The 72,089-nt window shown below is 30.6% G+C and overlaps 8 protein-coding genes and 1 non-coding gene across 13 annotated transcripts; 5 read left to right on the top strand and 4 right to left on the bottom strand.

Moving 5' to 3' along the window:
- Positions 1 to 583: 583 nt before the first annotated feature.
- Positions 584 to 3,625, top strand: LOC107929058 (putative calcium-transporting ATPase 13, plasma membrane-type). The gene has a single exon (XM_041100262.1). The coding sequence runs from the start codon at positions 584 to 586 to the stop codon at positions 3,623 to 3,625; it is 3,042 nt and encodes a 1,013-aa protein (XP_040956196.1).
- A 1,623-nt stretch (positions 3,626 to 5,248) lies between these two features.
- On the top strand, positions 5,249 to 6,449 carry LOC107929059 (putative calcium-transporting ATPase 13, plasma membrane-type). The gene is made up of 2 exons (XM_016860397.1): positions 5,249 to 5,353; positions 5,772 to 6,449. The coding sequence occupies exons 1-2, from the start codon at positions 5,249 to 5,251 to the stop codon at positions 6,447 to 6,449; spliced, it is 783 nt and encodes a 260-aa protein (XP_016715886.1).
- A 10,896-nt stretch (positions 6,450 to 17,345) lies between these two features.
- On the top strand, positions 17,346 to 19,281 carry LOC107929162 (uncharacterized). Its single transcript, XM_016860523.2, has 3 exons — positions 17,346 to 18,196; positions 18,297 to 18,486; positions 18,574 to 19,281. Exons 1-3 carry the CDS (start codon positions 17,777 to 17,779, stop codon positions 19,098 to 19,100), a joined length of 1,137 nt encoding a protein of 378 aa, XP_016716012.2. The 5' UTR covers positions 17,346 to 17,776; the 3' UTR covers positions 19,101 to 19,281.
- Positions 19,282 to 32,258: 12,977 nt separating this feature from the next.
- LOC107929170 (eEF1A lysine and N-terminal methyltransferase-like) lies at positions 32,259 to 34,944 on the top strand. The gene has a single exon (XM_016860539.2). It carries the CDS (start codon positions 32,292 to 32,294, stop codon positions 33,681 to 33,683), a length of 1,392 nt encoding a protein of 463 aa, XP_016716028.2. The 5' UTR covers positions 32,259 to 32,291; the 3' UTR covers positions 33,684 to 34,944.
- Positions 34,945 to 39,470: 4,526 nt separating this feature from the next.
- Positions 39,471 to 41,713, bottom strand: LOC107929116 (3-ketoacyl-CoA synthase 11). Its single transcript, XM_016860462.2, has 2 exons — positions 40,747 to 41,713; positions 39,471 to 40,437 (listed from the first exon to the last, which is right to left on the bottom strand). The coding sequence occupies exons 1-2, from the start codon at positions 41,539 to 41,541 to the stop codon at positions 39,631 to 39,633; spliced, it is 1,602 nt and encodes a 533-aa protein (XP_016715951.1). The 5' UTR covers positions 41,542 to 41,713; the 3' UTR covers positions 39,471 to 39,630.
- A 5,383-nt stretch (positions 41,714 to 47,096) lies between these two features.
- On the bottom strand, positions 47,097 to 51,902 carry LOC107929123 (U-box domain-containing protein 43). Of its 5 annotated transcripts, none has more exons than XM_016860473.2 (5): positions 51,449 to 51,823; positions 50,774 to 50,875; positions 49,595 to 50,665; positions 48,875 to 49,193; positions 47,097 to 48,773 (listed from the first exon to the last, which is right to left on the bottom strand). In XM_016860473.2, the coding sequence occupies exons 2-5, from the start codon at positions 50,825 to 50,827 to the stop codon at positions 47,278 to 47,280; spliced, it is 2,940 nt and encodes a 979-aa protein (XP_016715962.2). In that variant the 5' UTR covers positions 50,828 to 50,875; positions 51,449 to 51,823; the 3' UTR covers positions 47,097 to 47,277. The 5 variants fall into 5 exon arrangements, with proteins under 5 accessions (XP_016715962.2, XP_016715963.2, XP_016715958.2 ...); XM_016860474.2 differs by having other exon boundaries at positions 50,774 to 50,957; XM_016860469.2 differs by having other exon boundaries at positions 49,595 to 50,875; positions 51,449 to 51,902.
- A 14,222-nt stretch (positions 51,903 to 66,124) lies between these two features.
- Positions 66,125 to 67,756, top strand: LOC107929122 (CBL-interacting serine/threonine-protein kinase 7). The gene has a single exon (XM_041101367.1). The coding sequence runs from the start codon at positions 66,231 to 66,233 to the stop codon at positions 67,605 to 67,607; it is 1,377 nt and encodes a 458-aa protein (XP_040957301.1). The 5' UTR covers positions 66,125 to 66,230; the 3' UTR covers positions 67,608 to 67,756.
- Positions 67,757 to 67,942: 186 nt separating this feature from the next.
- Positions 67,943 to 70,911, bottom strand: LOC107929121 (pentatricopeptide repeat-containing protein At3g23020). The gene has a single exon (XM_016860468.2). It carries the CDS (start codon positions 70,753 to 70,755, stop codon positions 68,176 to 68,178), a length of 2,580 nt encoding a protein of 859 aa, XP_016715957.1. The 5' UTR covers positions 70,756 to 70,911; the 3' UTR covers positions 67,943 to 68,175.
- A 1,031-nt stretch (positions 70,912 to 71,942) lies between these two features.
- Positions 71,943 to 72,023, bottom strand: TRNAL-AAG (transfer RNA leucine (anticodon AAG)). Its single transcript has one exon. It is a non-coding gene; the product is annotated as a tRNA-Leu (tRNA).
- Positions 72,024 to 72,089: the final 66 nt, after the last annotated feature.

Raw genomic sequence — 72,089 nt, forward strand, 5'->3', positions numbered from 1 at the left:
TTATAATAAATTTTAACAAATGTTTTTATGTTTTTAATATTTTAAAAATTATTTCTATATTGTTTTATAAATTTTAAAATTTTTCTATTTTTATAAATTTTATATTTTATAATAAATTTTGTTTTTTTATATCTCTAACAAATTTTTAATAATTTTTAAATGTTTTTATAAATTTTAAAAATTTTTATAATTTTTTATATTTCAAATATTTTTTTAATTTTTATAAAAAAAGTATAGTTTTATGATTTTTAATAACTTTATTGATATTTTATGGGTTAAAGCAACCAGGCTTGGAGGAAATAAGTTGGGAGAATTGAAGCTCATAATAACAAATAAAATACGGCTTGGACGGCTTGGCAAAATAACAAAAAATACTTCTGAAAAGTTCAGATTTTCGAAATAACAAAAAAAATACGGCTTGGACAGCTTGGCAAAGTGCAGATTTTCGAAATACTTCTTCTGTGGAGGAAACTGAACTTGGCGCAATACATAAACATTTCCTCTATTCCATTGTCCCTAAGCATTTCCGCCTTTCCATTGTTTACCATCTTGTTCTTGCTTTATTGCTTTTCTTTCTTTTCCAATGACTACCATTTTTGAACCAAACTTAATTTGCTCTGAACATACGATCCAAGACCCTCCCACGCCTAGCACATCCGAAAAAGCCTGGCACTCCATATTTGCTTCCAAAAAGTTTTCATCTCTTCTCACCATGTCCCCAACACCCAAAGAAGAAGCCAAAGTTGTTCATCGCTCACCATCTCATGTTTCGGTCAATGTTATGCAAGAAAATCCTCCCTACCAAATTGACCAAACAACTCTCATTGAGCTAGTGAAAGAGAAAAAACTTGAGAGATTGCAGGAGTTTGGTGGCGTCAATGGTGTGGCTTCTACTTTTGGAACTGACACTCAAGTTGGCATTTCGGGTGGTGCCGACGATGTTGCACGCCTACGCAATACATTCGGGTCCAACACCTACAACAAACCTCCAACAAAGGGCTTTTTCCATTTTGTGATTGAAGCACTTAAAGAACCCGCTGTAATGATTCTTTTGGGGTGTGCAGCTCTTTCACTTGGGTTTAAAATCAAAGCACATGGCCACAAAGACAGTTGGTATGAGGTTGGAAGCAATTTCGCGGCGGTATTTCTACCCATTGTTGTTTCTGCTATAAGTAACTATATGCAGAACCGACAATTCGAGGAGTTGTCAAGAGCCAACAACAATATTCTGGTTGATGTTGTACGCGGAGGTCAGCGCCAACAACTTCCGATGTTCGATGTCGTTGTTGGAGACATTGTGTGCCTAAAGATGGGAGATCAGGTTCCTGCTGATGGGTTGTTCTTAGATGGCCATTCACTGCAAGTAGATGAATCAAGCATGACTGGAGCAACTGAGCATGCTGAGGTAAATAGCAGCCAAAATCCGTTTCTATTGTCGTGGACCAAAGTGGCTCATGGGGACGCTCGAATGCTTGTTACTTCGGTTGGTATGAACACAACATGGGGCCAAATCAGCCGTGAAACCAATGAACAGACACCTTTACAAGCACGTTTGAACAAGCTGTCCTCATCGATTGCTAAGGTTGGCTTAGCAGTTGCTTTCCCGGTTCTTGTTGTTTTGTTGGTTCGTTACTTCACAGGCCATACAAAAGATGAGAAGGGAAACCGGGAGTTCAATAGAAGCAAGACAAAGACTTCTGATATTATAAATGCTATTGTGGGCATTGCCACTACGGCTATTACCACCGCTGCAGAAGGACTGCCACTGGTTGTCACACTGACTTTGGCTTATTCCAAGAAGAAAATGGTGGCAGATCAAGCAATGGTGAGGAAGCTTTCTGCCTGTGAAACAATGGCCTCTACCACCACAATTTGTACCGCCAAAACAGGTACTCTCACACTCAACCGAATGAAAGTTACAAAGTTTTGGCTCGGTCAGGAATCTATGGAAGAGGGAGCTTCCTCAATTTCTCCATTTGTTGTTGATTTGATTCATCAAGGTGTTGCCTTAAACACTACTGGCAGTTTTTACAGAGCTTCTCCAGGAACAGAATATGAATTATCAGGTAGTCCTACAGAAAAAGCAATCCTTTCATGGGCTGTGGTGGAACTGAAGATGGATGTGGAGAAAACGAAGAAGCGTTGTGCAGCACTTCAAGTTGAAGCCTTCATTCCTCAGAAAAGAAGAAGTGGTGTTTTGATTGAAAGGAATGATGATGACACTGTCCATGTTCACTGGAAAGGAGCTGCTGAGATGATTCTAGCAATGAGTTCAAGCTACTACGATGCTTCAGGAGTTGTGAAAGATCTCGATGATGGTGAAAGGATGAAATTCGAGGAAATTATTCAAGGCATGGCAGCCAGCAGCCTCAGGTGCATTGCTTTTGCCCATAAACAAGTTCCAGAAGAAGAGTACCAAAATTTAAAGGAGCAGAAAAAGCTCAAAGAAGACAGCTTGACCCTGTTAGGATTGGTTGGTATAAAGGATCCATGCAGACCTGGAGTGAAGAAAGCAGCGGAAGATTGCCAATATGCTGGAGTAAACATCAAAATGATCACTGGTGACAATGTTTTCACTGCAATAGCCATAGCTACCGAATGTGGGATTCTCAAACCAGGTCAAGACTTGTCTAGTGGTGCAGTGGTAGAAGGTGAGGAATTCAGAAACTATACATCACAAGAAAGGATGGAGAAAGTTGAGAAAATCCAAGTCATGGCAGGATTCTCTCCCTTTGATAAACTTCTCATGGTGCAATGCTTGAAACAGAAAGGGCATGTAGTTGCAGTCACTGGAGATGGCACAGATGATGCACCTGCACTTAAGGAAGCAGATATTGGTCTATCAACGGGGATTCAAGGCACTGAAGCTGCGAGAGAGAGTTCGGATATCGTCATCTTGGATGATAGTTTTGCTTCGGTTGCGACAGTCTTAAGGTGGGGAAGATGTGTTTATACCAACATCCAAAAATTCATTCAGTTTCTGCTCACCGCAAATGTTGCTACACTTTGTATCAACTTTATAGCTGCAGTGTCAACAGGTGAAGTCCCTCTAACTACGGTCCAGCTATTCTGGGTGAACCTATATATGGATACATTGGGCGCTTTGGCTTTGGCCACTGAGCGGCCTACAAAGGAGTTGTTGGAGAAACCGCCTGTTGGTCGAACCGAGCCTCTCATTACAAACATCATGTGGAGGAACCTACTAGCTCAAGCTCTATACCAGATAGCAGTGCTACTTACCTTACAATTCAATGGTGAATCAATCTTTGGGGTGACAAAGAAGGTTAATCACACATTGATCTTTAATACTTTCATGCTTTGCCAGGTCTTCAACAAATTTAACGCAAGAAAGCTCGAAAAGAAGAACGTATTTAATGATATGCACAAAAATAAGATGTTTATAGGAATCACTGGGGTAACCATTGTTCTACAAGTGGTGATGGTGGAATTTCTTAAACGATTTACAGATACGGAGAGGTTGAATTGGGGACAGTGGGGAGCATGCATCGCCATTGCAGCTGCTTCTTGTCCTCTTGGTTGGGCTGTCAAGTGCTTACCTGTTCCAAAGAAACCCATTCTCAGCTATCTAAAATGGAATGTCGCGGGTTTGGATCAAAATTCGTGACCAATTTATATATAATTTTCCATAAAGGTAAACTAATTAGATGAGATTTATTTAACTTATTTGAACTGTTTCTTGAAATATATGAAAAAATTCATTTATTTGAAGTTTTGATAGTTTAGTGAAATATCTCAGTAAAACTAGAGTTACTTTAGTGAATATTGTTAATTCTAAGGGATAAGATTATATAGAGTTTATCTTAACTGTCGATGTAATTTAAATTATACCATTAGATATAGGAGAGCTCAACCATAAATAAAGGTTTTTTCCCTCATTTGTAATAATTTCATTTAAAGTCATTAAATATATTTGAACATTTGGTGTGCTTAGCTTTCTTGTGACTTTTCTGGTTTATTCATTTTTCTTTTTTATTTGAGTTTGCTTCCTCTTTATTTTAGTGCTTAAGAGAATTCTCACTTCTGAGACTTAGGCTAACTTAGACGGATTTAAAATAAAGAAATTGCATAAGATCGTGCGGTTTGTAAACTAAAATTCTAGCCCTATGATAGTTAGTAGTAGAGGTAATCTTCAAAGGCATCGGTTGAGATGACAAAAGGAGTATACATGAAGATTGAGCCTAGGGAGACCTGTAGTTGGGTAAAAAAAGCTAATAAATTGAGATCATTTGTAAATTTTAAGGTTAACTCAGCCATCAATTTTTACATATCATATCGATTTTATCATAATTTTAACAAGTTAATATCAAAATTTATAAATAATCTCAATTTGATCTTAATTCTAAAATATATAAAAATGCATAAATATTTTCAAAAAATATAATTAATTTATAATTTATAACAAAACTAGTGTCTTCTATGTGAAGGATCTCAAACTTCTAGCATCTCCAAATGCTTAATGCTAAATTTTACTTATTTTCGAACTTTTATATTTAAATATTTTTTGTTTAATGTTAAAAATAATATATAATATATAAATAATTCAAAAAATTTAAAAAGTTCAAAAATTAATTTTTTTAATAAAATTTTAAAATATATAAATGCAAGTTTTAATAGCGCCACGTGAATAGTCAACACCGATCAACATTCGATTAACAGTGAGTCAAAATTAAAGGTATTTTTTAATTTAAATTTAATGTTTTTATCTTAAATAACCTTAAATTCCATGCTGAACATTATGATTGGTTTGATGTGTCACATGGCACGTTGTAATTAGAGCCACGTGGCGGCTAATTTTTTAACGCTATTAAAAAAAAAGGTTGAACCAAGTAACACAACCTTAGTTTAAGTACCTAAGTGGAAAACTATACATAGTTCGAGAGCCAAATTGAACATAGTAATATTCATTATTATTGTTGAGGCTTCGAGAGAACTTTTGATGTGTTGTTCGCCACGCAGTTGATTGGTCCTCAAATAGTCAAAAGTGTTTCCTTCAATGGGGTTTTATCTCCCATGCTTTATCAAGAGTCAGCTGCCGAGAGCATATGCCTAGTAAACCTGGTTCACAAAGTCAGAAGTGCCTCGGTTGGTGGCATTCACATTTGTTTAACTTATAAACTTTTGATGGTGCATTGCTTGAAACAAAAAGGCATATAGTAGCAGTCACAGGGGATAGCACAAATGCTGCACCACTACACCAGCACAGAGGGAAGCAGATATAGGTCTATCCATGGGAATTCAAGGCACTGAAGTGGCGAAAGAGAGTTCGAATATCGTCATCTTGGAGGATGATTTCGCTTCAGTTGCTACAGTCTTGAGGTGGGGGAAGATGTCTGTATACCAACATCCAAAAATACATTCATTTCCAGCTCACTTTAAATGTACCACTTTGTATAAACTTCATAGCAGCAAAGTTCTGTTGGATTTGGGAGTGATATTCAGATACAAATCTCTCAGTAATGTAGACTCTAGGGTACAGAAAAGAATTCTACTCATATTTTTTAATTACGTATGGGTAATTGTAATTGTATATTGCTTGCACTTGTAATATACCTATAATTTTACTTCTAAAAACTTCTTAGAATTATGTTTTTTTCTTTAAAAATTTTAGTGGTGATTCTAAGATTTATCCTTTTTAACATGTTAAAAGAACTTACCATCAAGGTAAATGCATATTTTTATTAATGCTCAATTATATTTAACATTTATTTTACATTAAATTATCACTGGTGACAATGTTTTCACAGCAATAGCCAACTGCAGAATGTGAGATTCTCAAGCCTGATAAAGACATGTCTAGTTGTGTAGTGGTAGAAGGTAAGGAATTCAGAAATTATACACCAGAGGAAAGGATGGAGAAAGTTGAGAAAATCCAAGTCATGGCAAGATCCAGCCCCTCCGATAAACTCCTCACGGTGCAATGCTTGAAACAGAAAGGGCAAGTCATTGCAGTCACTGGAGATGGCATAAATGATGCCCCAGCCCTCAAAGGAGCAGATATCGGTCTATCCATGGGAATTCAAGGAACTGAAGTTGCGAAAGAGAGTTCAGATATCATCATCTTAGACGATAATTTCGCTTCAGTCGCCATAGTCTTGTGGTGGGGAAAATGTATTTATACCAACATCCAAAATTTCATTCAGTTCCTGCTCACTGTAAATGTTGCTGCACTTTGTATCAACTTCATAGCAGCAATGTCAGCAGGTGAAATCCCTCTAACTACGGTCCAGCTATTGTGGGGGAACCTATATATGAATACATTCGCTGCTTTGTCTCTCGTCCCTGAGAGGCCTACAAAGGAGTTGATGGCAAAACCACCCATCAGTCGAACCGAGCCGCTCATCTCAAACATCGTGTGGAGGACAATACTAGCTCAAGCTCTATACCAAATAGCACCTTACAATTCAATGGTGAATCAATCTTTGGGGTGACACATTGATCTTCAACACTTTCATACTTTGCCAGGTCGTAAACGAATAGAAGTTATTTGTATGAATCATTGGGGGTAACCATTGTTCTTCAAGTGGTGATGGTGGAATTTCTTAAACGATTTACAGATACAGAGAGGTTGAATTCGGGACAATGGAGGAGTCTGCATGGCCATTATTCTAAATTTTAATATATAATTTTGATATTTATCCCTAATTAATTTGCCCTAATTTTATACAAGAAATAAAAATTGCATTGCCGTTATTCTAAATCGAATTTCCTTGTATTCATTGTCAAATTGAATGGACCTACAATTTGACGCTCATATTTGCCGGTACACCAAGAAAAAGGGGCTGTGCAAGTGGACTTGAAAGCCCACTTCAAGTTGAAAGCCTATTTATATAATTATGTTATTTTTTGTGTGCATTATATTAGATTCCAATTTTTGAGTTTTTGTTTGTTTTTTTTTTTTTTTGTAGAGAAAAATAACACTCCTATTAGCTAAGAATGAATAAAAATAGTGTTTCCTTCATATAAGGAATCATGAGTATCCTCTTCTAGCAGTCGTATAACATACTGTGATGGAACTAGAAACAAAACTATTTGGTTTAGCTTTCCTATTGTCGCATTTGTCAAACAATCACCTATTTTGTTACTTCCTGACAAGACATGCCTTATTATTGTGCATCTTGTTTCCAATTTTTGGAATTTTATATTTTAATAAATTAAATATATTCAAGCTAAATTTATTATCGAAATATAAATAATTTGAATCCAATGTGAATCAACTTAGATTATCATTTAGATACAATTATGCTCAAATAAAAGTTTAGGATTATTTGGATGTTAATTAAAGTTTTAATGGTTTATTTGAGTGGTAATTAAAATTTAAGACTCTATTTGATTGCAGTAAAAATATAAGGCTCAGGTAAAAAACGTGACGAAGTTTAAGGGCTTATTTAATATATTAGTCTAATAAAAACCTTAATTGAAATTAGGTGTGAAGTTAGAATTATGCAACTAAAATTGAATTATAATACTTTTGAAGGTATCATTATATTAATTTATAATTTTAAAAACATTATAGAGTAATTTTACCATTTTTAAGGGTCAATGCTTTGAATTAAATATCATGAATTAAAGTATACCAATAGGTAAAATTATTAAAATACCAAAATTATATATAATATAGAGGTAACTATGACGTGTTCACGGGCCGGGCCAGGCCGGGTCTATAAAAAATTTTGGCCCGCATCCTAGGTCCAGCCCGAAATATGGGCCTGGAATTTTGTCCAGGCCTGGCCCGAGAAAAAAATTCTAAGCTCGGCCCAGCCCATTTTTTAATAAACACCAAAAATTTATTTTAAAAATAAAAAATTAAAAAAGCATTTTAAAAATATTTTAAAAATAAAAAATAAAAATATTTATTATATTCGAGCTAGGCCGGGCCCAGGCCAAAAAAGTGGTGCCCGAGGCCCGACCCGTTTTCTAAATGGACCTCGTTTTTTACCCAAACCCATATTGTGAGCCTATATTTTTACCCGAACCCTCCCATATGGGCTGTCGGGCCGGGCCACCCGGCCCATGAGCACCTCTACTATGTACCTTAAATTCTGTATATAATATAAAAAATTAATTCATTTATCTAAAACTAGAGTTATCCATGGGTCAGATTGAGTTCAGGTCGAGCCTTAACAAAATTCTAGGCCCCAATTGATAGGCTCAGGCCCTACTTGAAAAATGAGTCTAAATTTTTGCTCAAGTTCGACCCAGATAGAAATGCAAAAATTTGGACTCGACCTGCCTGTATTAATTTTTTTATTTTATTTTGTATGTAAATTTTTTTAAATATATATAATATATCAAAACCACTAAAAACATTATAAACAAATTGAAAATAATTTAAAAAAAAAAATCTTTATACTTAAATAACACTAGGATAGGTGTAACTTAACAAGCAAATACCTCTAAAATAGGAACAAAATTAACAATAAAACAAGAGATATATAATATCCAAACAATAACAACATAATAGTAAAATGACAGCAAATAGTAGGAAAGCAAAAGCAAAACAATTTGTTTCCTTTGCAAATTTGGGTCGGGCCCAAGCTAAAAAAAACTTTACTTGAGGCTTGACCTATTTCCTAAACGGGTTTTTTTTGTTCAAACCCATTTTTCAGACATCTATTTTTATCTAAATCCTCTCACTTTTCGAACGGACTTTCGATCTGACCTATAAACAAATCTATGTAAAACTATCCATTTATCAAATAATTTCTCATTAATAACCCATTATTTTAACTATCATTGTTTTTTGAAACAAAAAATCTAATATACGAACTCTTATTTTTTATTATTTTGCTGATAGTTTGTTTCTTCTTACACTTTTTTAGTTCAAAGTAATTATAATCATGAGAAGTTGTAAATTAAAATCAATTAAAGGTGCATATTAAATAATTATTAACATTTAAAAAAATAAAATGAATTTTTGTAAGCATTAAATAATATCATAGGATCGCACTCAAACAAACCACAAATGGGGCCAAAATTTTATACATATATAAAAACACTGTAATGAAATAGGTAATTATACAATTTATTTTTCCTGAAAGTGGACCTAACCTTAGAGAGGGTAAAAAAAACAAATAAATAAAACAATATTAGTACAAAGTTTTGTTTGGCTTTGCCAAAAATAAAATAAAATAAAATAAATACCCAAAAGAAGAATCCAAACCACAACAGTCCCAACTGCCATCATTTCATATAAATAGCTTTCTTAATCAAACACCTTTATGTCCTCATCAGTCATCATCTCCATTATTATATACATGGGGAAGCAAATTTTCCATGCTTTAACACACCAATTTTGTTGTAATTGATACAAACAAACAAGGTATTATTTTCATAATTAATGGAAGGTATATTATACAAGTCAAGTAAATATAATGTAAAATTTCTATATTTTTAAAATTTCAAAATACAGTTCCAATTGTTAACACTGTTAAACTAATTTGTGTGAGATTTTAAAATAAGAAAAATACTCGCTTGATAATCATGTAACTAAAAAAATAAGGTTGTAATAAAATTTAAGTTTTACAAAATAATCTCCTGGATTAATTTATGGGAGAGAGATAAAATTAAAGTTTGAGATGGGATTAATTAGGTGCATTTTTAAATTCCCAATATATATATATATCACAATTAATAATAAATTTAAAGTATGATATGCACCTACTAATTTAATATATGATTGTAAGAAGATTAAGAAAATATTATATTTAAGCTCTTATCAATGTGACTAAAGCAATAGGCAATAACTAGGGAAAGCAAGAATTTTATTAATTTTTTATGAACAAAAAATATATATTTCTCTCTTTTTTTGTGGATCCTATTGCTTGAGAAATCTTAAAAATAATATATTAATAATAGGATAGTGATACATACATTGACAAAATGATATGCCTTCATTATTAATGTCTTCTATCACTAACTTCAAACTTTAAAATACATAGTTATTGTCATCAACAATTTTGGGTCTTTATGTTTAGGGATTAAGGACATATTTATCATTGTAATATATAGATATATATATATTTAATTTTTTTATATTTTTTGAATTTAGTATTAAATTATTGAGAAGAAAGAATTTGCTATTAAATCTTTATTCTTGTCAATTCTTAGATATAAACTATTAAAATTCCCATAAAATTGCAATTCATAATAATTCCATTCTTGAGAATGTTTTAATAAATTAAAAAATTTTCACAACTCGTATATCAAATAATAATTCATAAAAATCTCGATTATTTTAATTTTTTTATAAAAAGGGAAAGAAATTTAAAGTGTAGTAACATGTTTTGTTATATATATTTAAAAAAAACAAATATAAATATAATATAATAAAAAATTTCAAGTGGGTGACATAATAAATTAAAAAATTACCTTAAAAAAAGTACAATCTGCTTAGATATTTTTAAAAAGCACAGCTTGATTAGGTACAATTTTATTAAAAGTACAATATGAGTAGATAAATTTGATTAGGTATTTGGAAATTAAAGATACAGATTAGGCTAACAAATAAGGTCTTTGTGGGTGGAGAAGATAAGAGGTAATAGTGGCACTCCTACTTTATGACATTTGCTCCTATTTGGTTTTAATTGGTTGCATTCAACATGACTTTATAATCCACTTATGATAGTTTCAATTTTATATTATTTATATAATTTTTTGGTGAATTACAATAATAGAGTAAAGATTAAATAACAAATGCGATTAGCGCGACTTGAATTCAGGCCACACCTGGGATGGTGAACACCTTTGACCATAGGCCATCATATGTATTCTCTATATAATTTTATTTAATAATTTAATTGTGAGATTTGATAATGAAGGTAAAAATTTGAATGGAAATTATTAAAAATTTATATATTTTTAATTTGTTACATATTTTATGAGTATAATTTATATGAATAAAATATAAGAATGGAATTTTAAAAAATTATAAATCATATAAATTTATATTTGTAAAATATTAGGGTGGTACTGGTGACCAAAGTTTGGCCAATTTGTATGATGGCATTAGCATATTCCAGAAGAACCATTTCTTCAAGAAAGAAAGAAAGAGAGTTATCTAATTATATATTCACAATATCATATAATAGTTTAAAAGAATGATTGGTTTTTAAAGGTTAAAATATTAAATATATTTTTTTGTATATTTGAAATTTAAATTTTTAATAGTGTAATTTCTATATTTTTAAGATTTAAAAATGTAAGTTTAATTGCTAACATCATTAAAATTATTGTATTAAATTCGGTGGTATGACATTTTTTAATAAAAAATGCTCACTTGGTAATCATAACCATATAATAAAAAGATGACATTATACTGGACCTGGTTTTAGTAAAAAATTTAACAGTACAAAAAAATTACACTTGCATTTTCAAATTAAAGAAAAAAAAAGTAGAGGATTAAAATTTTGACAATAAAAATGGAGGGACTAAATTCTAAATGTATAGAAACCACAAGGACTTAAAGAATATTTTAACAATTGTTTAAATTAAAAGTGGTGGGTTGGAAATGTATTGGGTTGGGTTAAGGCAGTTCGCTTGCAAAGATATGCTATTTCCTTTTTCTATATACAAATACTAATAGTGATTTTCTCAGGTTAAAGTATTTGGGAAGTCCCTGTATTACAGGGACTATATTAAATTAGTCCCTCTATTATTAAATGGATCAATTTAGCCCTTATACTATTAAAAAGAAGCAAATATGTCTAAATTGTAATAGAGTTAACATTTAATGTATAAAAAAATGTCTTGAATTTGTTTTCAATTGCAATTTAATTACAAATAAAAGATTTCATTTATAAAACCATAAAAACTTTAAATATATTAATTTTATTAAACAGAAAATGATATTTTTTATATAGTAAATGTTAACTCTGTCTTATTTGATTCTTTTTAATAGTACAAATACTAAATTGATCTATTTAGTAATAGAGAGATTAATTTAATCAGGTCCCTATATTAGAGGGACCTTTTAGGTACATTCACTGATTTTCTTAATAGCAAAAGGAACAAAACTAATTATATATTTGAAAAAATATATAGAAAAGTGATTCTATTAAATTTATAAACATTATAAAAACTTCAAATTAATTACTAATTAACTATTCAACAAATTTAAATATTTGATTTGAGAAAGAACAAATTTAAAATTTTCAAAAGTTTTTTCCATTAAATTACGTTTTAACTTATTATGTATAAATATTACAATGTCTATCTAGAGAAATGACGGTATGAAACAATGATATTATTCATTTTCAATAGTTTAATGTCGTGTTAGCAATTTAATCTTGAATTATAGGATTTTCATTTGGATTTAATTTTTTTCAAGGTGAAAATGCTGAACTTCAGGATGAATTTGCTAATGTAGCATTAAACTATTTGGAAAATACTACAGATGATGTGGCGTCATTGTTTCATACAAATATTTCCCATTTTGTCATATTTCTAGATATCTTATGATTTTTAGAACAAATAACTTTAATTATTTATCTCATAAATTAAAAAAAAAGCTCTACTATATATTTTTTCAGTTTTATAAAAGTAAATTTTCATCAATAAAAAATAAAAATAAAAATAAAAATCACTAATTAGACTTTAGCTTGAATATAAGGTTGATACTTGAGATTTGAAAATTTTAAAACCCTATTTTCGAGTCATAGTATGCGTAAATATTATGTGTAAGTTTTCGGTCCATATTTTATTATGATGTAAACATGGGAAAATTTACCCCTAAAAATGATAAAATTTTGATTTAATCCTTTAAATTTTACATTTTTATTATCGTAAAAATTATAATTTAATTTCGGCCCCTAATTTTTTTATTTTTTGGTTTCGCCCCTGGATGTAAGTCTTCTCGTATTGGAGTCCTATCTAAATTTATTGTAGTTTAGGTTGAAATATTAATTCGATCATGTTATATAATAATCATAATTATAGTTGCAATTATAATTGTATTTTTAAAAAAAATTACAATTGAGCTCTCACCCACCAATTACACCAATTAACTGTGAGTAATGAGTAAGAAATGTGACAAAATTTGATGAGTAGAATAAGTGAAGATATATAAAGCAAGTTTTATGGGGAAAATAAGATCTAAGGACATGAATAAAGATATAGATGAAAGATTTCAACTAAAATAAAACCTTTAATTATGCAATCATCAAAACACACAAAAAGGTTAATGCTTTTCTTTCATTGTCCAAAGAAAATTTATGTCTAAATTCATAAATTTTGAATTTTGAATTAAATGCATAATATTGTAAATCAAATAAATTGATTGAGAAATACTTTTAACTAAGTGGGTTAAAAAATTTATGAGTGTTTTATGTTATACTTAAAAAATAAAATTCCATTTTTAGTATTTCAAATAATTACTTATTTATAAATTATATTTAAAAAATCTACAAATATAAATATTAAATTCATAAATATGTTTACATAATATTACAACTTATGACCTTTGAGGCGCCTTGGCTACCTAGAGTCGAGTTTCATCCTTTGTGATCACTATGTCTAGATTTCTCTCAAATTTACTCTGGATTTACGTCCATAATATGCTGATTTGATTTAGATATATTATGGATTTAAGTTTGATTGCACTTTGAATTGATTTCATTATAATTATAATTGGTAATTTTTTTATATATATATATATTCATGAGCATCTTCATTCATTTTGCGGTCTAAGTTTAGTCTTGTTCTGGCTGAAAGTGATATTGAGATAAAACTCTCTGTAGACTCTAAATTTTGAACTTGGTATTTTACATTCAATTAGCACTTAGACATAAAAAAAAATTACAACAAACCAATTAAATTGATTGAATTGAAAACTAATAATTTAACAATTTTTTTTATTTTTATTTAAGTTTCTCTTAACATCGATTCAAAGCATGTGAATCCCTAAAGTTAAAAAAATCTTTTATAAAAAAGCGATAAATAATATAAATATGCATAATGGAAGTAAGTTCCACTAAAGTGAAATCAATTAAGTCTTGACACATCAAAGATCCAACATTGTGCATAAAAAGAAACATAAAGCTATTGGATTAATGGCTTGTTTGTAATGTATGAAACATGGTTTAGGCTTTCCCATCACAATCTTTGTGCATAAATGAAGAAAAAGAGAAGATTGAATATTAGGTTTGGCCCCATTAGTGTTGTGTGAGGAAAGTGGAAAACTAGGGAGGGCATGGTGTTTCTTTTTCAAACTTTTTGATTATTGTTTGCTTCCCCTTGAATATAGGGATTTTGTTGGCAATAGCCCTACATCTTTCAAAAGTGAGAATGAAAATTCAAAAGGTTTCACACTAATTAACATTAGATGCCTTCCTTTATGTGATCATTTTCCCTACTATGCCTTTTGTATTTTTCTTCTTCCATCATAATTTTACTTTATATATTTGTCCAAGTTATTCATTTAAGATGAATTTGAGACATGGTTTTTCTTTTAATTCGGGTTAAGCTTTTATATCTTTAAAATGGTAAACTAGACTATTTGAATTACCCTAACTTTACTCCAACCTTGGCTTGAATGAACATGTGTGAAATAATTCAAAAAAGAAGAAAAGGTCGAGACCCAATCCAAAAATCTCTATTTTTATAAATTTTAAAACTTTCTCATCCTCAACTTACATATACCAGGGTAACGCGTTTCAACACACTCAAACCCACGTCTTCCTTTATCGATAACAATATCCATGCCAATCGAGGTAGGACTCAATCGGCCGATAAATTATTTTTAAAATTCCCTAAAAACAGAGTTAATTTTTAAAAAAAAAATTCTGAATGCATGCATCTTAAACTTACTAAAAACTAAAATGATATATATATATCATGTTTATTTCCAACGAAATTACTCTAATGTTCTTTCTGTTCCCACCGTTTTGGGGGTATGTTTGCTTGAATTTATTAACTTACTAACACTAAAATAGCAATTTGAGTATTTTCTAACATAATCATATTGGGTTTTAGTCACCCAAAAAAGAAAATGCCATTTAGTCCTTAAATTGGAAATTAGTAAAACTTATGGTGAATGATTTAGGCGGATTTGGAAATTCCAGAATTTGGGAATTAATTTTTCTAGTGCCTAGTTTAAAATAAATATTTTAAAATAGTCCTAGTCTCACTATAACTCGAGTTTCTAAATTGTTTAACTTTTGAAATTTCTATCAAATACTTAGATGGCGCGAGTTTAAATTTTGTCATTTCTATCAACTTCTCTAATATTATTATTGATAAAAGAATTTTAAAAGCACTTGTAGTGTAATTATGCTTAGTTTTATCTTTTGTACCCAATAATTCTCTTTCACACACAAATCAATAATTAAAAGGGAAAGAAGAGATAAGTCGTACACTAAATAATGTCATGTCTTAAATTTGGTGCCTTTTTATGAACACAACATTGAAGATAATGACCAGACAAGCGTACATATGAAGAGTTGTAAGAATCTTCATTCAAACTCTTTCTATCAAATTCTTAACCTTTTTTTCCCCATTTTTTTTAAACTTTTTCTTTATCCATTTCTCCTTTATATTTGAATCAATGTTAATGCTCAAAATTTGGATTGAATCCATTGGATCAAATGGGTTTATTTTAATAAAATATAAAATAATTTTAATAGTAAATAATAAAGGTTTAATTATTAATTTCATCATCTTACTAGACTCTACAAAAATTGAAAATTAATCTAGATTTTGACAAATGACTACAATTATTATTATTATTTAATTTTAGATTACAAATATCTTATAGTTTTTTTGATCTTTATATCTTTCTCTAAAATATATATTTATATTATATTATTCCATACCCTAAATGTGATACATATTAATTAACTTATATAAAAACAATCACTATTTGACTTGATCTTCATTTCCTTCTTATCTTAACATGAATTCAGCTAAATTATTAGCAATTTGAGTCACCTATCATTATCAAATTGTACCTTTCCTACCCCATTTTCATGTGACCTATCCCCAAGACTTTTTATTTTATTTTTACAAATTGGACCACCCTTTTCCCCCAATCGTATAAAAATATATTTCTAATTATTATATTATTCCTTAACTATGATTAAAGCATGGCAGTCCATAAAAGCTAAACACCCAGATAGAGAAAGGTATATATTCAATTTTGTATATAAATTTTAAAACACCACAATCATACAAAACCTACACCAATAATCTTATTAATGTGACAACTTATTGTTGGATTAACAATTATTTTTAATTTTTATTCTCTTTCAAATTTTCTTACCAAACAAAACTTTAATTGTTTATATCATGATGCTAATTATAAACCTTAGTTTCTGTAAATTTATTTATTTCTTTTGTCATAATTTCTACAAATTTATTTCATCTTACCCAAATAATATTTTCTTTGTCTTCCATGGTACAACATTTGTACTTTTCTTTGCTTATTGTTATATTTTTAAACAGTTTTATTTACTGCCATATTCAAACAATAAAAAGACTCGACTTCATAACCTATTCAAAAATTCTATTAATGAAAAAGAAATCAGGATTTTATTTCATAAAAAGAATTGTAAAAGAGTTGTAATAGAAGACAAAAGAAATGTTTGAGCATAATAGTAAAACGGTAAGACATATTGTATTAAGAGGGATAATCGTTAACTTTGAAATAACTAATTTTCATGGACTATAAAATATACATAAGTATTATTTAGATCGACTCGTAAATAATTATAAATTAATTGAATTAAATTAAAAAATAATTAATCGATAATTAAGTAATTTAAACGGAATAAACTAATCAAATCGAATATTAATGAGTACCCCGATTCTAAAACTATTAGCTTCTATCTTTAATTAATTTCTATTAATTATTAAAATGAAACACTTAAAAAAAGGGTACATGGATACGGCCCCCACTAAAACTGATCATCAGCACTAAAACCAAATAATCATGATCAGACGGTCCAAGATCAAGGTTATGATAGAGACTCTGGAGATGGAGTACGTGTCGCATAATGTTAGGCGCACACCTCTCAAAACAATCTAACTGCACTCACAATAAAAATCCATCCCCCTTCCTTTCTTGCCCTTCACGTTTTTTTCTTAAATTTCAAATTTACCCCCGCCTTATTTCCTTACAATTCCCAATACCACCGAAAATCGTGGGACAGTGGGGGGAAAGGACCACAGTATAATTTCACTTTCCTTTAGCGTGTGAAATTAATATTTAACCCACGTCGTTAAGGATAAATGATGCCACGTAGGATTCAAGGGGGGGATTACTAAGTCCAAGTCAGCCTTCACAGAGGCAAAAAAAATAAAAATGAAAATAAATTTTCGAGCTCTACTAGAAAAGGCCACAGGCAGATTATCTTTCCCTTCATTCTGCCCATCATCCAAAAAAAAAAAAAAAGAAAGAAAGAAAAGAAAAAGCTCCCTATTCACCGTTGCCGGAGAATGTATATTCCGGCGAACAGATATTTTCTTTCTATACGCCATGTTCGCATCTCCGATCATCGTCGCTACGTCTTTCACGAAGAAACCTAACTCTTTTGGGGCTAAAGTAGCTTACCTTTTGGCTAATTAATGTGCATGGTTTTTTTTTTCCCGTTTGATTTGTTTTTGGGATGTACATGCAGATGTAATCGGAGTCATTAACTGATTAGATTTTTTAGTTGAGTTTTTAAGATTTCAAGATTTTGATTAGAACTGAGCACAGAGAAGTGAGGAGGGTTTTAGAGTTTTAGACCGAAAGAAGGGAAGAGAAGCTCTGACCTTTTTTCCGATGAAGGTTCAGCCGATCGACACTGATTCACGGGCAGGGAAAGAAACTGCTCCGGCTCGAGCAGAACCGGTCAAGCCAGTGCTTAAATCTCTTATTAAAAGGCTCTTCGACCGGCAGTTTCCGAGCGTTCTGAGAGTATCAGCAGCGGAGAAGTCGAGTATTGGTGAAACTCAGTTTAGCAACAAAGATGGGACGACTGAGTTCGAGCCGAGTTCGATATGTTTGGATAAAATGGTTAGAAATTTCATCGAAGATAGCCACAACGACAAGCAACCGCCACCGCAGCCGCCTCCAGCTAAGTACGGCCGTAACCGCTGTAATTGCTTTAATGGTAACAGCAACGATAGCTCCGATGACGAGTTTGATGAGTTCAGTGAGTCTTCCAACGGATCACCGCCTGATACTTGCGAAACTGTCAAGGTAAATCGTTCTTAAAAAAATTAAAGAAATGACAGTCCTATTCCCCCCCCCTTTTTCCAACAAAATTTAACAAAAAAATGTTGAAAATTTTAAATTTCAGAGTCTGGTACAATGCGCCACTGTCGTCGAGAGAAACCTCTTAGCTGACACGGCGATGATCGTTGAAAAGAATAAAAACTGTAAACGGAAAGATGATTTGAGGAAGATCGTGACCGACGGTTTACTTTCACTTGGCTATAACTCTTCAATTTGCAAATCAAAATGGGACAAATCTCCTTCTTTCCCTGCCGGTAACTATTTTCTTTTCTAGATTATTCTAAAATTTGAAAATGTAATCTTAAACAAGTAATTAAAATTTTGATTTCTTGTTATTTTAGGTGATTATGAGTATATAGATGTGGTTATGGAAGGGGAGAGAATGTTGATCGACGTTGATTTCAGATCGGAGTTTGAGATGGCGCGATCAACCGGGACTTACAAAGCGATCGTCCAATCACTGCCGTTCATTTTCGTCGGAAAACCGGACCGTCTCGACCGGATTGTTACGATCATATCGGAAGCGGCCAAACAGAGCTTGAAAAACAAAGGCATGCACCTACCTCCTTGGAGAAAAACCGAGTACATGCGAGCCAAATGGCTCTCTCAATTCACCAGAACCTCTTCCCAAGCCGATGACGTTTCAGCCCAAACCGATGTCGAAGAAACAATCTATTCCGGTTGTGGAGAGCTAGACTTAATTTTCGGCGAGGAAAAAACAGCCTTATCGGAGGAAAATTCCGGCGAAATAAAATTACCGGAGAGTCCGGTCACCACGTGGCAGCCACCGGCGGTCAAACCGAAGAGTGTAGAAAGAGGAACTAAGATCGTCACCGGATTGGCTTCTCTGTTCAAAGAGAAGCCGTAAAAAAATTTTGTTAAAATTTTCAGCTGATTATAAAAAATAAAAAAAAATCTGGATAATATAAAAAATCGTATAATCTTTTTTTTTTGGTTCGAAAGGGTTTATTTCTTTCGTTTGTAAGAGGCAGTAAATCTATTACCGTGCACCGTTGTAATAAAAGTAATTAAATAGAGATTAAAAAAAACAAGTAAAATTTTCTCAGAAAATTAAAAGGGTAGAATAAGCTTTGAGTCCCTATATTTTTCACTTAGAATTTGGTTTTTTAATTTTATACTCCAGAATTTAATTTTTGTTTTGTTTTTTAGATTTCAAAATTGAGATTGAATTGTTAACGTCATAATTATTTTTAAAAATTAGATGTTATAATTTTTAAAATAAAAAAATTACATAGTAGTCATTTAATAGAAAATAAAATAAAGAACTTAAAAAATAATAGAAAAAATTAGTAATAATAATTCAAGTTATATTTTTTTAATTTGAAAAGTAAATGAATTCACCTACATTTTAAATGTACAATAATATAGTCTTATGAATTTAGTCTCTATATCCTATTAATATAAGTTAAATTGAATTACATGACATTTAAAAATAAGTTGCTCACGTAGTTAATATTACACGCATGAAAAACTGTTGTTTCGGGTTGTAAAATTCCTCAACATGGTTTATGAGGGGCAAAGTAAAAGGATTAAATTTGAAATACATAAAAAATATAGGGATGGAGAGCAGAAATAAACCTTAAAGAAAGTAAAAAAAAAAAATCTCAAATGTAGCGAAAATCAGAAACACATTGTTAAGTCTTTCATGATTCGCCTTTATTTGATTATTTATGTGCAAATTTGGTAGGTGTTGTTGCTTGAGAGGGAACAATGGAGTATGCAACTTTATTATTATTATTTTCACTTTAATTTATTTTTTTTCTCATCTTTTTAGGATATTGGATTTCAGTTTTTATTTTATTTTTAAATGCTTAACGAGGTGATTGTTTATGACGGCATATAAAAGCCAAAGGAGGCCTCCTGGAGTCTCATTCTCCGAGCATCAAACAAAGTTGATGGATATTGAGCAAATATTTTAAAAAGATTTATTTATGATCTTATCGAAAAGCATTTTTAAATTTTATTTCTTTATTCCACGTGTGCAATTTTCCATTGGTTGAATGTTGAAGGTTCCTATTTTGACTGTCTTGGTGCCTTGCAGATACTTCAATCTTCAAACAAAATGAAAGAAGTCAAAATTGGGTTCATAAAATTGAAGAATTATAATTTTCTTTTTCGATAAAAACGAGGCATTTTTAGGGGGAGAATTCATAAGAATAGAACCCTTTGGGCTCGGCTTAAGGGAGAAATTAAAAAAAATTGAAATCTTTTATGAAAATTATAAACAAGTTAAAAGTTAATTTTTCCATTTAGGTGGCCCGAGCTCCTGCCAACCTTTAGGGCACGTTTGGTTCGCTGTATTGGATTAGAGGTGTATTGGATTAGAGGTGTAATGGAATAGAGGTGTAACGGAAAAGCTGTGTAATAGCAAATCAACTGTTTGGTTGAATGTAATGGAATAGAGGCGTAATAGTAATCCTGTGTTTGGTTGAGTGTAATAGAGGTGTAATAGCATAATGAAAAAACTAAAATGACTAGAATACCCTTAGCAGAAATTTGTTTTGGTAAATGATTATTGTTATTGTTATTTAAATTTTAATAAGATTATTATTATCAATAATAAATAATTTAATCATATTTAAACATAATTATTATTAAATATATTTTAATTAAAATATATAATTTAATAAAATTCTTAATAATTAGCATAAATTTGTTTTGGTAAATTATTATTGTTATTATTATTTAAATTTTAATAAGATTAATATCAATAATAAATAATTTAATCATATTTAAACATAATTATTATTAAATATATTATAATTAAAATATATAATTTAATAAAATTCTTAAAAATTAATATTCTTATATGAATTTACTCAAATCATAATATATGATACTGTAAAATATAAATTAACATAATTATTATTAAATATATTATAATTAAAATATATAATTTAATAAAATTCTTAATAAATAAAATTCTTCTATGAATTTACTCAAATCATAATATATGATTATAACTAATATGATTTAATTAAATATATGATTTAATAAAATTTAAAATTATTATAACTAATATGATTATAGTTTATGAATTTGTATAATTTAAAATAATAATTATTACATATAATTTAATAATAATATATAATTTCATAAAATTCTTGATAATAAAAATTTTCTTATATGAATTTATACAATTTAAAATAATTAATATTAAATATAATTATATAGTGATATATAATTTCATAAAATTCTTAATAATAAAATGTTCTTATATGAATTTACTAAAATCAATATATAACTTGAGAATTATATTATGCATAAACATAATTAACTTATATTAAGAAAAGGTTAGATGAAAATGAAATTGTACATTAAAATCCATATGTTATATAGTTTTACAACATCAAAAAGTTTGAACATTGATATTTAATGGTAAGAAAGAAATCTCCTAACCCATTCCAATCGGGCAACTGAAGGTAAACTAAAGAAAACGATCATTTGAGTTGGATGGTCGGGAATTTTACTCAATGCATCATACCGCTGATCGTCGGTTAAACCTTCAATTGACCATAAGGCTGAATATAAATTTGAAGCTCTCTCTTCCATATGTTGTTCTGACTTCTGCTGAACTACCACCTCGGAGGCAAAACTCCTACTGATTTGATCGCCAACGGCCTGAATTTTCTCCCCGAACAAAGTGGCAGCCTCATTAAATGAAGAAAACACATTATCACGAGCATCAGATTTCTTCTTTCTCTTGTTTGAAGATGAGGAACCCCCTTGGTCTCGATCTCTTTGCGGATCCGAACCAGAAACATCCAAGTTCAATAACCTACACTGAACTGCCTCCTCATTTCCCTCATTATTTGTAATTAGTTCTCACCTCATTATTTGAGATCACTAATGCATGAAGTCAAGCTATTTAGTATAGTAAGCCTACTTGATCTAGCTTGTAAATGAGCAAAATACAAGTATATGAAAGAGCTCAGCTTGACTTATCACAATTAAAACCCATCATTCCCCTTTCCCTACATTCCTCAAAAGGAATTAGAATGAGGATAGATGTTTGCTCATTAAACAAGTCAAGTAATGGAGGCTCTTGCCATTCATCTTTAGTCAAGTAAATCCCATTAAACAAGTGCTATTCATATCAGGCCTAGTAAAGTGTCCTATGAGTGGGATAAGGGGAAAAATAACAGTTAATCCATGGCTGGCTCAAGCACAAGAAACAACGTCCCCGAATGACATAAAACAAACATCATTTAACAGAAGAATATGAATTTAGGTACGAAAATAGTCTAGACTGACCATAGTCCAAACCTACGATATAAATAGTTTCATCACAGAACATGTGCAGATTTGGGTGAATTTGTAGCAAATAATATGAAATAACTAGATTATAAATTATCCATGCTCAATGATTACATAACAGGACCGAGTCCTAAACCTAAGAATATAAAATGTGCAACTTCAGCACTCTCTGGTCAAATACACACCCAAAAGTCAGGGATAGAGACTTAATTGTGTGACCAAACTAGCAGCAACAGAACTTATGACTATTCTTTATACAATCTTCAGCGCAGTGAAAAATGTGAGCTACACAAATGAAGACCAAAGTCGAGCAATGAGGCACTAACAGCTCTAAATCTTATAGGATTATTCTTATACAACATTCACAGCAGTGAAGAACACAAATTAATGAAACGAAGATCAGAGCAAAGCAATAAGGCACTCACGATTCTAAATGTTCGAAATGTAGAGACCAAGTATGTTAAACTCAAGAATCACCCTTGATTTCATCCGAATCTGAATCACTCGCATTATAACCTGATAAAAGACCCACCACAGCAAACAGCAAATTTCAAACAATTAGGAAATTATCACTTACAAGGTGATGAAGATACTAACATTTACAGAGGTGAACCTGGATGCTTATGGCTGACTTTCCAAACTGAAGACCGCAGCCTCGACGCCCTTGTCATCCAAATTCTTCCCTATAATACCAATACACCGAAGCTAAACTTAGAAACAAAGACAAGCTTAGTTGGAAGAAACAAAATGAGAAATAAGATAAACTAATCCAAAAACCCTGTTGCTGCTTCTAGTTAATCTTGGAACCTAAGAATATAGAACAAAAGCTCCAAACTTTTCTTCATCTTGTAATGAATTTTATACAGCAAAATGTAAAATTTGTCATACGAAAATGGAAATATGATTTACTGAAAGAAGTATATGCTTTAAACTTTTTGATGTTGCTCTTTCAAAAATCAGGATTTATAAATTACACCGCACATAATTTATATGAAATCACCATCAGAAAGCAAGGGATATTAAACCCAGAAAAACTTTCGTTAACTAAAACTACAGAAGAGTAAAAGATTCATAACCATGAAATCAGCATTAAACTACTGAAGAATAAAAAGCCACAAGTGCAATTATACAATAATTCCAATGAAATCAGCAACAATTTCATAAATAAAATAGCAATTTCAACAGAAACTACTGAAGACTAAAGATTCATAACCATGCAAAAATATTTGATAAAAGATTGTCGAACAAAAGAATTGGCAGATTAATTTCGGTCCGAAATAAAACTCACCCGATATTGGATTAAAGATGATGACCCGAAAAACGCTTCACTCTTTTTTCAATGGATTCAGCTATCAGGTATTTCCAATTTTGTGAAAATATTGAAGAGTAGTAGAGAGTTGCAGATAGGGTTGGGAGGAAATGGGAGGAGACAGAGACTGAAGAAACGATGAGGACAGAATAATAAACAAAAACGGTGGGAGATGGAAGGAGAAATTTTGAGGACAGAATAGGAGAGGGTCGGGTAGGGAGGGAGGGTAAAACAGAGAGCAGGGGACGGAAGGCGGACGTAATAGGTATTACAGGGATTTGGGAAGGGATTACAAAAGCAGCGAAAAAGGGGATTAGGTCGGGATTGGTTTACGCCCGTAATGCCTATTACAGCGAACCAAACGCCGGATTAGAGGCGTCATGTAATACGCGCGTATTCGGCCTGTATTGTATTAGGTAATACACTGAACCAAACATAATGTTAGTGTTGCTCATATATGGTATCAATATTAGTATATTTGTTCGATTCTATCTCTGTCTAAAATATGGATCTCAAAATTTATTCAAGCTTGTTAATAGTCGAATTTATTTAAATCTGCTTGTATTATTTTTCATTTTTCAAAATATATATCTTTTACTCCTATTATAAATTTGTTCATTTATTAAATTTATAAACAGAATTGACTTAATATTTTTTAATATTTATATTATAATAATATATATTTAAACAAACAAACAAAAAAATAAATTTGAAAACTAATCAAGCTGGATCAAATTTTAAATATTGAAGCCCGAGCCTAGTCCATATTTTAAATAATCCTAAGTTTTTGTCAAAACTTATTTTTCGAGTCTAATATTTATCAAAATCTTTTCAAATTTCAGCCGTACATTCAAGTTTTGGAGATAACATAATCTTTGAATATGTATACTTGTAAATACATATATGTTGCATGTTTAAGTAACTATTGTAAGTAATCGTTATATTAAATTGCACTTTAATTACACTCTCCAAATCGTATTAAGGTTGAAAATTATGCAGATAAAACTTTAGCGAGTTCCAATTTTTTAAAGATGTAATTACATTTCGCGAGACAAAACATACCTAAAACTTAAAGTTCGGTATAATTATACCGAGTGTGGCTACTATTCTAATTATTTTTTAAGTTAAAAAATCCCAAGTTTAAATTTATTACCTCTCTCATACTAATAACAATAAAATTAAAATATATATTTCTTTTGTTTAATCCCCAGCCTGCTGACATTTATCAATCTGTTTTTGTTTAATTATTTTTTAATGTTTTAGTTACTTTTATAAGAAAAATAATGTATCTCACAATCATTGTCGTGGGCCATTAATCAATAATTTTTTTATACCAAAGTTTGTTTTCAATGTAACGGTGACCCAAAAATTTTAATTTTATAAGTAAACTTTTCTAAATTAATGTTTTATTTTTATATATATTAATGTATCATAACAAGTATATGTTATTTTATGAATTCAAATATTTAAAAATTACATATTTTCAGATTATTAAGTATCCATAATATTATGAAATTGTTACTCTAATTTTTTTTCCTACTAATTTTTATTATTATAAAAATCGAGATATTAATGTTATTTAAAAGTTATATATTTAATTTTGGTTTTATTGGTTTTTAAGGTTTGGTAATGGATTGGTGGGTCATCCTTTTTCTTCCTTTCTATTTTATTTTATATTTTTATTTTCTTTTTTGCAAAGGAAAAATAATCAAAAGCAAATTGCCCAAGTTGGATAGTAATAATATAACGTCTTCATGGAAGCAACCCCTCACCAACTATTAGCTTTCTCTTCCCACAAAAATGGTCTGAATAAAAATAAAATAAATTTATTTTTATTTTCTTTCATACATTATCCCAAATATTAACATTTTCCTTCCTACATTATCAATGAAGTTTTAAAATTTTTATAAATAAAATTAATAAAATTAGACAATGTTACGTTACATTAATTTTCTAATATTATATATTATACAAATATAGCTTTATTGAATCTATTCATTAAGTTTCTTTCCTTATTTATCCACTACGTCTATGGAGTCTTGTATATTGGTGACATGTGGTCCTGTATTTGTCCCTTTCCCTCTTTAAACTTCTTTCATTTTTGCTTTGTTCTTTTCAATTGTTTATAAGGTAAAGGGATAAAGCCACATTCAATTCTTGAATTTGATAATTTTTTGGATAAATAACATCCAACTCCATTAAATTATTAGTAATTTTACATTTTGGTCACTTAACTTCAAAAGGTTATAAAATAGTCATTGAACTATTTGAAAGTTTTTACTTCAGTTATTGGGCTGTTAAGTTTTTTTTTTAAGTCCGACTAGTGAGTTTCACACAGTAATTTGACAATCGGTATAGTGGATCGGTACCCATCGATGAGTAGAAGAATATATCTTAAATCCAAGTTGATCTGACAAAAGTGTTGAAGATCGAAGAAGAAAATTATTTAGATTTTGGTTCGTAGATTCATGACATTTAAAACTATTTCATGAAAAAAAACTGAACTATGGAAGAGAAGGGGAAGAAGATCTTTCAATTGGTATAGGTGGCGCGAATAAAAAATGCCATACAACAACGATTTTAAAAACGCAACTAATAGTTTAGTGACATTGGGTATAGCTTACTCTCTTTTTTTTCTCATTTTGATCTTTAAATTTGTTTGATATTGTGCCACATAATCGCTTGAAATATTTTTAAAAAAAATATTTTATCTACAACTTTTAAAATTTATTGAGTGATGACATGACATAATTTCAAAATAACAAATCAACGTACCTTAAACAAATTCAAGTTCAGGAGCTAAATTAAAAAGTTTTGCCCAAATTTAAGATTACCGAGGAACAAAAAAATTTGAAGATGAAATTGAGAAAAAGTAATAAATTTAAAGACAAAATATTATTTTATGGTTAATGTAAACCATTGAAAGGTAAAAGAACTTAAATAGACGAATAATTATGAATCTAACTCTTTAATGAATCGTACATCAATTATTTGAATGAAACACTTTTTCTCTGTTTTAATTTGTCATTTTCCCGTTTTCTTTTAGTTTTACAGTGTTAACAAAAATTTATAGGTTAAGATGTGGTAACAGCTAAATTCAATTCAAGATTTGAAAAGTTTAGGGGGCTGATTTTTTTCCTCGTTAAAAAGAAAATTTGATTAACCTCCACTGTACTTTAGCTGACAATGTGGTACCTAAAAAATATTTCTCCTCCATTAGGTACTTAGTACTTTTTCGACCAATTTCTTCAAAATTTAAATGTTTACACTAATTAAACAACAATTAAAAGATTTATTAATTAAGGCTTGATGATAAATTTGGCCACTAATGTTTGTATGTTTTGTCAGAATAGTTTTAATTCTATTTTGAGTCTTTTTTTGCCATCAACACTTGTTCTTTTTTTAAAAAAAAAATTGTTTTTTTCTAACAGATTTAATGAATAAATTCAAATTTTTTTTTCTAATTTCAAAATGTTTCAATCTTTCGTACGTTTGTCTATTGAGAAGTTTTTCTACTAAGTTATTTTTTTTAGATAATTACGTTTATTTTCTTTAATTTAAGAGTTTTTTTAAATTTAATATATTATTTATTTTATTATATTCATCATATAATTATCTTATTGGGTTATCTAAGTAATAAATTGCATCTCATTAAAAATATTTCACGTTATCCCGTTAATTTTTTTAACGATAATTTCATTAAATCTATTAAAAAAACAGATTAAAAAAAAAGTTGATGGCCATACAAAATCCACGGTTAAAAATGTTCACCCCATTCCGATGGAATAACAAGAATTGTATATTAATACACGTGAGTTATACCAAAAATAACAAACAACATATAAAAAAATATAATTGAGTTAATAGATAATATATGTAAAAAGAAATTATCAATGTATAATATTTTAAAAAAAACCGAATAATAGAATATTCCTCCACTAATCAATTAAAACATTGAAAATGGTAGATTACTTCAACATTAGAGAAATTAACTGTGTTTTTCCAGTTGAAAAATTAAATTATCTACAAAACCCAAATAAGTTAAAGAAGGGTTCTTGAATGCATAGGATAGTTGGTTGGCATTCACCACCAATTCACACCAACAAAATACAACGATGCAACTATTCTTTAATTTACGAGCATAACTTATACTAACATATTTAAAAACTTTAATACAATATCCGATTAAGTCATTAATATTATTACTAATACGAGAACGTGAGTTTGAATGTGCTGAAATATATTATCTTCTTATTTATAGATTAGAAAATGACTATGTGTCTTTCGTATATATATCCATTTGTATTAGTGTAATATTAATAATCAGCTTTAAAACTTTTATAAATTTCCATAAAAAATATTTTATGAGTGCAATTATTATTGTTAAATTGAGCAATTAATTTGTTAAAATATTAATGATTAACTATAAGAATAAGACAAGTTAGAAGTGGGAAATCAGGTTCCTTTTGTAATATTGTAGTACTTGATAATAATTAACTAATAATGATAACATTTCAAAGCAATAAACTATAATTAAATCCAGGTTGCATCTTGCAAATCAAGCAACCACCCACTTTCATCTTTCTTTTAGATGTAATCTGTATTTGATCAGATTATGTCAATAATATATATATATACATATTTATAATATATTGCAGGTGGGATATCAAAGTTGATCATTCCATGTTAAAGCTGGCTTGGATTAACACTGAAGATTTTGTCTTGCGTTATGGAGATCCTTTTAAACTTATGGGGTGTTGTTGAAAAATATGGATATCATCACATATATATTAAGGGTAGTTACATATTATTATTTACTATCATTATAAGTTAGTCCAAATAAAAAGTGATCTAATTTTGTTAAAGTTTTATTGGGCTTTAATTATTAAATAAAGTATAGGTAAAAAATGTGTAGATATTCTAGTAATTGAGCTCTAATCAAATTCTAATTAATGATGGGTTAATTAGGAATTAGAACTAATTTGTCAATATTATAAATATTAGGGTTATGGTTCCCAAATTACATACAAAATATCTTTTCTAATATCCCATCTTTAGCAAAGAGAGCAAATATTTTTTGAATTTCTTGTGTGCTAATTTGAAAAATCAAATCCCCAAGATTCGGAAAAACTTCAAGGAATCCATGGATTCAAGTATGCTTTCGCATCTAATTTTATTCTTGCTTTATTTTTGGTGATTTGACATAATAGATCCTGATTTATTAAGTTTTATTTTAGATTTATTTTACAATTCTAATAGCTGCTTCTTATAGATAATATCAGCTCCTACAATCAGATAATATTAAATAGGTTGATGTAGATTATGATATATAAGCATGTTATGAGAGAATTAATGATGTTACATTAAGAGATAATAAACCCTTGTTGAAGGAGGGAGAATGTCATGATCCTAAATAAAAGCCTTCGATCCTATATCATTTATGTATTAGAGTTGGTCTTGTAAGTTGGTATATATATATATATATATTTATATTATTATGATTCGAACTTAATCCATGATCTTAGGAAAAGTGAATACCAGATCAATAAGTCACAATTTAGAGTTTCAAGTTGGTAAATACAATGACATTTCGTATTTTCATTTACAGTTTTACCATTCAACCCTTAAAATTATGTTTTTCTTTACTTCTATTCAACCACTTGAAAGATTGTGGGGTCAAATGAACCCTAAAAAGGAAAAAGAAAATAGTTATATATATTTTTAATTTAATATAATTGTCCCCACAAAAAATTAAAAAATAATTCCCACAAAAAATTTGATCCAACCAAAATTTATGAAAAAAAATTATTTTTATATAAAAATAAATGAATCTCTCTTTACCCACTAAAATCTCCAAAATCTCAAATCCTTTTATTTTCTTTCAACATTATCATTGTACTCTCAAATTCCTCTTTTTCTCTAGAATTTATTTAAGAAAGGTGATCAATCTTTTAATACTTTCAAAATTTTGAAGTTCAAAAGGCCTTGTCCAGTTCTTAAATTTGTTCTGGACGAGGATGAAATACGAAACTATTATTATGTGTATCTTACTTATGTCCGAATGAGGGTTTTGCACCTGTTGACAAATAGAAGTTGATTTGTCTTGATCAAATTTATTCATACGATTTTTCTCCACTTAAAGTTGTTGCACTTGATAATCAATTGGAGATATACATTATTGAGAGTTATCAAATTTGAAAGGAATTCAAGATCTTGCTAAGAAGATGGTTGATACAAAAAATAACATTGCCTATCCATTGGTATATTGCCTGGCGAAGTTAGCATTGATTTTGCTAGTTGTTACAACAAGTGTGGAAAGAGTCTTTTCTACAATGAAAATTGTGAAAAATCGTTTGAGGAATCGAATTGAAGATCAATGGATGAGTGGTTGTTTGATTACATATGTTGAGAGATATATTTTTAACAATATTGACAAAGAGAAAAGAATTCAACTGTTTCAACACATGAGAAAACATAATAGAAAATTGTACGTGTTATTTGAATTTATTTGATGTACCTTCCGTTTAACTATTGTTTCAATAGTTTTGTAACAATTTTACATTTAATCATATATCGATTTATTAAGAATTAATATTATACATTAATTGTTATTTAAAAAAAATTACCCCGCAATTCAAAATTTTTTAATTATACCCTTTCTTTTTATTTAAAGAAGCTATAATTTGAAAAATTAAAATAAAAAACTTATTAAATTTCAAATATATTAAAGAAGTTATAGGTTTTAAGGGAAAACCGTTTAGGCCATGTATCCATCTTATCCAATTTTTGATGGATACCAAAATACCGGAGAGATCATAATTAAATTACAAATTCTCTCCCAATTATACTAAATTTATAAATTTATAATTTTTCAATAAATTTACTAGTAGTTCAATATAGGTATATTTATTTAATTTTTTATATCCATACTATTATTTAAATTCTTGATTGAGTTGATGTCACTCTCAATTGCGTCACCAATTCGGAATGTCCTTCCGTAATTAAAATAAGTTATATTATTTGAGAATACTTTAATCATTTTTTATTTAAAAAAAAACTAATAAGAATATGCATATATTAGGATTTGAAACCGAACTAATTGCATTTGTTAAGCCTTTAATTTACAACTCAACTAAAGTTTTATCTTGATACTTCTAAACATTTTAATTTTATTATGTACGCCTTATTACTTTCACCAATTATATATATATGTATATACTATTATTTAGGCTTTTGAGTAAGTTAGTGTCATCCTCAACCGGGTCACTAACTTAGTTAGAAAAATTAAAGAAATGACTTTTTGTAATTAAAATAAATTATATTATTGATATTTGAACCCGAAGTAATTACAACAGTAAAATCTTTGATTTGCTATTCAACTAAAATTTTATTTTAATATTTTTATATATTTTAATTTTAGTATGCACAATTTATTACGTGTATCAATTGTATATTTATATTTATGATTTTTACATATGATAATCTCGTATCCGCATTCGTCTTGATTACTAATATAACAAAATGGTTGTATTTGGTGTATGTGTTCCCACTACTTTGCGATCCATAAAATCTGGCAAACAAACTGGAAGAATGCTTTTCGAGGCCCAAGTGTCATTGGGTTTAAGTTGATTTTTTTAAGAGAGAAACTAACATTTAGTCTTTAATTTTAGTAATTTTTTTATCTTCATCCCTGAATTTTTTTTTGGTATACATTAGTCTCATAACTTAGGAGTTTTTTTTTTATAATTTGATTGTTAAACATTGATTCCGTTAAGGAATGGTCATACGCCACTCTGAGATTATATCACTTTAGATTTTATATAAAATTTTAAAAATTTCAAGTGATATTGTGATACAGTATTAAAATGTCACCTCATTATATTATAACAAAATTTAGTTTTAAAGATTAAATTAAAAGAACAATTTCTATAACAAGGATAATTTAGTAAAATGCGCCTATTTATATATTTAGATTCTATCAACCAAATACCGAAATATTATATTTCGACTAAATGAACCAAATAGGATAATATAATATACCCGACATACCCAACTCTTAAATAAGAGGATAATGTAACCCACGTCGTCCTACAGTGACAACAATATTGCATCGAGCTAAGACTCAATCGACCATTTCTAATTTTTTTTAACTTTATTAAAAAATATAAAAGATATATTTCTTCATATTTAAATAATTATGATATTAAATGCATCTATATCACATTCATAATATTTATCACATGGAATATTCAACAATTTATACACACTACCAAACCTAACATAAAAAAATCAACAATCGAAGTTCATATTATCTATCACTGGACTAACCTATGAATTTTCCTAGGACTAAATTCAGATAAATTAAATAAAAGACTAATGTATCAATTTTATAAAATAAGAGATAAAATTCATAATTATACCTTTGTTTTTCCATATAAGTTGAAGTCACTGCAGAAACGATCGAAAACAAAAATGGAGGTAGACGAGGCCATCTTGGAAACCCTACAACCCTCTCGATTCCTCTCCTTCGCCATCCCAAACCCTAATCCCACCCTCAATCCCTCACTCGCCTCCCCACTCATTCGAATCGCTGTCCTCGACTCACCGATTCAGCCCTCCTCTCCTCTCATTCCCAGTGTCGCCGCCATGATCGTCCCCAAGCACCGCGAGTCCGACTGGATCTTCTCGACGGAGTCCGGTCATCTCCAACTCCTCCTCTCCTCCCCTAACATCCAACGCCTCATATTAATCGGACAAGAACAACAACCAATCATCAACGGCTCTAGTTCATCTTCCATTTACCGCCGTTGGATCGATCCCGATTCCCTAAACAACCTGGAGATTTCGCTAAAGCCACTGGTAATTGCATTATCTCCTAAAAGTTACTTCCATAATGAAAACTTGGAAGTACCCTTTTTGTGTTATGAGGATAATATTGTTTGTAGCTTAGTTTTAGAGAAATGTATTGGGAATTTTGTTGGTGAAATGCTTGTTGAAGATGTTGAGATAGAGGGTAGTGATCAGAGTAGGGAATTTAGGAGGAGATTAAGGTTTAAACGGATGCCTAATTTGGTTCAAACAGAGATTCGAATTGTGCCCAACAAGGTTTCTTGTTTGGATTCAGTTGATATAGGAAGCAGTAGTATAGAGTTTAGCCCTGATTTGGGGGTTTTGGTGCATGCTTATTTGGTGCCAATGGTGGCTAGTCTTGCTTTGATCGGGTCGTGCATTGAAAAGCATGTTGAATCCGGGTTAAGACCTAAAGCTTTATGTCTTGGTGTTGGGGGTGGAGCTCTAGTTGGGTTTTTGAAAACACAACTGGACTTTGAGGTTGTTGGTGTTGAGGTTGATGAAGAGGTGTTAAGGGTTGCTCGCAAGTACTTTGGATTGGAGGATGGAGATTTAGTTCGGGTTCAAGTCAGAGATGGTATGGAATTTATGGACCAACTTGCACATGGAGATGTTGTTGGTAACATCGTTCCTCAGTTTGATGTTATTATGGTTGATTTGGATTCTGATGATCCAAGAAATGGTGTTAGTGCTCCCCCAATAGAATTTTTTAGGAGGGATGTTCTTTTGGCTGCTAGATCGGTTCTTCGTGAATCCGGGATTTTTGTTATTAATGTGATCCCTCAAAGTAGATCGTTTTACGAGAAGTTGATACATGAATTTCGGGAGGTTTTCCCTGAGTTATATGAAATCAATGTTGGAAATGTAGAGAATTTCGTTCTCATCGCTGCTAAGGCTTTGCCTTGTTCGTCTTCAAGTAGTGATTCTGAAAATAAATTCCTTACAAAATTGAGACTGGCGATTTCAGGAGCATATATGGATTCCATTAATAGAATTGGAGATGCAAGCAATTAATATGCTCATTCAAATTCAGCCATATCAACTTTTAAGATTGTGTTCAAGGTTAGGAATTAGCATCGCTATATTAGAATTAGGGTTTAAGCATGACTTGGCAGTTATGGTTTGCCATTTTAAAATTCTTTTGAGGTTGACAAAAATTAAGACCCGAATGCAATCTGGATCTGCCATGTCGGATCACCTTTTCAGTTCCTTTGGCTTTGGAGTAAGCCAGTTCATACCACAAAGAACTGCTCGGCATATTCCTGAACCTGTAAAGTGTCATCCTCGATGGCTCCATGCACCAATCCATGGCTCAAACTTCTTCTCGAGCTCATTTAACGTGGCTCTCCTTCCTGCTTGGATGCAAAAATGCCCAAAAGTTTATTTGAAATCTGAGATGTATATGGCGTAGTCTTCATTTTGAAGACTTTCCTCTCAACTAAAGTGATGGAAAACAGGAGTTGTTCAGACATGGGAAGAGCAAGGTGGTGAAGTTGGTTTTGAGGGCTCCTCCGGCAACGGTCATGAGGCCTTTCTATAGGGAAGCAACGATCTTTTTGGTGTCGTTCTCGCATTGGAAGCTGCAGTTGTAGCATTTGTCGATTTATGGGTACATACAGTGTGGATGACTTGGTATTTCAAGTGGCAGCGATCAGACAACCCAAGTGACAGCAATCAGACAACCGGTTCGAGTTGGTAATCAAGTGGCAGCGATCAGACAACTGGTTTGAGAGGAGCATTGCGGCACCATCCATATGGAACAGGCAGTTTGAGACCAGCATGGATCGGTGGTTGCCCAACAGTTGAGAGTAATGTTCCCATCCTCACGACTATGGCATAAGAGTTGGGGTTGCACCTATAAAAATTGGACCATAACATTACAGTCACTAGTACTTCAACAACATTTCAAACGGTTCGAAATTGAGGTTGGGATAATTTCGGGTTCACGATATAATAATTATGGGTACAGCTGGAATTTAGGATTGACACCTTTTCATTTTTCATTGACTATAACCTGTCTTTCCTTTGACTCAGTTGGCCTATTAAATTCAAGAGCAGACATACTTGATTTACTGTTAGCACATTTTCAGACTTCAATGTGGCTGGCCTACTTGGCCAATTGCCAGTCCCATGTGCTATGTAGGAGAGAAATAAATGCACAAATTTTTCATAGCCTATGATTCCATTGTTTAGTGTTTGGATACAGATGTACTCTATTGTTGTTTGGGTATCCTAAATTAAAGACCATTTAAACTTACAAGTAGCATTTATGTTATACCACGGGCAGTTTAGGAATGCTATTTAAAAGTGTTTTTTTTTGAGAAAATGTACTTTTGACATAATAATATTCCTAAACAAGCTTGTAACACCCCTTACTCGAGACCGTTGTCAGAGTCAAGCACGAGGCATTACTTAGCTTATTTTATTAATTCGGAGCATAAAAATTTACTTTGAAAGTTAATTTCACTATTTACAGCAAACCTGTCCAATTGTGCAACAGTTACTAAATTGATTATAACTCGAGCTACGGGACTCAAAATTTAATTCCGTAAATTTTTCCTAAAACTAGACTCATATATCTTCCTACCATCAAATTTTTAGAACTTTTGCCTTAGCCAATTAGTACAGTTTATTAGTTAAAGTCTCCCATGTTTCACCTATTCTGACCTCTTGTTACTAAAAATAAATTTTCTCATTATAGGATTTTCATATGGTGTTCCCACTTGTTCCTACAGAAAATAGACTCATTAAGGAATCTAAGAGTATAAACTATAACTCATAACCATTTTTGTAGAATTTTTAATGACTTTCTAAACTCCGAACAGGGGACTCCAAAAACAGATCTGACCGTGTCTCACTAAAATTAACATATCTCAAAATATAAAATTCCTTTTGCTAAACCGTTATTTTTCCATGAAAATAGACTCAACAAGCTTTAATTTCATATATCATTCACCCTCTAATTCATTTTATACCATCCTAGGTGATTTTTCAAAGTCATGTCACTGTGCTACCTGAATTCTGTTTCTCTACAAAATTTTACCCATTTCATGATTTCCATGCATAATTTATCACCTAGACTCTTATAACAACAAACACCTTCATACTTAACCATTTTTAATAATAATTCATCATCAAATACTTACACCTCATTCTTTAGCAAAATTATAATTACAAACATGCAAAATAACTAAATCCCTATACATGCCATAACTCAAACGAGTTTCATCATAAAATACCGAGCAGTTATGGTTGATAGTGTGGACGATTCCCGACTTCTTTAGGATCCTTGAAGTAGCCTTGCAATACTATAAGAGAAAGAGAAATAAAAGAAGTAAGCATAAAGCTTAGTAAGTTTACTAGCAAATAAATAACAACATTAAACACAAATAATTAAACTCAAGTGTCTATATCTCTAGTTTACTCTTTAGATAATCTCATTCTAGTTCTCTTGCTTGTTTTCTTAGTATACTTGTATGCATAACTTACTCTTCTCTTGTTGCATCATTGAATATCAATTGATAATATAATAAATTCTTAACTCCTATAACTTACCTGAGCTTGCCATTTATGTTTTTAACTGAACTTTCCTGAACATGATTTGTTTATTAGCCCGTTGAGTTACATTGGAACAATAAGGATACTCGGGTCTCTTCTGGTAAAAACATGCCAAAGCCATGTCCCAGACATGGTCTTACATGGGATGTTCTCATGTCGGTGTCCATACCATGTCCCAGACATGGTCTTACGGGGGACCTCTCATCTCGGTGCCAACGCCATGTCCCAGACATAGTCTTACATGGGACCTCTCATCTCGGTGCCCATACCATGTCCCAGACATGGTCTTACAGGGGACCTCTCACGATCTCAAGGATGCCAATGTCATGTCCCAAACATGGTTTTACATGAGATCTCTTTACCCAAATGTCATGACATTTGTATCTAGTACTTTCCTTATGTATCAATAGGACTTTTTAATATTAATTCTTTATCATTTTATACTTGAATCAACATCAAATAAATTCATGGAATAAATTCATAGTTGCTGGAAAATAGTAGCATTAATAATAATTATTAAAATATTACATTTATTTACCGTAAACTTACCTCGGTACCAAATATAGCCCAATTCACCAACTTAGTCTTCAACTTTATTCTTCCCTTTGTCTAACCTCGAGTTTCATTCTTCTTGATCTAAAATAGCAAATTTAACTTATTTAATACTCACATTCATCAAAACAGCCCTCGGCTCTAACTTTTTCAAAATTATGATTTTGCCTCTAAACTTTTACATAATTACATTTTTGCCCCAAGGCTCGGAAATTAAAATTCATCCCATATTATTATGTTTTATGACATGCTGAATATTTTTCTCTTCTATGACAACATCAAATTCTCACTCTAACATTTACTTATGTACATTAGGGATTTTTACCGATTATGTCAACTTACTCGTTTTCGCTTAAAATAGGCTAGCAAAAGTTGTTTAACATAATTTCTAGCCTCATATTCTATCATAAAATATAAAAATAAACACTTTTCACCTATGGGTATTTTTCCAAATATAAACCCTAGGTTAAATTATTGCTAGAATAAGCTAAATTAAGCTACCGGGACTCTAAAAACGTAAAGAACATTAAAAACGGGGCTTGGGATCACTTACTATGGAGCTTGAAAGCTTGAAAACCCAAACTATGGCTTCCCTCTGCTGATTTCGTCCAAACGAAGAAGATGAGCACAATTTGTCATCTTTTTCCCTTTTAATTCATTTTAATTACTAGATTACCAAATTGCCCCTAACTTAAAAATTTTCTATTTCACTTATTTCATGTCCATTTTTGTCTAACAACTTAACCAATGGTCTAATTATCATATAAGAACCTCCAATTTAAAGTTTCATAACAATTGGACACCTCTAACATGTAGAACTCAACTTTTGCACTTTTTACAATTTAGCCCTTTTGACTAAATTGAGTGCCCAAACGTCGAAATTTTCGAACGAAATTTTCACGAAATAATTTTGTGAAATCGTAGAACATAAAAATATAAGAAAAATAATTTTTTTCTCATCGGATTTGTGGTTACGAAATCACTATTCCGACAACCTTGAATTTGGGACATGACAAAGCTTCTTTTTTAGAGAAAACAAATGTTTCTCTCAAGTTAAAATTTTGCCCAAAAATAGTCTTTTCTCGAAAATTTTAGCTTCTTTCTAAAAGTTTTTTTTTTCTCAAAAGCACTTTTAAGAAGCATTTCTAAATTATGCCTATATTCTAGAAGTGTTATAGGGTTAGATTATTTGATGGATTTTATTTAAATTAGGATAGTTATTTAGTGTATTCATGGTGAAATTTTTTAATCTCATAAATGGAGTTAAAATTTTTATCAAGTATTTTTTGTTTAGTTTTTATTTGTTTAAATACAACTTTAAAATAATCAGATTTTTTTTTCAATTCGCTTGTAAAGTTAAAAAAACTCTACTATCATTGTATTGGATAATAATGCTTTAAATATATTTTCAATTAAAAAGTATAATTTATTTTCTTGATATTATAATACTATTAGGGTTAATTTCACCGGATAACATCAAACTATGAGCTATCCAAAATATTGTAGTTGAGTCCTCAATATTATTATCGTATTAATTAAATTAAATTCAATTGTTTGCTTAGGGTGTACTTCATAGATTATTGAAATTTTAATTTTTAACATTTAATTTTTATATGTATTTGACAGCTATAATAAATTTTGGCTTAATTTAAATTTTTTAACAAAAAATTATTGAATAAAATAGCTAGATAATTACTTATCGCTTAATATGATATTAAAAATATTAAGTTGGTTTTAATTTAAAAAAAATCATATATTTAAAATAAATTATATCTTTACTTTCTTTTAAATAAGTGAAATAATCATATTGTTGTATTTATTTTTATCCAAAACTATTTAAAATAATATATTAATTTATAATATATATAAGCACGAGTTTGTGCATCATACTACTAAATTCATATCTAAAATAATTATAATATTTAATTTATAATTATTAGTTAAAAAGTTGAATTGAAAATATAGGGAAACTTGTATAATTATAATTTACAATTATTAGTTAAGAAAAGTGTGCTAATTTTATTGATGTAAAATAAAGTTATTAGTTGAATAGAATTTTAAGCATTTTAATTATCACTTAATTAATATTAGAGTTATTTATGTTAATTAATTATTATTTTGAATAATGTTACTTTGCATTGATTACATAAAGTAAAACCATATTATATGTAGAACATGTTAAAAATGATTTAATTATTATTTAAAAAATTTCTATTCTAATATTTGAATTGATAAGTTAATATATTTAAATTATATTCAATAATTAAAATTAAAAAAATATTATTTTACTAATCACACCTGACATTAGAAGCTAGTAAAATTAAAAATATGAAACAAGTAAATTCTAAAATTCAAGATTTTTTTTTTACCTTAAAAAAGAATTCAAGTTTTTTTTTATTAAACAGCATAATTATATTCTGTAGTTAAATTTTTACTAATCTAATAAACAATTTATCAAATAACAGGTTAATTGTTAATTTAGGTAATATATTCATTAAAAGAATTATTTATTTTATTTTTTAACCCAAATATTTTAACATTTTATTAGGTGAACTGACTCAAACAAAAGATGTTGGGCAGAGATAGTAGGAACAATAATTCCAACAACAATTGGTTAAGAAAAAGAAATAAGCAAATTTGTTTTCTACAACATCAATAATTTTTTTATAACACTAAAAATGAAAATGAAAATGAAAATGAAAAATGATATATATATATCTTCAACTTGGAATAAATTAATCTTCAAATCAACACACAAGTAAACATGTAAAAAAAATAAAAAATAAATCATAGTTCTAATAATCACTAATTATGTCCTCTCTTTCTCTCTACTGTCTTCCTTTGATGAAAATTATATGGCTTTCTGGGAAGAAGAAGAAGAAGAAACAGTGGCCACCTTAGGCACATAAACAGGATATTCATCAATTTCATCAATCCATGGACTCTTCTCCTTTGCTGGATTAATGGTCTTCAGTGCTTTCCATACAGCACTGTTGCATTTAAACCCTGACCCGAATGCAATCTGCCATGTCCGATCACCTTTTCGGATCCTTCCTTTGGCTTCCGAGTAAGCTAGTTCGTACCATAAAGAACTGCTCGACGTGTTACCGAACCTGTAAAGTGTCATCCTCGATGGTTCCATGTGCCAATCTGAGAGCTCAAGGTTCTTTTCTAGCTCATCTAACACGGCTCTCCCACCTGCATGGATGCAAAAATGCTCGAAAGCTAGTTTGAAATCCGGGATGTACGGCCTGATTTTCATTTTGAAGACTTTTCTGGCTACTAAAGTGATGAAAAAGAGGAGTTGTTCGGACATGGGGAGGACTAATGGACCGAGGGTGGTGATGTTGGTTTTGAGGGCTTCGCCGGCGACCGTCATGAGGTCTTTGGAAAGGGAAACGCCGATCCGTTTGGTGTCGTCCTCACGTTGGAAGACGCAGTTGTAGCATTTGTCGTCGGCTCCTTTGTGGGTTCGTACGGTGTGGATGAGTTGGTACTTGGAGCGGCGGCGATCGGATGACCGGTTTGATAGAAGGATCGCGGCACCGCCCATACGGAACAAGCAGTTAGAGACTAGCATGGATCGGTCGTTGCCGAAGTACCAGTTGAGAGTAATGTTCTCCATGCTCACCACCAAGGCATAAGAGTTAGGATGTACCTGCGGTTCAGAAATTTTCGAATTCAGCTTTTCATTTTTAACTAATCAAAACAGGAGCAGTTACCCTTTAATATGGTTCACCTACTTGGCCAATTGCCAGGACCAAGCACATGTGCTATGTAAGAGAGAAATAAATGCACCAAATTTTCTTAACCTGTGATACATTTCCCTTGTATTTGGACCCCAAACGTGCATTACCCAGTCATATTAAGGTAAAAACATCCTCATCCAACTCGACTTTTAAATGCTCTAATTATCGAAAATTACGGACAATAGCAAACTAAACCCTAAAAATGAGATTCAACATACCTGTAGCATTTGTTTAGCAAGGTCAATAGAAATCAGCCCAGCACTGCAACCCATTCCACCAAGATTATAGCTCAAAATATTGCCTCTAAGCTTATATCTATTAACAATCATGGCGGAAAGCGACGGTGTAGGGTTAAACAAGCTACAATTCACCACAAGGATACCGATATCCTTAGCCTTAACACCAGTCTTCTCCAACAGCTCATCAATGGCACCAAACATCACTGCCTCCGCTTCTTTCCTTGCCTCCGCCATACAAGGGTTCGGCGGTACACGCAACACCGCCTCAGGCAAATACGTCTTTTGCCCTAAACCAGACCTCTCCAGTATCTTCTTTTGAAAAGCCAAGTTCTCTTCAGTGAAACTTCCAGTAAGATTCGATCTCTCCATGAAAATCTCTCTGGTACAAGTCCGTTCAGGCTCCGGCTTATAACAAGCGAAATCCACCAAATAAACTTTCCGGGGACGGCTCATGAAGTAAAGGGTGGCTAAAAAAACCAAAAGGCCTGAACATAAAGTAACAGAGACAAGATTGAACTTGAGTTGGTCCCATAGTTGAACCAAATCAAGGACCGTGAGCGTTGAGAGATGAGCTGAAGCAATGGCTAATAACGGCACCAGCATTAGATACATGGCGTTGGAGATTAAATAATGGTAGCCGAGCTTCACGTATTTTAGCCTCACTGAAAGAAGAAAATTGGGGAGATTGTTGTTTGATCTTGTTTCGTTTGATGAAGCTGTGCTTTGAACATGAACTGGGTCTGGATTCATGCTTTTCTTACTCGCTTCTGTCATCTTTTTTTTTTGGTATAAAACAAAGTTAATATGAATATTCAAGCAAAACCCAGATTGAAAAGTTGCTGGGAATCAAGAAAAAATGAAAAATTTCTTGCGTTTTCGGTTTCGAATTCGCCGAGAAAATGAAGGAAAATGTATGAATGAGTTAATGAGTTGCTTGCAGTTTGGGGGAAGAGGTTTAGTGGAGAATTTAAAGAGGTAAGGGGGGAAAGAGAGATGGGAGGATACAACTACCCCAACGAACTTTTAATTGTTAACACGCCTTGGCATTGAATTCGCCAACCCGGAAAATTATTTATTTTATTTTCTCTATTTTTGTTTTTTTTTATCTTATGGAAATATTTTATAATGATTTACTTTTCGGCCTTCTCGTAATTAGGAAATTTCAGATTTGCCACTCTTGTATATTGTGTATGTGATTTGGGTGCATGGACCAAGGGTTTACAACTTGGTCAATTTGCTCAAATGAATACTGATTTAGTAGGTATCTATCTATAGTACTATATATAGTAGAAAATTTTCATATTTAAATTCGGATTTGAAGTAGAGATACATCATGTTTGAAACTATTCATAGTTCCTCTCCAACCCATAAATAGGAGGATAATACACTTCAGCATACTCGAGCTCACGTCTTCTTGCATTGGAAACAATATCCATACCAATTGAACTAAGACTCAAAAGGTAATAAAATCATAATTAAGTCTTGCTCCATTCAAATTTAATAATGCACCCCAAAATTAAATGAGTATTCTGATCATCGATTGGATAAGTCTAACTCAAAGTTTAGCTCAATTAGTGTGAAGCCAAAATGCTATAATATCAATTTTTAAAAAAAATTAAATTATTTATGTTGGAATTTCGGATTATGTTCTAGAAATCAACAAATGTGATGTTATCAATTAATGTTTAATGAGTTTGGACCAAATCCAGGACACTTCACCCGTAAGCAAAGCATTTTTGGATATCAATAATCCGCCACAGTTTAAGAGTATGAAAGTTTTTATAGGTATTAATCCCTCACTTTAACCTTAAGACTTTATACCCGAATTTGACTATATAAGAGCCCCAACTATTAAAATGTCAATGATATTAGGTACTAAATCATGATCACTATCAGACCTCTCAATCCCCAAAACCCATCTATCCCCTCATATTTCCACTTTCTCACCATTAAAAGCTTGCCATAACAATGCTTCCATAAGCCTGCTCCATGTCCAAGAAAGAAAATCTAACATCCAGTTTTGATAATAGAGCCAAATGGAAAAGCTCCAAGTCTCTAAATCCTATACCACCATCCGTATTTTGGTGTTGGTAAGCAACTCTAAGCCTTTCAGCGTATACACATTTCATTCTTTTGCTGATCTCACTAGAAATTAGCAATGCCTGCACACATCACATACTTTTTTAGGAAATTTGAAACAAGCCATTGTATAGATAGGTACCACTGAATTTAAGGTCTAGGTTTAATAGCCTTAAACCATCTAATTACTAAGGAGTTTGAAGATCTCAACTATTTAATATTGGCCAAATAAATTAATAAAATTAAGAAATAATGCTTTAATTAATAAGATGCATCATTAAAATTTGTCTGAATGGCTAAAAAATTACTTTAATATATATATATTTTTTTAAATTGATGAAAATCATTTTAATATATTTTATTTTTTAAAATAAATTGATGAGATTTTTAACATTTAATCTTTTAGTTTTACATTATCTACGATTTTCTTAAGTCAAATACACAATTTTTATTAATTATTTACTATATTTGATATTAAAATTATATATTTTTAATATTTAAAATCTCATTTGCTTAATGTACCGGTTAAATTAATTGAATCAAAATTCAAAATATAATAACTTTAATTTTTATCAGCTTGAAGTTTTTATAATATGATAAATTTTTTTTAAAAAAAATTGACGAATATCATATCACCAAAATAATCCGAAAAAATTGAGACAATGAGGAAAATAATCTAATCTCAAGTCAATGGGTTTACCCACTATACCCGGTCCAAGCTTTCCTCATTATCACCATAACAGTCCCAACATAAAAATATTCGCAATAGAAAGACAAAAGACAAACTCAAAATAATCCACTTGAGATAAGACTGCCCTTGTTAGAGAATGAGCAACTTCAAATCTTTAATTCATAAGAATAAAGATTTGGCCATCAATTTAAAGTGAATGTTTTTTTAAGATACAACCATTTCTGTAATAAACATTTAAAATCTTTATATTCAAAAAATAAATATTACAATAACTACAGCAACTAAATCAATTCAACCTAACTAGGGGCATAGCCAGGGGGCTGGAGGGCCTCGGTCCCCCTAAAATAGAATTTCTTCATTTAGACTTTTTAAATTTTTAAAAATATTAAATTAGTAAAGATAAAATTACATTTTGGCTTCTTAAAAATGATTTTTTTTATTTAGTCATTTAAAAATTATAAAGATATAGGCTATTCAAATGGTGAAATTGTATTTTTGTTATCCTAAAAAATAAATTTTAATTTCGACCTCCCATAAAAAAATTCCTACCTTTACCCCTGAAACTAACTAAGCTAGTTAACTGACCAAAACAAAATTGATAAAAAAACTCAGATAAGTGAAACTTGAACTCGAAAACTCAACCTTATACCAATGAAGCTTCAAAATGGTTAAACCAAAAATTTGTAAACAAGAAAACTTGGGGGTACATTTCCTACAAGTTTAAGTTTAACCCAAATGAAGAATACATATTTTTAATTCCCTAGTTTCCTTCTTGTTCTAAAACAGAAATGTCTATTAAGTCTCAAATTAAACAACTTCAAACCATAATTTTAGCAATGATTTCAGGTTCTATTTACATGTTCCAAAAAAATTTCCTAATTGCTGTGATAAAGATTGGATGCAATCTAACTCAACACAAAACTTCGAATATGAAACATAAAATATATTTTAGTAAATATTTAAATTTATGATTATTTAGAGCTTGAGACAAAAACTTTTTTTAATCCTTATAATTTTTTTCATATTTAAAAAAAAATCTACTGCACAAACTTGAATTGTTAGACTATTAATTGAACCCAGACAAAGAATTAATAAAAAAAGTAAAGTAATTTGTCAAATTTCATATAGGATGAAATTGTAATTTAAACAAGACCATTTTCCTATACCCATGGGAGGGTATTTGAGGCATTTTTGGAATGTAATAAGAATTTATTTCCCCCCTAAACAATAAATAAAACATGTGCCAGATAACAGCTAGCTAACGTCTAACTCTAACATATGGAAGTGAAACAGTTGCCTCCCTTTGACTTTGAAACTAAAGTCTCTCTTTTTCATCGCTTCGTCTTTCTTTCCCAAAATCTCAATATATTATTATTTATTTATTTATTTATTGTTGAAATTGCGTGTCCAACTTGGAGGCTTTTTTTTTTTTTTTTGATCTTTTCGGTTGTATTTTTGGTTATCCAACAAGCTTTAATTAAAATAATATCCCATATTCAATGCTCAATCTTCTAACCAAATACCCACTAACATTAATCATAAGCCCACACCAAAAAACCAAACGAAATTCAAGATATGGCACATAATTATTTGTTAGTTTTTTTTAAGTCTTTTTCATGCCATCCAACTCAGTTTTAAGTTTAATTTGAAATTTAAAACTAAATGTACAACTCAAGTTTCAATCGTACATTATTTTTTAAGTTTAAGTTCGGTTCAAGATATAATTTATTTATTTGAGCTTAATTAAACTCGTTTATCAATTTTTATGTTCGAGTTCAATTATGCTCATACAGATTTAAGCTTAAGGTTAATAGTATTAAACTTAAATTTAAATTTTTTTCGAGTCGAACTTGATTAATTTTTGAGCACCAGTGTCTTATTTACACCCCTAATACATCGTATTTAATATAAATTATATAAATGGATGAAATTACTCATTTTGTTTTAAAATTATATATATATTTAAAAACCTAGTTTTTGCTCCTATTTTTCATCCACCCTAATGAAAAAAAAATGATATAAATATTTTTATAATGGGTGTTGGTGATGAAGGAGGCGTAGGGGCCTAAAGATTTATGGGTCACTTAATTTGAGGAAAATTGGTTTCGCAAGAAAAAACCCTAACACGAAATCACCTAATAATAAAGGTTTGTCCCAATGCCATGCCATGCATGCACTTTTCTTCATTGGGTTAATGTCATTTTGTATTCAATCTTCTCACTCAATACTTAATATTTAATGCTTTGTGGGGAAAAAATGAATTTTAAGAATATTAAATTATGTAAAATGTTAATCAAGGAGACCCATTTCCTTTTTAAAAAAAAAATCACATTCATTGTAACTTTCTTTTATAAATTATAAATTTTCAATTTAGATATAAAAGTCTTTTTTAAAAAAAAAAATCGGATTTTGGTTTATTTGATTCATGCACTCATATTATATTTAGTATGTTTTAGTATCGATTAATTTAAAAAAAAAACTTTGATAACTGTTTGTAAAATAAGTCACTAATTTTTAAAGTTGTAAGTGAATAATTTATTTATGTTAATATATAAGTATAAATTTTTGGTTATGATGTGTCTAATGAAAATTATAGTCATAAACAAATAAAAAATTTTAGGGTTAAATAAAAATCCCTTTTTAAAAGGTATTTATTTGATATTTTTAGTTTATTTAATTTTTAAAATTTGAAGTTTTAATATGAATAAAATTAATTTTAAAAGGATAAAAATTAAAATTGACCAAATTAAAATGCATAAAATAAATCCATAGTTTAAGTATGTAGAACGACTTAATAGTAAAACTTGACCTTTTTTAAAGGTTTAAGTACTAAAAGCCCTTAATTAAAAGTTAGCAATCAATGGAACTTCTAAAATATGATTTTCTATCAAAACTCTTGACTGTTAAGTGCTAATGTGTCAGGTGGCATAATAGTTGATGTGTAATGTTACACCAACATTTTCATGTCAAATGTCACGTCGATTATCACATCATCATTTTTTCATGTTATTTGTCCCGTCACCACTTAACAATCCATTAAGGGTTTTGACAAAAAATCATATTTCAAAGGTTCAAATGGTTGCTAACTTGAGATTAAAATTTTAATTTATTATAGTTTTCGACTCAATTAATTTTTTAATTATTTTGCTTGAGCTTTCTTAAACAAAGAAACTAAAATCAGAGAATTCCTTTTACTAGTAATGGAGGCAAGCGATTTGAGTAGAAACGAGATGCCCCATTTACGGTTTTACCATTGAAGTGGTAACTTAATTTTCACAAACTGAAATGCCTTAATTTATCTCGTGCCTAATTGGGAAACAGAGGGGGAAATTCGAGTCAAGTACTAATGAGTTAAGTACGACTCAATGAGTTAAATACTAATGAGTTACCCATTAGAAATAAAATCGAATAACATACAATTTTCTATGCTTAACTCAGTAGTAAAGTTCTATTTATGCTGTTCAATTTGTCTTAACTTGGTGTAAAAAAAAATCGATTCTCATGGTGGAGTTCAGATAAAATTATTTGTAAGTCTTGTTCGATATTAAGCTATCATGAATTACTCGAACCATTAAGATACTCCTATTCGTCTTGCCAAATAATAGTATTCACAAATAAGTGTAGACCAAATGAAATTTGCATCACAAATTTGTACACCAAGAACACTAACTAATGTCGACAAACCCTGGGATATGTCGGTCTAATGTCGAATTCTTGGTTTCAGCGATCATAGTTTTTGATCAAAACAGTCCTGGAATAATAGATGTTGAAGATTTTGAATATCGTTCGACAAGCGATAAAACTTTCGCAACTTTCCTCCCCAGAAGGCCGTCATCGTGAACATTCCGGCCGGTCAGACCAACAAGAAGATATCTAGCTTTAGTTCCGTAGCTGTCCACCATTTCCTTTGAAATGAAAACCTTCTCCAGGAGACCGACTGCCTCTCCCTTCAGAGAATCTGTTCCCCACGTCAAAATATCTAACACGGGGTTTATTGCTCCGGCATCATGCAAAACGATAGCTCCTCTCTGCGTACAACCGTCCTGAACCAATGTTGAAAGCGTCTGAATTGCTTCATAAGCAGTCTCCTCGACTTCATCGTGTAAGAGTTTTACTATGTAAGGCAATGCTTTTGCTTCCAACAGACAAAACGAGGTGTTTACATTGCAAATACCACCATGTGCAGGGCATACAGGAACACAAGATGTTCGAAAACACCAGCAACCGGTTTTTTCAGACGCCACAGTGAGCTTAGGACTGCTCATTGATAGATTACCAATAAGAGCCGCTGCTCTTGCCTTCGCTGTTACTGAATTAACTTTGAGGAAATTTACAAACAAAGGGTAAGCTCCGTGTTCAACCACAATCTGCTGTGACTTGACATTTGCGGGATCTGTAAACCTAAAGAGAGCACTTAAAGCATGTTCTTTAGCTTCCATCGACCCGGATTTCAAAAGATTTATAATTGCTGGAAGTCCATCCAACTCGATCAATTTTTTTGTTAGTGATGTTTCAGACTTTGGGAGGTTGGCTAATAAACCGGCAGCGGCCATCTTGACATCACTGTTATAGTCATTTTCGAGAAACCCCACTAGACCCTCCAACCGTTTCGGCATAAGAAGGTATTCTACAACTCCTTGTGATTCGTGTTGAGAAAATAAGAAGAGAAGGTTTACTGCAATTTCTCTTATTTCCGAGTCTGGATCATCAAGAAGAGGAAGGACTAACGATACACCATTGGCAGTTAAAACAGCAGTTTTAACCAGCTTAGCTTCAGACCTGCACATTCCTAACAGTGCACGTAAAGCAGGCCTCCGGAAATTGTTCGATGATTTGGAATTTTGTTGCAAAGCCAACAATTCACGGATGATTGGCTCCAATTCAAGTTGAACCCCTTTTTCATCAACAAAAAATTTAACCCCGTTGCCTTCAGAAGAAAGTTTCTCAACAATCTCAGAGCATCTGACTATAAGAATTGTACACACATGGGGAGAGAACATTAGTTTCAGAACAAGAGGAACTCCACCACCAGTAGCAATAAGCTCTTTATTAGCATGACAACTGGATAGTTTGACCAAAACGGATAATGACAACTCCTTTAATTCAATATTGCCAGATGCCACCATTGAAAGCAACGGAGGTATGATCCCTTCTTCACCAAGAACTTTTAAATTCGAATCAACCAATTCCATGGTAACCAATGCTTTCATCATTGACATCCGTGAAGACTCCGGCCCTGAAATATAAACGAAGGTATCAATGTACACTATGCCGAGTAGGATCATTTAACAAAAAGACAAGATGTTTAAAAAAGGACACATAAAAGGGTTTCCCAACCTTGAACAATGCGATCAATGAGTGGTTTATACCACCCTGACTTGGCAGCTCGAGAAATGTTCTCCTCGTCAACATCAAAAAGCTTATTCAATATTTTTTCGGCATGGTCTGCCGACTCTCTGACCGGACCCTTTAGAAGGGTAACAAGAAAAAGAATTGCGCTGCTTTGCTGAGAGAGTTGACAGCAAAAAGACTTGTTCCATTTAGATCTATCTTGCAATAACTCATATAGCAGTTCAACTGCAGCCATTGAGATACTTCGATCACGGCCTAAACACGGAACAATGTAATCAAACCCCTGATGCTCAATCACTTTTTCCTATAATTTTTTGTTTAAAACAAAATAGTCAGTAATGAAAGAATTCTCCTCGTCTATTACAAAGCCATCCAATGACTCTGAACAAGAAAATCGAAAATTTAATTTACTTAAAAGCAAGGCAATGAGTTCTAATCAGAATGATTAGCCATAGATAACCCGGTATAGAGTGAATGAATCAAATCCAATTTAGGGTCATCGAATCAAGGGTGTTAATGAATGTATATGTATGTATTTCGTGAATGCATACACGTGTACATAAGTACATACTCTAAACAGTATACATTGTTAGGCTCCTCAAAGCCCGCAATACATAATGAATGAATATTTTGTTCACAAGCGGAAATCAGGATTCCATTATACCACGTCTTGGTATTACACTTATAAGTATGCTTACGGCTTACCTTATTTCTTGCATGCCCTTCCACCATATCTTTCAAGGTGATTAAAATCTTCTTCCTGACTTCTCTGTTGTGAGAGCTTCCGAGGATAGAATTTATTTTATCAGTGAGCCCTCCGATGGAAATCCAGTCCTTGTTTATAGAATTTTCTCTGATAAGCTCCTGCATTTGGTTCAAGGCTTCCTCGACTTTTAAATCAACACCTGATGACAACTTTGCCTGACAAGCTCGGATTTTAAGGCAATAGTTCAGTTCTCTCCATTCCTCTATTGATTGTCGGAGTGGAAGGTTAGATCTCAAAGAAGTATCTTCAAGAACATCACCGGTATCTGGATCAGTTTTCTTCCCACAGTCAAACCAAGCTTCAATAGCAGCTCTCTCGCACGTGGTACCAGTACAAAGGCTTACGGGATCAACCATTACTTCCCCACTTATACGACATTTGAAAGGTTTAAGTGGAGGGATGTACTCTTTCTGTGCATCGTACCGTTGTATAACCTGAGCCCTTTGAAAATACTGCTTCTTCATTTCTTCGAAATCTCTCGCTGTATCCGCTTGAGAAAGTAGCTCGATAACTTGTTCCAAGAAGAGAACTTCGGCTCTTTCTTTCCTATTGCCAGCTTCTTCTATTTCCCTTCTAAAGCTCGCTAACTCCTTGCTAATTTCAGAAGGCTCAACGGGTACCCCAACTGCCCTTGCTATTTCTTCCAACATATCATTCGCGAAACACTGGTCACGTTTTTGATCCCTTAGACCCTGGTTTAACTTGTCAACGATTTGGAGTTGAGAATGTGAAGTCTTGAACTCTACTTTTTGCATCTCACTCTGTAGCCTATTGACCTGATCAGATATACCCGAAAGAACTTCCGTATCGGCAATAGAGAATGCTGCCAAAGACCTTCCAATATCTCTTGTGACTTCTTGCACCTCATGAACAATGTGCCGGCACTTTACAAGTAAGTAGAAACGGCCTCTATTTTTGTATTTCTCGACCAAAGTATTCGCCTTCTTGACATCTGCCTCCAGAGCCTCTAGAGCTAGCCTTGCTGCGGGAGAATCATTCAACTGCCGAAGCTGCAATTCCTTCAACAGAGGCTCTATGTCAAAGAGATGCTTTGACAGGACTTTGAAACTTTCCTTCTCAATTACAATATCCTTTGCAGCCTGAGCTGTTTTCATTACCTGGTTTGTTACCAAAGCCAAGATGGTCCCAATCGGTATAAGTTCCATTGCCATTGCAATGGGTCGTTCTTTCCCACTAATTCGTTAAGACCAATCGCTAATCTGAAATAGAAATCAATTATCGGATTTCAGAAAGCATCCAACATCTCTCCCTTTGAGCAACCTCCTGATACTCTATATCAGGCTGTCAGCAATATACAACCAGGAAAAAGAACTCAGAACAAGCCCTTGTCCTTTATACACCATTAAAACAACAAAATGCAGAATTTAGTGAAGAAAGGGAATATAAATTTATAACTTGTTTTAACCAATAATTGATGAACTCGAAGTTTAGCTTAGTTGGTTCATGTAATAATCTTTTAAAAATAGTATCCCCCTGGTCTAAATTCAAATCTCAGCAAGTCAATCCTTCCCTATTCCCAGATTATGGACTAATTTGTAAAATAAAAAAGACAAAAAGCCATTAATTCAAAAGGGCTTCAATAAACAAATAAGAATCCAATTTACAAACACTAGAATCACACAGTCAAAGGACCCTAATTATAAAAACAGGCAATGAATTTCCATATTTTGATCGGCACCCATGAAAGGAAAAATCATTCAATAAAAACTTAAATTGCAACAAAATAAAAATAAAAACAAAACCAAAGCCAACAAAGAAGAAAAGTTCCTTACCTTTGAAAAACAAATGGCTTTTTGGAAATCACCATAGAAGTGAAAGAGCAAAGAAGAAGCTTTAATTGTGACCAGAATTATTATTATCAGCTAGGAATTAATTAGAAATGAGAAGTGAAACCCAAATACCCATTTCCATGTTGTACGGAGAGAAGACTTTGATATTAATCAAGTCAAGCTCTTCGCTTTTTCTTATTAATTAACTGTAGACTCTGTGTAGTTTTCAACTTCATGGTTTATTTAGTAATATTTAATAACCCTGGGAATGGTGAAAAAATATGGGATTTTTCCAGGAAATTTCAACTCGACAAGGAAAAGTCAAGTGCTAAAAAATCAAACTGAACTTTTTAATTGCATCTGTGGAATTTTTGCCGACCTTTTCCTGCTCCTAGTTCATAAACTTCTTAATCGGGAACCAAAATTAAACTTTAAATTCGAAAATTCTAGTTAATATATTTTAAAAAATGTGCTGATAAAGCATTCTTTTATACATTATTTAGATACCCACTAGCTTCGGTCATGAATTTATCTGATGTAATCGTTTAATACTGTTCTTTTCTACAAAAAAAATTATTATTATGAAAATATTTTTGTATTTTATATATTTTATTTAAAATCTATTAAAAAATGTTTAAACTCAAAATAAATTTAAAAAAACATACATACCAAGATTTAAATTTAATACACAATTAAAACTTTAATATTTTTAACATTTTTTATATAAATTTCCTTGTAATCTAATATTAATTAAGCATATTTTTACCTTAATTAATCATCTTTTAAAAATATTTTAAATATCATTTTTTTTATGAATGATTAAAAATCAGTCTTCAATAACATCTTTAATATAATTTAAACTCATAAATGAATAATCCAATTTATAAAATTAACATTCTCTTATTTTCTCTTATTATTGTTTAAATGGTTGATGGTTAACAATGTAATCGTAAAACGGAACGGGCCTTCTATGTATTGCCTAATAGTTGAAAATTATTGCCCCAAAGCGTTGGGCTGCTAAGGTTATTGATGCCCGCTACGATCACAAATTACTTATACGGGCTTCAAAATCTTTAAGTTCCCATAATTCAGCCTAAAAAACTAAATTTATGTAATTCAAAACATTTAGTTTGAATAAATATATAAATATTATTATACTTTTTTAAAAAAAATTAATTTCTGTTTTGATGTAAATTTCGGTCATACCGATACATTCAAGGTACCGATTAGCACAAAATTTTAATATTTTAAATTAATTTTTAAATTTTTTTTATTTTATCTATTTTAATTATATTTAAAAATATAATATTATCATTTAATTAAGTTATTAAATATAATTAATAAATCTATATAAATATATATTTACATTCTCCATATTTACTTTATGAAACATATTCAGAGTTCATGATTACTCCTCCCATTATTATTTGCACCCAAATTATATAAATATATTATATGAAAATATTTTAAAAAATATTGAACGGCTTCATAGATGATTGTATTAAGGGTAATTTGCAACTCAATAGACATGATTACGGATATTAGGCTTGGCAAACCCAATCCAATTTTAATCGAGCAGGGGCAAAATTTTTAGTAATTATAGCTGATCCTTTATATAATAGTTTTTTATAATATTAATATAAAAAATTTATTTGAATCTAGTTACAATCCTAACCACAGATTGGTATCAGTAAATTCCAAATAATAAAATGCAAACAGCAAAGCAACGGTTTCAATAGATTTATTCCAATAAATAAAATTATGAGATATAGTTTGATAGTGATCACGGGTTCGATTCCCATCTATAAAAATAGAGCGGAACATATTTTGTAGCCAACCGTTCTCTTCTCTGAAGAGCACCTACGACAAAAGAATTTAATCACTGTTATTGTTGATGGACGATAAACACTTAATTTCAACCAAGAAAAAGAAAAATTCGAGATGAAAATAGCATCTACTACTTGTTTGCATCGATACTAACAAAAATTTATTTTTATAACTACAATGTTATTTAAGGTTATAAGAGAAGAAAATATTATTAATTAAATGATTACATTACCTAATAAAATATTTAAATACAAACAAAGCATATAAACTAAATTATAATGATATTCATATCTAATACACTCTCTATAGAAGTCCAACAAGGCTAATTGAGATCTAATTATGTCTCTGCATTGGTCCAAATGGACAATGCCATCAGTTCATGACGATTTAGAGTGACATGCAATATGTTTTAATTATTATTATCATGAATTAATTTAAAATCACCTACTTTTTTTTATATACGATGAATTTGTTTTCTTTAAGATACTTTCACGGTTGAGACATAGCTGTTGACGAGAAACTTGATTAATTAATACCATTTAACATCATCTATCGCCGTTATTCATATTTTATCAATAGGTCAAACTGATTATGGTACCTAATTTACCATTCTTAGGACATGTATCGGTTCCGCTACGGCTCAAATAAGATATTTATAAAACTTTATATCTGTCTACTCTAAATAGTAAAATTGGCCCGGCTGGATCGGTCCATGATTGAAATGAACATGTTTATAACCTAATAGGAAGTTATCAAATAGCTGGTTTATAAATTATTATTATATTTAAATTTTATCTTTTGTATATATGGTAAAATTATTATGAAGTTCTCATATTAGGAGTCAGATTGTATTTTATCTTTTTTATTAAAAACGAGTAAATTAATCCATGTATATATGTTAGACTAAAGAACAAACGGATCATTTTTGTTAAAAATCTCATTCATTTCTATTGTTAAAAATTAACGTAGTTATGGAATAACCAGACATTTACACGTGATGTGCCACGTGGACCTCATGCGAACGTTTAGGGACCCATTTTTAATAGTAGAAATGGACAATTTTTTTAATAGAAAGACCAATTTAGTCTTTGATGTAATGTACAATGACTAATTTGCCTATTTTTAGTAGAAAGAGCAATATACAATCTAACTCTTACTACAATGACTTCATGGTACTTTTACCATCCATACGAGTATATAGCCAAAGCGACATTATTCATACTAAGGGTGAATTAAAATTTTATTTAGGGGCTAGAATTAGATTGTAATTTCTTAGGGATTAAAACATAATTTTAGCATTTTTTTAGCTATAGTTTTATAAATTTTAAAGACGAGAAGATTTTCTAAATCAAAATAGTCAGGGCCTCTACATTTTTAGGGGTGTTCAAACGGTCGGTTCAGTTATTAATTGAACTAAACTAACATTAACTGAATTATCCAAATTGTATAATCCTTTAATCATCAACCGAATCGAAATTTTTTCAAAAAAATTAACCGAACCGAAATATTCCGGTTAGTTCAATCGGTTAACCAAAATTTATATGTTTTTGTTTTTTGGTTAAAACAAGTATAAAACATATAAAAAAATACATTAGAATTAACCGAAATATATATTTTTGTCTTGAAAATTAACCAAATTAACCGAAATTTTATATATTGAAACACTACATAATTAAAAACACTACATAAGACTTGAAATTAACACAAAATATTAATTGTGAAGTTCGGCTAATTCAGTTAATTACCCGGTTTCAGATCGAATAAACTGATAATTAAAATTCCAAAAAACCATCCACCGACTTCTAACTGGACTAAATTTAACTATTAACTGATTACCCGAATTAGATTAATTCAATCAATTGATTTAATTTTAATCGCTCAAAGACTCTAATTTATTTTATATATCACCAATTAAATCAGGAGTGAAATGATGGAAAAGTTTCCACCAATCTGGAGTTAGATTTTTAAATAACTCCTCCCTTTTTCGCCATATAAAATAATGATAGGGGGGTAAATAGGCGAGTGCATATACCCACTTGCCTAGTTTTTATTTGTTAATCTCTTTTTTATTTCTTTCACCGAGTTTAAGGAAAGCAACATCTTGGTGTGTTTCTTTCCCTCTAATATCAAAAAGTAAAAAAAAACCATAAATATTAATTATATATAAAAGAACAAAAGTCATAACTGTTAAAAAACAAGGAGATATAACTTCGTAACAAAAAAATATATGTAAATGTTAGGTGTAATAGTAAGATATATTGTATATTTAAAGAGAAATATAAATTTATATTTTAGAGATTATATTGTTGAGAGAGACAATTACGAATCCTAAATATAAGTAGTAAAATAAATATAAAAAATACAAAATATTTTATTTTATTATATTATATAAAAAACATTACGTGATATATTAAACTACTGTAGAAAAAACTTATTTCAAAATCAACCCAATGAGTAATAAAATTTATCAAATCAATCCAATCAAAGACAAACCCTCTTTTATCTTCTTCAAAGACCAAAAAAAAGGTAAAGAAGTCATGACGGGCTTTTAACATTACAATGGCAAGTGTTTTTTAAAGATAAACTACCTGCAATGTCACTAAATTATTATTAAGTTTACGTTTTAATCATTAAATTTTAAAAAATTATAAAATTGTTACTTAATTATTCAAAAGATTCATTTAAGAAATTGAGCTGTTAAAATCATTATTGTATGGCATTCATTGCTCGCGTCGTCTATACCAATAGAAAACTTTCTTTCCATTTACCTTCTATGGTTCAACTTTTTTCATAAAAACTCTTTGAATGTCATGAATTTACAAATCAAAATTCAAACAATTTTTTTTCAATTTTTGACACTAACCATCAAATTGAATTGCACTTAAGATATGTTCTTTTACTCGTCTATGGGGATTGACCCACCGTATAGATCGTCAAATCGTCACTTGAAGCTTGTTAGCTAGACTTAAAAAAGGAAAAAAAAAACTTAACAACCTAATGAAATAAATAATAACTTTTTAATAGTTTAGTGACTTAAATGAAAATTTTGAATAGCTCAATAGCCATTTTTAAATTTTTATAAGTTAAATGACTAAAACATAAATTTGTTAATAATTCGGTGATCTTTGATGTAGTTTTTTTAATTACTTTTTTAAAATTAAATTATTAATTTCACGACTTATTCAAGAAGTTAAAAGAATTTAAATTAATTATTAGTTGATCCTTAAAATAAAAATATTAAGTAAAATATTTAAAATAAAACACAAATATTTTATTATTGCACTAATAATAATTTAATTGATTATATTGCTAAGTGTTTGATTAAAGAAACGTATTATAAAAATGGGAGACAACTAATTTCCCTATATAATGAATTGTTTAAAAAGTAAAGTGGTCAAGCACTCATCAAAAGATTTATATGAAAGGTTGGCCGCTATTAAAGCAAAATGCCAAAAACTAAAATAGTAAGTAGTAAAGTCTAAGAGTTAGATTATTTGCTTATATTACAAATTTTATAGAGTTTTAAATACTAATATTGAATTTCTAAAATAAATTTATATTAAAAAAAGAAGTACCGATTGTGTCTTATCTCAATTGGTACGTGCATTGTTACCAATGTAAAAGGATGTAGATTTGAGTGTGCTGAAGCATATTATCCTCTTATTTATAGGTTGGAAAGGGTTATAGATAATTCTAAGCATTATCTAAAAAAAAAGATATAACCAAAATCTGATATTGGTCGTAATTACATAAATGTATTGATTATAATTACAATTTCGATTTTGTATTGTAATGATTGGTTCTAATTGTAGTTATGATTAATTCGGTTAATATTGATATTATTAAATGGTGGGGCTAATTTAGCTGTTAACAGCACAAATTTGAAATTTTATATATAGGCAATCTATTTCTATCCGTTACCCATTAACAACAATAAACCACAAGAAAAGTAAAGAAAGGAGAAAATCAAGCCTTATTTGGTCAATTTTTTTTTTAGTTCAAGGGTTCAGTTAGATGCAAAAATTTCAGAAGATCCTAATTGATTTTTTTTTTTAATTTAAGAGTTTGTGATGATATTAAACCTTAAATAAATGATTGTTAAAAAAACCATCAATTAAAATTTTCTAAAATGCCATTCAAATTGGACCATGAAAAAATGGCGGGTTGTTTATTTAGAATAAACAATAAACTTGACATGTATCTATCACGATACGTACATAATTACGTATGATAAGAATTGAATCTATATGTATAAAAACCTAAAATTTCAACCTTAACCAATAATATCAATACCTTATCCGTGATATTAATATAATAATAATTTATAGATAATGACAATAGTTCACAAAAGAGAAAAAAAAATTTCATTGCAAAAAATTAATAGTCACGATAAAATGGTGGGTTATGACTTTTGTGGCTAAATATATAGTTTTTATTGTAGCGTAAAATAATTGTGATGACAAATCTGCAATTTTGGTATTTATCTGCAATACATTGAATAAATTCTGTTTGATTCATCTCTATCATAACCTCGAAAATTATTGTGCATTTTTTTCATTTTATATCGACCAGCCAACATAATTGAATATTTACATTATTAATGATTTTTTTATTTAGTGTCACTAAAAACTGTGGAGTTATTTACATGACATTTGTTTTATTTAAATAAATAATGGTTAATATGGGATTGGAAGTTAGTGAATGAACCCATTTAAGCACCAATTTCTTTCCAATAATTTTACTATCTTTACTATTTTAGCTTTCATTTAAAAAAAATCAACATAAAAAATTTAATGGAATTCACATTACCGGGATACAACTAGAGGTGCTCATGGGCCGGGTCGGGTTCATAAAAAAATTAGGCCTGGGTCCTAGGCCCGGGCCCGAAATATGGGCCTAAAATTTTGTCCAGGCCTAGCCCGAGAAAAAATTATAAGCCCGGCCCGGCCCGGCCCATTTTTTTAATAAATAGCAAAATTTTATTTTAAAAATTAAAAAAGTATTTTTAAAATATTTTAAAATTAAAAAATAATTAAAAAAAAGTATTTGAAAAATATTTTACAATTAAAAAAATTAAAAATAAATATATTTATTATATCGGGCTGGGTCGGGCCGGGCCCGGGCCAAAAAAGTGGTGTCGAGGCCCGGCCCATTTTCTAAACGGGCCTCATTTTTTTGCCCAAGCCCATATTTCGGGCCTATATTTTCACGCAAACCCTCCCATATTTCAAGCGGGCCGTCGGGCCGGGCCGGGCCGCCCGGCCCATGAGCACCTCTAGATACAACTCAATTGAGTAATAATGAAAATATCTTTATTTTACAAAATAAATTATATTGTTTGAGATACTTTACAAAGTAAATTATATTGTTTTAAGAGTATTTTTGTCATTTATATTTTTTTATATAAAAAATAAAACTATTAATACACAAAATAAGATGCGAATCAAGCCTTTAAAGATGTTAACATTTATACTTTATTGTTCAACCAAAACTTTATTTGTTATTTATATATATATTTTTATAAATATATTTATTAGATAATTTTAGGGTGCCATAATCTAATGCGGGGGCAAAACTAGAGGGATTGACAGGCCCCCTTAAAATGAAAAATTTTCTATTTAAACCATTTGAAATTTTTAAAATTGTAATTAGTAATGGTAAAATTACACTTTGGTTCCCCTAATAATGATAAAATTTTGATTTAATTATTTAAAAATTATAAAGATATAGGCTATTAAAATGGTGTAATTACATTTTTACTATCGTAAAAATTACAATTTAATTTCGGCCTTCCTAAAAAAAATTTCTAGCTTCACCCCTGATTTAGTGTGTATATATACATATTGTGTGTTATAACACAGCATGATACAACCTATTTAAGTCCCAGCATGTACGGGTTGTTGACTCAAATTTTATTTTGATTTAAGTTTCACCATATGTGATTGCTGTCTAGATTTATTTTAATGTAGGTTCAGACAAGAACAAATCTAAAAACATTTTTAGTTGAGGTGAAAATTGAATTATAATTTTTTAAAAGATTAAAATATAATTTTATTATTTTTAAAAACCACTAAATAAATTGTCTTCATTTTTGAAAAGTAAAATATAATTTTAGTATACTAGAAATGGTAGGTAATGACAACACAATACCTCACATACAGAGAAAAAAAAATGCCAGATTTTAGTAGTGAATATAAAATGGTGGATCACGACTTTTGTTGTTAAATATAAATATAAATATATGTATATCTATATTTCGTTGTCGTTAAACTAATTAGCATGTTAAATGTGCACTATTTTTGGATTTTATTTGAAAATTAGTTGGCTATATAATTTAACACATTCAACAATTTTCCAGTTAGTTGTATTCTTATCATAACCTTGAAATTTTTTATGTTTTTTTCGCTGTATGTTGACTAGCCAATATATTTGAATTTCTATATTATTTGTTTTCAAATAATAGAGGGATAAGTTAAATTTTAATTCTAAGTTTTTAAGAGTTTAATATATAAATTTAACATGTATTAATTTATGGTTTTATCATTTTTATGAGATTAAATAGATATTTTTTCATTTTCGAAAGAAAAATTTACCCTTTAATTTTTTTAATTTTAAGGAGACGCTCCTATGAGATAACTGATATGTTTTTATCAAAAAGATTAATACTTCTATATTTAGTTTTTAAAAATATTTTTTTTATTTTAAAAAAAAACAACATGTTTGATAATTAGAAATAAAAAAAATAATTTTAATAACGAAAACATGTTCAATAATTATTTTTCTCTAACAAAAATAAAATAAAAATTTACATTTATATAGATTCAAAACAAGGGATTAGATTTAATATTAAAAAAACGTTGTTAAACTTTTTTAGTTTATGCAGGTTTGAATCGGGTAAATGGATTAAAATCTCTTATTTTCATCATTTTCATTTTTACAAAGCATTTTTTGTATAATTTTTTATTGTTTTTAAAATTTTAAAATATTTTCATCTTTCAAAAATTATTTTTAAAATTTTCAATTAAACACGTTTTCTTCGATATTTTCTAAATAACTTCTATTTCTTGAAACCAAAAGTTTACAATTAATCAGGGGGAAACCAAGGGGGCTCGCAGGGCCTCGGCCCCCTAAAATGAAATTTTTTTTATTTAGACTCTTTAAAATTTTTAAAGTTCTAAATTAGTAAAGTTAAAATTATACTTTGTCTCTCTAAAAATGATAAAATTTTGATTTAATCCCTTAAAATTATATTTTTATTATCATAAAAATTACAATTTAATTTCGACTCTTTAAAATTTTGCAATTAAACCTTTTAATTTTGGTAAACTTAAATCCTCCTTCCAAATTCCAACATGTGTGTAATTCTATATTTTATCTATTTTAATATCGTATAGTATATGTTTTTTTTATTATGTAATTATATTATCTTTAGCTTATCAAATTAGAAACCACCGTTGAAGTTTTGGTATAAAAAATATTAAAAATTATTTATTAGAAGCTGTCACTTATATTGCTGTGACCTGGGGATGCTGGCGTAAGCCAACATGCGTGCTACATAGTTTTACTGCCTCCCACCGACTTTTTCTGTTTATATAACTTAAAAAAATTCATCATTAACACTAAATTAAAAAATAAAAATAAATATTGATAGTGTCTTTGTTATTATTATCAATGTAGGAACATGTGAGTTTTAATATGCTGAAATATATTATCCTTTATTTATGAATTAAAAAATTATAAATAATTTTAAATATCGTATAAAAATATAATTAAAATTTATAATAAAATTAATTTTTATTGATTTAAATTTAAAAAATATACCTCAATCAAAATCAAACAACTTTTGTTTTGCTTTTGTTTTTTAAATTATATATGAATTCTTGAACGGTTGATAATTTGCGAAATGAGGCGCGGTGGGTCAGCAGCAATGGTTCATATATGGCACTTTCAAAGCCGTCCAAATAAGTCCAAATGCATTGTTACACGGCACACCAGCCTACTTTTAGCACGTATCATATGTTTGTTTGACTAAAGTCTTGGATCAATGGCAGCAGAAACTCTTCGAAGCTGTTGCATACTTTTATGTATCTATAGAGTTACCAAATAGTCCGTTTTTAGTAATTAACTCAAATTCTAATGTTTACGCCGTAAAAGTATTATAATAATCCCTATAACATAGATTGCATTTTAAAAGGATAAAAGAGTCATAGCATAGCCGTCCCTGCAGAATCTTGTCTCTTTTTCGATTGTTTAGGATGAGGAAGATTCGGCATATTGGAAGATCTTCATGTGGTAATTGAATATATTTTTAGCTAATGGTGTTGACAACGTTATTTTTGTCAAACCATTTGTTATTTTGTTATTCTCTCTGAATATATATGTTAATCATATCATCCAATCTTGCTAAAGTAGATTGTTAATGGTGCGTATCACTACTAAGCAATCTTACTTTTCTCCGGTTACTTGAATTTTTTGAATAACTTTTTTACTATCTATCAAGATTTTATACAATTTAGAACTCATCTAAAATACTCCATATCTCCGTCATGGTCACTGAGCAACGCCCAATATTCTTTATGAATAGGGTGTGGGTTTTCTTATTATTATTTTGATTTTTTGTATTTCATAATTATTAAAGAGGTAATTGTTTTCATGCTTAGGGATAATTGTTAGATAAATATTTGGAAAAATCATTTTACTCTTTCATTTAATATAAGTTATATAAGGATTAATTTATTCTTTTTTTAATAAAAAGATTAAAATATAATTTGTCCAAAAAAGTTTACTTTGGTATTTTCATTGATGAGTTTTGGTAAGTGTTATTGAGTGGAAAGAAAAATGGAATGATGGAAAGTTGAAATGGTAGAAAATTTGAAGAATAAAAAACAATTTTTTTCTTTCATAAGGGTGCTCGGTAGGAAAGATGGAAAAATAGAAAGGAAATTATTTTTTCTTTACTTCTATTGTTTGGTAGAGTTGGAAAATGAGATGAAAGAAAATAGAAAAATTGGAACATACATAAATTTGAACTAGCATACACATCTCTCTTATTTTCTCTTCTTTCATCATTTTAAATTTGAAAGATTAATTTTTATGTATTAGTATGGAAGATTATCATCTCTTATTTTGCCACTTTTCTTCCCTACCAAACACACTCAAAATTTATTTTTCTTTCCATCCCTCCACTTTTTCACCAACCAAACAAACCCCAAAAGCGGCGGCAAAGTTTGTAGTTATAGTTTTAGTAAATGTAATTTTTAGTGCTTTTTAGTTGTTTCTTTTAATTTTGTTTTCGAAAAGTTTCAATTTTGGAAAGTTTAGGAGGAGGTTATGCCAATGTAACATCTATCAATTTAGTTTTGGCATCCGCTTTTGTACATCATCAATATTGAGGAGCCTTTTGGGGACCTTCGACATTGTTGTTGTTAACTAGAGCTCATTATGGCACAATAGTGGCATGGCTAGGATGCTATCAATAGCGGTTGATCATAATGGTGCATTTCCAATAACTATTTGGCACCTCTAGTTTAGCACTCCTTGCTATATATCTCTCTCCTCCATTGGGGTTTTTATGATAGCAACAACATGCAACTGTTAGAACAATAAGAATAAGTGGTTCTGAATGACGTTTTCATTTTGGTTTTCTTTAATTTGGTACCTTTTTTTATATGTACTTAATTGTTGTTGTTTAATGGATTGTGTTGTCAATAAAGTTATACTTTATACCGTGTTGATTTTAATTATAATTGTTCGAGAATATATTATTTTGTGATTGTATTGTAGAGCAATTATATTAAGTTTTAGTTTTGTTGGATTTGATGTAATTAATTGAGTCCATTGCTAACTAATTTCCCTATACATAATAATGAATATATTTACATAACTTTATACATCTAATCTTGCAAGGTATATTCTTTATTATTAAGTCCTTAATTTTAAATTGATTGCTCAAACGATAATAATTATTTGACGAAGCTACTTAGAAATCCATTCAACTAATGATTTTCTTTAAGCCCTATACTTTATTATATACAAATAAACTCAGCCCGTATCCCAAATCAACTCTTCATTTATCAAGAGTTTATTTAGATATAATAATAGCATAATAATTTTATGTGACGGATTTTTAGCTTTATTATTTTTAGGTTTAAATCTTATTTGTGAATATTTTATATTATATATTATAAAGAAAGTTTAATTTTGACACAATCTTATAAATATAGAAGCTATTTATTAAATCATGTTTTAAAATTTTTGTATAAATCACTTGTTCTAATTCGAGATTCATTTTAAAATTATAAGTAGAATTAACATTACAAATAATGTATTCGGATAATTATCATCAGAATAAATTATTATAAAACACATTATGAGACTTATCTATATATAATTTATAAAGAGTATTAAAACTAAAACTTGAGATATCAAATTTTCCAGATCCTCAACTTTATGGTTAAATCAAATCTTGATTGATAAAATACCACCATTTTAAAAATTAAATCGATGATCAAATCGATTAAACTAATAATTTTTGGTTTCAATTGTTGATTCAAATGTTTTTTTATTTTTTGTTCAACCGATTTATTCAAGAGCAAATTCAATTCATTGTCTAAATTGATAAACAACTAATTTTCAATCCAACTGGTTCAATCGAACCAGATCCAACAACCATGCAAAATACATTTTATATTGAATAAAAAATAATCTCAATTAAGTAAATGACAAGTTTTATGTCTCCCAATAAATTCGATGGAAGATTAATCATACGAAAATGACAGACGATATTTTGGTTTGAAACTTGCAAGTTAATGCAAACTGGGGCGAGCTGTTGGCAACGGAGTGCATACCGTGAGGCGGTGATTCTAAGAAAGAACACATAAACGCTTTGTAGAACAGCCTATTTGAAAAGGTGGCTCATCCTTATCAACACGTCTCTGTGATTTTTTTTGACTACCATTTTATCCACAACTTGCAAAGGAAAACTTTTTTTTCTTTTGAACCTTCAACGAAGATCTTATCATGTTAGAAAAAAGAGACGGCGAATTAATTATACACAATTTTAATCACATGGTTTATAAACATATATCACTATCACTTATGTCTATGTGAATCAAATTAATTTTGAGCACTATTTTCAAAATTTTGTCAGATCGATTAGTCAAATTGATTGAATTAGAAATCAATTGAGGGTATCAATTCAAAATAAGACGTTGGACTGATTGATTCACAAACTGGTATAGATCAATTAAACTGAGCTAAAATATCAGTTAAACTGAATTTTTATAATTTTAATAATTATATAAATATTGATTTAACTACCAGTTTAGTTATAAAAATATTGGTTTCAAATCAAATTTAATATTATATATAAATACTAGATTTCTCAAAATAGGAGTGTTAAATTTTACAAAAAGAAGAACTACTCTTATTGATAAATGCTTAACACAAGTTCATCTAAAACTTTTGTTTATTATTTAGAATATACAATAAGAAAACGGATCAAATTAGGTTCAGCTTGTGCTTTGAATATTAAAATTTGAATCCAACTCATATTTTAAACGAACTTAATTTTTATGATCAAAATTTATTTATTTTATTTAAACTCAGTTGAGGCAACTAACCCCACTCTTAAAGAAAAGTAAAAAGACTAGTGCTTAAATTTTAGGTGCGAATATCCTTGATTATAACACTATTTTGATGGGAATTAAAGTCTCTTCTGGAGACATTAAAAATAATGTATTAAAAAAGATTAGAAGTTAGGGTTGAATGGGCAAATTTCATATTCTAAATGGTAGATGGGTGATATAGTATCTTTCGATGGGGGTGAACGTCGGTACATGGAAAATTTGGCATTTAATTAAGGTAGATTTTAAGTGTTAGTGGAAGTACTTTTCATTACCAATCTTTTAGTTACATATCAAATTGGCCTTCTTTTAGAGCTTTTTGCTCTTTGATCTTGACTACTCCACTTTGAGAGAAGCAAATTTAATTCAATTAAGTAAAGAAAAATAATCAATTTCATTTTCCCCCTTTGGTTACGTATAAAAACTGTAGAACTTTTAGAGATCGTGGTCTAGATTTTTGATAAATTAAACATTTTATTTTATTTCAAATAGATTTTTATTAAACTTTTTCACAATTCATCTGTTTTCTTTTTTTTTGGCAAGAACAAATCATTCATTATTATTAGAGGAAGGCACATCATCTAAACATGTATTATTTCAAAATTTAAAATTTTGAACAAAATAAAAAGAACATAAACAAATATTTCCTTAAATATTGAATTAATAATAAAGTCAACGGAATTTGGTGCCGTTCGTTATTAATTAAGGCAAAAACATTGGTTATTATTAGCGCAAAAACGAGCAACACAAAACCCTTTATGAAATTGCTTCTTTTTTTAAGTGAATAAATATTTTTAGATTTATATTATATATGATTGGTTTAACAAAGGATAACATCTTTGTTGTAATCACAATGAAATTAAGGGAAAACAAAAAGAGGTGATTTAGAATAAAAAAAAGTGTTGTTTTTCAATTCAAATTTGGTTTGAAGGAATTCTATTTTTATTTGATTTATAACTAATTCTAAACCTTTCATAATTTCCTTTATAAAATAAAAAATGGCTGAAAATTTAAATTTTAAAATATAAAAATAAAAAAAAAAATAGTGAGAATGTATCCAAACCAAATCAAAGTAAATAAGATGGGATTTACACATATGTATATAAATCTTAATAATATTTTGTTAAAAACTAACCTGAAATAAAATAATAAAAAAGAAATAAGGGTAATTAAGGAAAAGCGAAATCAAAGAAATCCCACATCAAGGCGGACAGTGAGGAGCCGACCTTCTCTTATTCCTCCACAGTTATATATAAGCCAACTCACTCCACCTGTAAACCTTGTGGAACTCGCCCTTTTGGCTTCAACCTCTCTTTTCTACGCCACAAGTAACCATGCCATCAGGGGCTCCGCCGCCCCTACCACCGCCACCATATACGCCTTCACGACAGCCTCCACCACCAGTACTATCGCCACCACCGATAAGAATCACCCGAACCAAAACACCCACCGGCGGCATACTTTTAGGCAAGTATCAATTGGGTCGTATGTTGGGACAAGGAAGCTTTGCCAAAGTTCACGAAGCGACTTCAATCGACGACGGCAACACCGTCGTGGCGATCAAGGTTATAGACAAGACCAAAACCGTGGATGCCGCCATGGAACCGAGGATAATCAGTGAAGTTTCTGCCATGCGCCGGCTACAACATCACCCAAACATTCTTAAAATCCACGAAGTTATGGCTACAAAAACGAAGATCTACCTCGTCATGGAACTGGCTACCGGCGGTGAACTTTTCGATAAATTGTTAAACCGTGGCCGGTTAAGCGAAGGAACTGCGCGTAGGTACTTTACCCAACTCGTCTCCGCCCTTCATTTCTGCCACCAAAACGGCGTCGCCCACCGTGATTTGAAGCCACAAAATGTTTTGTTTGACCAATATGGGAACGTCAAAGTTTCCGACTTTGGTCTCTCGGCTCTACCGGAGCAACTACACGACGGGCTTTTACATACGGCTTGTGGTACACCGGCTTATACGGCTCCTGAGGTTGCTCGGAGTAAACCGTACGAGGGTTCTAAAGCCGATGCTTGGTCTTGTGGGGTTATATTATTTGTTTTGTTGGCCGGTTATTTACCCTTTGATGATCATAATTTGATAGGTATGTATAAAAAGATTGCTCGTAGGGAATACAAGTTTCCAAAATGGATATCAAAGCAATCAAGAGCTATAATATGGCAGCTTTTGGATCCTAACCCAGATACTAGAATGACCTTGGAGAAGGTAATGGAAACTTCATGGATTAAGAAAGCATTAGCTACGTATCGATCATCACACAAGGAAAACGAGAGTTTATTACATGGGAGGAAATTAAAACATGAGATGATTTGTAATGGAGTTAATGCTTTTGATATAATATCTTTGTCTTCAGGGTTGGATTTGTCTGGTCTTTTTGAAGGAGGTAATGATGGCATTAGGAAGGAGAAGAGGTATACTACTTCAATGGAGGTTGATGGGGTTATGGAGAGGGTTATGGAGGCTGGGGAGAGAATGGGCTATAGGGTGGAGAAAGGGAAAAGAGGGGTTTTGGGATTGGGGAAAGGGAAGGTGGTGTTGACGGTGGAGGTGGTCGAGATTGCTGAATTGTTTGTTTTGGTGGAGGTTAAGGTGGTGGAAGGTACGGTGGAGTTTGATGAAGGGCAATGGTTGAATTTAGAAACTGGCCTTGGAGACCTATTTGTTTCTTGGGATGATCATATCGTGGGTGATTGATTTTTGTTTTTGTAATTTACGATTAGTTTCTTTGTTTTCTTTCCTCTTATTTTTTTGGTCAATTATTTAGGAATGGTGGGGTTTATTTCAGTATTTAATCAATGTAAATGATCAATTTTATAGTGATATTTAGTAGTTTCTTTTATAAATCCTCCAGAATATTGGAATCAATTCTTGAAGAAAGAAAAAGTTGAAAATATATAGAGTTTGATGTGAAATGAGATATTTTTGGTTACAAATACTGTTTACAAACAGGTGAATCTCAGGTTGAGATGTATATCTCATGAACATGTCTGCAATTAATGGTAACAACCTGCGAATATAGATTATATAAGTCACCAAAATCCCACATTCATATGAATGAAAATATGGGTTTTTTTTCAACAAAATATAAACCAGTCAACACACAAGCTGAAAAAAAACACAACTTGATTTACATAATTATGCAGCCTAATTAGTTCAAGTAATATAACATAACTTGCCACGGACTACCAGCTATACAGTTGTGAGGCCTTTGATTGAAGTTGTCTATGAGACCATCTCTAGGCTATACACTGATCGAGATAATCTAAGCATAGTCATCATCATCTTCATCTTCATCCATTCCAACCACTGAGGAGAGGATGGCCATCCATGCTTGCAAACCACTCTGAGCATCCCTCTTCCTTGAAACTTGCAGCCTGTTAACAGCACTCTTTGGAACTCCGCATTTCACGAGAATGGATCCTAGTGATTTGAATGTACTATCGTCAGGTTGAATACAAGCATTCACCATTTCTTTAAAAAGTCTACCTGCTTCCCTGAATCTCCCATCCATGGCGTACAATCCAAGCACGTTGTTGTAACTCAACAAATCAGTTAGAAGTCCCAGTTCTCTCATCTGTCTAGCTATATGAGTGGCTTCTTCAAACCTCCCGTTTCTTTTATACATACACAGCATCATTGCATATGTAAATTCGTTAGCATCTCCGTTTTGCTTCAAGTTATCGAAAATTGCTTCAGCTTGAGTAACCATAGAACGCTCGCTGTAGAGATCGATCATACAATTTGACGAATACACATCAGGGCAGAAGCCTGACGACTGGAGAAGCATGTAAACTTCCTGTGCTTCTTTTAAATAACCAACTTTCGTATAAAGCTTAATCAATGAGTTGTAAATAACAGCATTTCCAGGCAATCCAGCACTTTTCATTTCATTAACGTACCTCGTAGCTTCTTTAACACTCCCAATATCAGCAAAAGCATTTATCAATACGCCATAGACAACAACATCAGGCTCCACCTTAGACTGAATCATCTCATCGTATACTCCTTCAGCCATTCCCAATCCTCCCAGTTTCAAAAAACTTGATATCACAGCACAATATGGGATGCAATCACTTACAAGTCCAGTTTCTTGCATCTTCTTCAAGTAGCCTTTTGCCACGTGTGGTAAGTCCGCACTCGTCAAAATCTGTATGAGAGAACTATAACTGCATTTATCCGGAACTACACCATGACTCTGCATGCTATCAAATAGCCAGCATGCTTTATCGTAACTCTTCCCTATTCCGTAAGCTTTAATCATTACATTAAACTCGAGGACAGTAAGCCTCTTCATTTCTTGGCAACACAAGAAAATATTTTCAGCTTCGGAAACATGTCCCCTCTCCCCAAAGGCATCAATGTTGGCAGAGTAGCCCTCTGAACTCATATTCCCTGCAAGGTGAAACCTCCTAAACCATAACCATGACTTCTCGAGCATCCCAGCTTCTATGTACATTCTGGTAAGAGCAGATTGTGTATATTCATCAATTTCAAGATGTCTTTCATCCATTTCGTGTATGAGCTCTTCTGCTTCACTAACCATTTGCCTTATCGAGTATGCATACAAGAGGGTGCGGTAACTAACAAGATCTGGCTCAAGGCAGGCCTCCTTCATCTTTGCAAAGTAACCTGCTGCCATCTTTATATCATCATACTTAGCATGAAGGGATATGAGAATATTATATGTTCTCGTGTCGGGTAGGCACCGAACCTCCTCCATCATCTTCATCAGTGAAGCCACTTCTTCCAACTGTCCATGGTTACCACAAATGTGAATCATAGTATTAAAAGTAACAGTAGTTGGAACAATCCCTTCTCTAAGCATGATTTCGAATGTTTCAGAAGCCTCTCGAATCTGCCCTGCCTTGCCATATGTATCTATCAAGGTATTATATGTATACGAGCTTAAATGTGAATCACTTCCCACTGCACTGGATGTTTCACTTCCTTCATGCCTCAAAGATCCATTCAATGACCACTTCTTGAAAAACTCTTCAGCTTTTTGAAACTCGCCGGCTTTCTTATACAACTGCACGACGATCCCCATAGTTACCTCATCAGGCTCTATTCCTTGCTTATTCATCCTCCCAAGCCAACAAAGAGCTTGTTGCTTCATCCCACCTTTACTGTAAACATCAATCAGAGTACCATAAGTAGAATTAATAGGCTCAACCCCTCTAAAGCTCATCTCATTCCATAACTTCTCAACATAACCCCATTTATGAGCTTTACCAAGAATTCTAAACATAATGTTATAATGAATTACATTCAACTCATAACATCGTTTTCTCTTAAACCACTCAAAAATCTCTAAAGCCCTGTCCCAATTTGGTTGTTCCTTCAAAATTATACTCCTTTCCTTGTTACTTAACTTTTCAGCCCATGGCTTTAATGCCTCGTCCAAATCCTTAACGTTCTCCAAAGCTCCCAAAATCGCTGGAATACAACCTCCATAAGAAACCCGTTTCGTCAAACACTTGGTGTGCATTTTATCCACCAAAATTTTCCCATTAACCACACCAAAATTTCCTCTATTATTTGCAAGTTTGAAACTTTCCCTCGATTTTTCTCTCCTTTCTCTATCCGGGTTTTTCTCCAAAGTCTGGTTGCTTGACTCAGCCTGATTATCAAGACTCTGTTTTCGACCTCCATTGAATTTCTTGGTTCCTCCTCCATTGGGAGTCTCGAGAAGCCTTTGATGCTTGGTTTTGGTGATGGGTTCGAGTTTTTCTATAGGAGAAAGTGAAACTGAAAGTGAAGTTCCATTGATGTTGGGCAGTGAAGTTTTGGTAGAGCATAAAATGTTGAAGCAACTGGTATCAAACTGGAGTTTGACAAACATTTCTGTAACGGGAAAATCCGTGAAAATTGAAGTGATGAATGGAGAATTTTAGTACCAGAAGCTATATAACATGTTTGTGTGGGTAATGGGTTTAGGATTTGGTTGTAAAAACATGAATGAAGGCTTTGCTGTTAAAACGATATTCAATTGCTGCAGCATCCTTGGCCTGGCTATTTTAGATATCTAAATCGGTTTTACGCCGTCGTTTTATCATTTCCCCTTCTTTTTTAACTGAGACAATTATTTACCACTAACCACATTTTAATATTTTTCTATAAACATACATCAAATATTCTCTCGAGTCTATAAATAAGTATTTATTTCAACAATTTTAATTTTAAAAAATATTAACATTTTAAAATTTTAATTAAAATATTTTAAAATTTACGAATCAATTTAAAATCTAAATGATAGTACGATTCATATTTAAAGAAATTATATATGTATTTAAAAATTGATCCATATATTTTAGATGTATTCCGTGTTAGTTTTGGATTACTATTTGTCACCTAAATTGATGGGAATAGCTTGATTGGTATACTACTCAATTAGAAAATTTAAAGTTTATAGACTAATTAATCTAAATAATAGTTTAAGGACAATTGTTGCAATTAACCCAACATCTACAAGGACACGTAGATTAATAAAAAGAACTAGATTATATGATACAAACAATTTATTGTGAAGTTCATGGAACAATTTTAAATTTGAATGATAAATTTGAAAATGTTTGTTGCAATTAACCCTAAAAAGTTGCGTAATTAGAATAAAATGGATAACTTGAGGACCTTAATGATTATTTATCGCCTATATTAACGGTTAAATCGACGGAATAACTCTATTGATACATTACTAATCATTCAAAGACTCAATTAGAATGTTTGAAGACCAATTAATTAAATAATAGTTCAAGGATGATTGTTGGAATTAACCCAATATCTACCATGACATGTAGATTAATAAAAGAACTTGATTGATATGACACATATAAAATATTTTGAAGTTTATGGAACAATTTAAATTTTGAACGATAATTTTAAAACATTTGTTGTAATTAACCCTAAAAAATTACATAATTAGAAGAAATTGGGTAATTTAAGTACCTTTGTAACAATTAAGCTTGTTTAAGAATTTTGATAAAAATGGATAAATTTAAGGACCTTTGTAGCAATTAATTCTCAAAGTCTTGTTGAGAGTGGGATTTGAACCCACGCCCTTTCGGACCAGAACCTTAATCTGGCGCCTTAGACCAACTCGGCCATCTCAACGCCTTGTTCAGTCTCGCAGTAGTTTATACATGGGTATACACCAGAATTTTTTATATTTATCAAAGG

Source organism: Gossypium hirsutum, chromosome D09, assembly GCF_007990345.1.
Source record: "Gossypium hirsutum isolate 1008001.06 chromosome D09, Gossypium_hirsutum_v2.1, whole genome shotgun sequence".
In the NCBI taxonomy this organism is placed as follows: Eukaryota; Viridiplantae; Streptophyta; class Magnoliopsida; order Malvales; family Malvaceae; genus Gossypium; species Gossypium hirsutum.

Excerpts from the sequence above, each read along its gene's own strand:
- LOC107929170 (XM_016860539.2), top strand. The coding sequence starts at position 32,292 with ATGGAGGTAGACGAGGCCATCTTGGAAACCCTACAACCCTCTCGATTC.
- LOC107929059 (XM_016860397.1), top strand. The coding sequence starts at position 5,249 with ATGGGAATTCAAGGCACTGAAGTGGCGAAAGAGAGTTCGAATATCGTC. Across the intron at positions 5,354-5,771 it reads TGAGGTGGGGGAAGATGTCT|CCAACTGCAGAATGTGAGAT; the intron begins GTATACCAACAT and ends TCACAGCAATAG.
- LOC107929122 (XM_041101367.1), top strand. The coding sequence starts at position 66,231 with ATGCCATCAGGGGCTCCGCCGCCCCTACCACCGCCACCATATACGCCT.
- LOC107929116 (XM_016860462.2), bottom strand. The coding sequence starts at position 41,541 with ATGACAGAAGCGAGTAAGAAAAGCATGAATCCAGACCCAGTTCATGTT. Across the intron at positions 40,438-40,746 it reads TTGCTAAACAAATGCTACAG|GTACATCCTAACTCTTATGC; the intron begins GTATGTTGAATC and ends TCTGAACCGCAG.
- LOC107929123 (XM_016860469.2), bottom strand. The coding sequence starts at position 50,827 with ATGGCAATGGAACTTATACCGATTGGGACCATCTTGGCTTTGGTAACA. Across the intron at positions 49,194-49,594 it reads AAGGGCATGCAAGAAATAAG|GAAAAAGTGATTGAGCATCA; the intron begins GTAAGCCGTAAG and ends AAAAAATTATAG. Across the intron at positions 48,774-48,874 it reads CATTGATCGCATTGTTCAAG|GGCCGGAGTCTTCACGGATG; the intron begins GTTGGGAAACCC and ends TTTATATTTCAG.
- LOC107929058 (XM_041100262.1), top strand. The coding sequence starts at position 584 with ATGACTACCATTTTTGAACCAAACTTAATTTGCTCTGAACATACGATC.
- LOC107929121 (XM_016860468.2), bottom strand. The coding sequence starts at position 70,755 with ATGTTTGTCAAACTCCAGTTTGATACCAGTTGCTTCAACATTTTATGC.
- LOC107929162 (XM_016860523.2), top strand. The coding sequence starts at position 17,777 with ATGAAGGTTCAGCCGATCGACACTGATTCACGGGCAGGGAAAGAAACT. Across the intron at positions 18,197-18,296 it reads ATACTTGCGAAACTGTCAAG|AGTCTGGTACAATGCGCCAC; the intron begins GTAAATCGTTCT and ends TTTAAATTTCAG. Across the intron at positions 18,487-18,573 it reads ATCTCCTTCTTTCCCTGCCG|GTGATTATGAGTATATAGAT; the intron begins GTAACTATTTTC and ends TTGTTATTTTAG.